Raw genomic sequence first — 55,597 nt, 5'->3', positions numbered from 1 at the left:
AGTGGGACCCACGTAACTTGGTGACGTTACTTCAGTAGCTATCTCGCGACTCAACCTGTCAGTAGCTAATCCGCGTAAAAAAAAAAGGCTCGAACGACTTTTACTTTTTAAGCAGAGAGGGTTCCGGCTTCCGGAACCCTAAAATTTCTCCCAAATCGGCGGAACCCTAAAATTTCTCCCAAATTGGCGAAGATGTCTCGGGATTTCTCTCCAAAATCGGAGATTTTATTTGTGGAAACCTAGGAATGATGCTTCAATTTGAATGGCCCGCCAAATGGAAGCTTCCGATCATGGCGATCTCTTCTACAGGTACTGAAATCCACCCTCTAATTTTTTTCCCAATTTTTTCAGATGATGATGTCTGATATTGTCAAAATATCGTGCGATATCGACGATATATCGGCCGATATCTAGATTTTGGATTTTTTGGTATCTTCCGGGGGTTATCGCGAGTGTATCGTCTCGCAGGGGTGCGATAACGATAATATCGGCCGATAGTATCGATATTTCGAACACTGAGTTTTAGTTTGATTGTAACTCTTCATTCGTTGGACTTTAGGAGTTGCGCCCAACATGAAAAGGAATAACATGGTTAAGCCAGACACTTACGATAAATAAAAATCTACTCTTTATAGTAAGTTACAAATTTTAGAGAGTTTTAGTTATAGTTTAATTCCTAAACTTCTTCCTAATGTTGGTATCCTATTTAAAGGGTTGTAGACTCGTTTATTTCATCTATCAAGTAATCATTCAACAAGTTTCTCTCATATATCGTAAAATTATTTCTATTTCTTTTCCTCGTGGATTCGAGAAGTCTATGTGAGGAGTCCAGAGAAGCTCCGTGAATTCGGAGTAGTTATCCTTGAGGAAGATGGTGATCGACCTCATCACCTTCATCCCTGCGTCAGTCACATGAAGCTCTCTTGGAGCCATCGTAATGTTTGTGTCCTGTCTACTTTCATCAGCGCATTTTAAGATATGATGATAAACAATAGAGATCCAAAACTCAAATGGGCCACACCAGTAGGGATTGAAGAATGACCATTAAAACCATCTTTATGGCTATAGAAGTTTTGGATCAGGCTGATATTTATTTCCGGCAGGTGGTATTCAACTTATGAACCGGTTGAATGGCATATAAACATCGTGGTATGATGGTTTCAACAGTGGGTGTTTCTATCTATTCTGTGGTGTGTCTCACTTGAGTTCTGGATTTCCCTCCAATGTGTACAGGTCTGGTCCACCTTTGAGCGATCCAGACCATTCATCCAGTGGCCACACTTTTTATGGCTCTTTATGGATAATAATACTTCAAGTATCTATGCATTATTCATCTGGTACTGGTTTGTGCACATGAAAGTTGGAACAAAATTATATATGGCCAATAATCTACATGTGACGGGAGAAGGTCCACCAATCTAATGGCCAGGAATGCCCCAAAGAAGATTTTATTCCATCTTGATCCACTGTGGGGCCTTTCAAATGAATGATTTGGATTGCTGAAAGATAGGCCCCATGAAAGTAATTTTTTACTTTGTAAACAAGGCACTTACCTGGATTTTGAGAGTAAAGACCATTTTGGAGTTTAAATATTTTGATCTTCAAACGCTCCTGCTTAGAAATCGATTCAATGGCTCTCTAGCCATCAATCGATTCTCAAATCTGAAAATGAGGCTAGCAGCAACTCTGTTTAAATTCATATATTCGTTATCTGTTTTTTTTTCTTTTTTTTTTTTTTTTTTTTGTGGCGGGTCACTCCTTTTTTTCACAAATATACACCAAATTCACAAACGATTCCATCTTTAATATTCTAGTCCACTAAATGGTGAAGGTGATCCACACAATGCAGTTTGTGGGCCAATAGTGACTATGCAATCCCATATATACTTTCATCATATAAGGTAGTTGGCGATCGTCTCCTTTATTCCATGGTCATTGATTTTATTACTAAAAATAACATGATTAGGGTTAAGATACATGTAGCCTGATCATTAGAGATATATTGTTCATCTAGCCAACATTTCGATGAGTCAAGCCCCATGTTGTGTTGGCCATGGTCACAAGGGAGCACAAGCACTTCCATGGGCCCCATGTTGAGTTGGATGAGTTCATAAGGGGGCAACATCCCGGTCTAGGTTATAGCCCTAGCCCAAATGACAATTTTTTATTTTCACACGGAGTTTTATATAAATCCTAGTTTTGTTTAGAATAATATATATTCTGTCGTGAGAGAGAGCCGTCATTATATTGAAGATTGCTTTTTCATCTTTTGCTTTTGATCATAGTGGATAGGTGTGAATCCATGGATATGTTGAAAGGGAACCACATAAATCTCAATACTATGTGGTTTGTATCTTTTCTCAATTTTCTTTTGATTTCGATATTGTTGCGTGGTTGAGAATGGATTCTTCTCCCAACAATTAGACTCTTTATTTTTACTTCTTTTTTTCCCCCTCTTACGCACATACCACAATGGGTACTCAAACCCACCTTAAGTGTTGAAACTCTTGTGAGTCTACCACTAAGCCATTCATTTCCTCTTGTGTAATGTTATTCTGCGGTTTTTCTCATGGAAATTGCAACATCTTTAAGATGTTATTTTTAGCCGTACTATCTATATTTAGCGGTAAGTTTGGATGCACAACTGAACGGAAATTGTAACATCTGTAAGATGTTATTTTTAGCTGTACTATCTATATTTAGGGGTAAGTTTGGATGCACAACTGAATTGCATTGTAAGAATCCAGTTCAATCAAGATAACACAGCCAAATTGTAGAAATATTTCCTAGTGTTTTTTATGAGCGGCTGAATTTAATTGAATTGTAAGCATTTAGTTTAACAAGGAGGAAAGAACCAAATTGTAATAACATGTACTAGTATTCATAATGAGGAAGTGGCCTTCAATTTTCAATTTCATTCATCTCAATTCCAGCTTAAAACAAACATAATCGCAATTTGGAGCCAATCCCATAGTACAAATACTATGGGAGATGATTACAGATTGGGAATTTTCACCTTATCAGACTAATTACTGCAATTCAGATCAATAGTGCATCCAAACACACCTTTAATAATTCATATAAACTTTAAAGATTTCTCAGTGTTTTTATAAGCAACTGAAATGAATTGCAAACATTCAGTTTAAAATACAAGAAAGAACCAAATTGGAAGATGGACCCACACCATACAGATGCTGATTCAAGATAAAGAACCAACAAAACAGTGTGTTGGAGAAGACGTGCAAGGCGCTATTAACAAGCTATTTAAGGATATTGATGGCAGTCAGTCAGAAGAAAAGGAAAAGAACTCCATTGCAGTCCGAAGGAGAGGAATTTTCTACTTCTAATCAATAGTTTCCAACTGTATTTTGAATCTCAGGGGAATAAGCAACTCCTGAACCTTCAAAATATTAAAATCTGGGGTTCATAAACATAATCTAAAGTTTCTTGAGATTTCAAGGATCCAATGTGTTTCTAGGCATACTGATGATCTCAGTGGAGGTTTCAAATTACTGGGATGTCGGCCTTAGTATCAGTTGTCTATGCTTCATGCAGGGTTGCAAATCACCGGTCTCTTTGGGTGGACATGTGATGCAGGAAGGGACTTGCTGAGGTCGAGCACCATCTTCCTCAGGGAATAACTACTCTGAATCTACGGATCTCTTTGGACTCCTCACAGAGATTCCTCGAATCCCCAAGGGATAAAAAATAGAAATAATTTCTAATAAATTTGAAATAAATTAATTGATGAATAAAAACAAAATTACAATCCTTTAAATAATGAGCTAAAACATGGGATGAGGTTTTAGACTCGAATTCCAACTCAAACTCCCTAAAAACATGACTTTACTATTTACAGACAGTCACCATTCCTACTAGACATCATGGTTTTCGACTAAAAATATTAAGTGTCCAATTTAGCCTAACCACGTTGTTTTGCTAACTTTTCTAAGCCCTTTTCATGTTGGGCACGAATCCAACTCAAAGGATTAAAAGTTATACGCCAGCTAAAACTTACTATTATAGTAAAAGCAAAAATAAAATGGACTTCTAACCGTCGATCTGATGGAATCTTGCAAATCTAGCATGGGTAACCTGGTGTGGCAGGGTTGGTTTGCTAGAGTAGCTTCTCTTACCCCAAAATCATATATGATATGCCAAAAAACTTATTTCAGTTTGTGAGATACGACTGTTTTAAGGTTCTAACAGTCATAATCATTTCTGCCTCTGATCGGGCCTTCTATGGTCCGTCTTTGCCATGAAAGTGTTCGCGACCCGCTCTACATCAACATGATATCAATATCTAGCTCATGTTCTTCAACTTCAATACTGTGATGCTGGCTAAGGAAAGAGAGGCAGGTGTTGGGTGAATGAAGAGTCAATGGATTGATTTCATTGATGTGTAGGAAGGAAGCTGGTGGATGCAAGGTAATAGAGGTGCAAATATCAACAGGGCAATGGCTGTATCTTGAGTAACGTAGGTGACCAACCTCGCAAAATTCAACTTTGATCATAGCCCACTGAAGATTAATTCACCAAGATGTTTAGGTTCCAGCACATGTGGGTTGCTTGTGTGAACTTCCAGTGCATCTCCCAGCTTTGGACCGGAGCCATGATTCTGTTCGGGAATGGAAAATAATTACCCATTTACATTGCATTTTCCATTGGATTTGAAAAACGAACAGGCCCTGAATTTATCTGTATTGCAATTCACAAAACAAACCACAGAAGAATTGCATGCAGGCTGGAATGCAACCAGACGCGAATAAATATTCTGATCTTTGATATGAAGAGTTCGAACACATGAGGAACACCCTGCGATTCTTTCAGACTGCTAAATCCTAGCCATCATATCTGTTGCTGTCTTTCCTGATTGTTGTTGCATTTCTTTCATAAGGGTGTGTTTGGTTTCACACCAAATATAATCATGAAATTTCATTATATTTGGTACAACCAAATGCACCCTAAACCATCTACTTATGCAGACCATCAAACAAGGATCAAAGGGTTGGGATCTCTCCCTGAAATTTCAAGGAATTCAATGTTCATATTGGGTTCCATGTTGCATCATACAAACGGTCCAGAACGACAAACCATGGGCCCCACTAGGATGGATTAGGTGCATCTCCCAACACATTGACACCCACATATGATCCTCCAAATGAAAGAGCCATGTAAACAAGACATCAATTGAATATCTCATGAATTCTATTTCTCACAGAAAACAACTCAAAAAAAAAAATTAACTACCTGTATCTATCTATCAGAATTCAAACATCACAAACATAATAAAGAAAAAAAAAAATCATATGAACAAAAAAAAGAAAAAAGAAGAAGAAGACAAGTCTACATTTTTATTCATAATTCATTGGCATTGAACTTAAATGGACTGAAGAAGCAAGAAATGGATCCGGACTAATCACTAAGAATTCAATCTCAACACATAATTCATCTATAACCGACTCCATGACAAACCACACATCCTCCGCTAGATAGAATTCTAGTTGTGACCACCTTAAAGAAGAAGTCGGAGATGGAAAATTCGAGTCGTGTCAGTGGAAGTAGTTTTTTTTTTTTTTTTTTTTTACACACACACTCACGCCAGATTTCACCACAATTGGTACTCGATCGAACCTATGATCTCATGTTGAAACTCTTGTGAGTCTACCACCTGGGCATGAATTAGGATCCAGGTCAGTGGAAGTAGTTTACTGTAGAGGGCTGGGGATGTGAGATGAGAAAAAGCCAGTGTTTGGAAACGCACTTGAATCTCAAGAGAGATTTAACAGGCAAGCGAAGAAAGATTTCTGTCATCAGATAAGAGTTGTGAGTAACCATCTTCATTGCCATCGGTGATCCTAATACATGATTATCTATATGTAAGATGAGAGAAAGGAAGCTCTTGGAAATGCATTTGAATCTGAAGAGAGATTTAATGGGCAAGCGAGAGAAGATCTCCATCATCACATCATTGTTGTAATCAACCATTACCGTTGTTGTATTTCTTCTTTTACTCTCCATGGGAGAGGCGAAAGAGAGACGAAAGAGAGAAGGAAACCGCTCGTTAGAGAGACTTATAAAGAAGAGAAGGAAATAAGATTATAACTAGGTGTTGTGCTGGGGGCCACCATGATGTATATGTTTTATATCCACGCCGTCCATCAGTTTTTCCAGCTCATTTTAGGGCAACCCAAAACTTTTGTGGCTCCCAAGAGGTTTTTAATGGTGGCCATTCAATCACCACTCTTTCCTGTGGTGTGGTCCACTTAAAGTTTTGATCTGCTTCAATTTTAGGTTCATGGTCTAAAATGAGCAGGCATAATGGATGGACCGCATGGATAAAACATATACATCACGATGATCCCCACAATGCTGGGTCCCCATTCAATCTGCTTCTCCTTAAATTGAAGAAGTATAAACACAATACAAAACGTTTAAGCGTACAAATCGTACGGGAACCGTCCGTCTACTAACAATAGGGACGCGGATTGCTTCCTACCCCCGCCCGCCTCCAGCTGGGAACGGGCAGGAGCTTTGAGTGGCCTCCGTAATATATGTGTCTTATCTACACCGTACATTCATTTTTTTATATCATTTTATAAGATAAAAGCGAAAATGAGGCAGATCTAATGTTCAAGTGGACTACAAAATAGGGATTAAACTCTTACCATTGAAAACTTATTAGGGGCCACAGAAATTTTGGACGGAGCTGATATTTGTGTTTTCTCTTCATCCAGGTCTATGTAACTTTATGAATAAGGTGGGCCCTATAAAAGTTTCAACGGTGAGGATCATTATCGCCGCTGCTTCCTGTGGTGCGGTCCACTTGAGCCTTGGACCTGCATCATTTTTGGGCTTACATCCGATAATGACAAGAAAAAATGGATGGATGGTGTGGATAAGAGCCATGCATCATGGTGGCCACTCAAAGCTATTGCCCGTTCCCAGGTGGAGACCTGGGGTAGGGGGCACAGTAGGAAAGGAATAAAAAAAAAAAAAGGCAGATCCAAACCTCGGGTAGGCCACACAACATGAATAAGTGAAATAAAAATATCCACCGTTGAAACCTTCTTGGAGTGGACCATGAAGCTTATATACCATCCAAACCGTTCATAAGGTTGTTACCACTAGGATAAACCGTAATAAAAAATGTCATCCTGATCTAAAAATTCTGTGGGCCTCACAAAGCTTTCAATGGTGGGCATTCAATACCCACCGCTTATTGTCATGTGGCCCACCTGAGTTTTGGATCTGGTTGATTTTTTATTTCTTTCCTATGGTGAGCTTGAGTACCGATTTACTGAGTCGATTTCTCACGCATCTCTTTGGCCCCACAGAGCTACCGACCATAGGAAAGCGGAAGCTGTGGGGCCCACCTCGTTGTACATTAGAAAATCCAATCCGTCTATCAGTTTCTAAGGCTCACGATAAGACCAGGGCTAAAAAATGAGTTAGACCCAAAACTCAAGTGGGCCACACCGAAGGAAACAGTGAGGATCGAAACATCCACCATGTAAAACTTTGCAGAGCACGGTGGGCCCCACCTAGCTTCTTACTGCAGGAACTTCCTGCGATGGACGGTCGCAGGAAATCCACGCCTGTATATCACGGCGGACGTGGCAAACATGTGGTGATCAGAGCTGTAGTTCCAACCGACATGGATAGCTCATGTCTCAAAAACCAAGGCGAGTGGGCTGCAATATCCATCCGTCCGATAAGGACCTGCGAAAGGAACAATTAGACTAGTGGTGCAGATTGAACCACCCAAACATGCATCTGGACGGTCAGATTTATAGGATGGACTGCGATTTCTAGTATATAGCTCATGGCTACCATCCAAATTCAGCTTCCCAGAATGCAAATGGCCCACTTAAAACATTGAAAAAGGGAGGGATGTATACTGATCCTGTTAAACGCACTCCATTTGCACTGGTTTTTACGTAATAAAAATCTAACTTTTTATCTGACTTTTAGAAAATGATGAAGGGCCTGCGACACAATCTGATGTGGTGTTTGTGTGATGTGGGGCCCACCATAATTGCATACCTTTCCCAAAAAGCTAAATAAAGGAGATTTTGACAGAAAGCACTCTCCCTTTTCTGCCGAAGACAAATAACAGCCTAACAATAATTTTGGATAGCAAAATCTTCTAAAAAAATACAATATTACTCTCTCAAATCCCCCAAACTCGAACACTAACCATACCCAGACATGCTGACAGGCTCTTAGTTGCAGCCCACGTCCAGTTCAATTAATAAACAGACTGAAATTTTAGACACAGGTCTGACCTTCGGCCCTCATATTTCAGCACCAGCCCAGCCAAAGAACATCAGGCACAAAAGCACAGATGGTCGAGTCACACTAATAAAAAAAAACCCATGTTTGAAGGAGACATGGCTGGGATTTTTAAAAATATCACGAAAGGAAAAAAATAAAATAAAATAAACAACTATCACAAGATTTTCAAAATATCAACAGATATTAAAATGTCAAGTTTCTTCTTCTTCTTCTTTTTGGTGTGTGTGTGTGTGTGTGTTGTTATCTTAAAAATTAGCAAAAACCCTTTTAAGGAATTTGTGATACAAAAATATATTAATTTTAAAATTTTAAATATTTCAAAGTTATTTGTCAATTTACAATTAATATTTTTATTTATGGCTGGATCTTCCCTAGAAAATGATCAAATTTTTATAATCTTCAGGGAGTGAAATTTGTCACAATGACCAATACATATCTGTTTTTGAGTCATAGAAATAACCTCCCTATTCACCTGTTAAAAAGCCCATGTTTGATGAAGAAAAGTATTTAGAAATGTTAATCAACAAGTGAATTGGGAGGTTCTTGGCGCCACTAGCCTGTATCATTGGGCAACAAGACCGATATGTATCGCCTAAAACAATAACGACACTTCAGACCTTGTGAGCCAATGTGGGGCTAGCCCCACTACTCATAATAATGGACCAGCCCCCAAACGACCATCACTGTTTTCGGGTCCATTGAAATGCATAGAATAGTGATTCAGGGTTTAGGTAGTCATTGTGCAAGTTCAGTCATTTTCATTGAATTGATCTATAATGCAATTCGCTAAACAAATGATGGAAGAATTACATGTGTTCCCAAATGCAACCCAATGTGAATAAATGTCCGGACGGCCGACATGATGAGCTTGAACAGGGATGGGGAACACCTTGTGATTATATGAGACTGGAAAATCCTGGAAATCAGATCTATTGCCTTCTTTCCTGATTGTTGCTGCATTTCTTTCATACGGGGTGCATTTGCTTTCACAGCAAATATAATAGTGGAATTTCATTATATTTGGTGCAACCAAATGCACCCTAAACCATCTCTTGTTATGCAGAGCATCAATCAAGGATCAAAAGGTTAGTAATTCTTCTAGTATGGCAAAATTTCAAGAATTCAACATCCAAATTGGGATACATGTCCCATCATACGAACAGTCCAGATTAAAATTTTTTTTTTTAAAAAAACTATGGGCCCCACTACGACAGATTAGGTGCATCAGAACAAGATTGATGTCCCGAGGCATTGAGACCCACCTATGATTCTACGAAAGAAAGAGCCATGTAAACAAGGCATCAATTGCATATCTCATTATTTCTATTTCTCATTGAAAACAACTCAAATTCAAGGGCTAACCAAGAAGTGCTAGAAAAAGAGTGCATACAGGGAATGCCAAACTCCTGCTCCCTCCTGTATCTATCCATCTGAATTCAAATTTCTCAAACATAATAAGGGAAAAGAAGAAGAAGAAGAAGAAGAAGAACATATGAACACAGAAAGGGATAAGCCTGCGTTTTTATTCATAATTCATTTGCATTTGAACTTAAATGGACAGAAGAAGCAAGAAATCAATCCAGGCTAATCACTAAGAATTCAATCTCGACACATCTAACTCATGTATAACTTACTCTCTCTGGGACCTACTTGTCAGATTACCTTGAAACAACACATCCTCAGTTTTCGAGTTCGCAATGTTGAAAAGATCATTAGCAACATAGAATTCCATTAGCCCGTGTCCCCTAGCTGATCCTGTCCGTCCATTGACACCCAAATCAAATAAATTCGGGAGCTGGGAGTGGATCTTCAAACTGCCATCAGGACTGTGATAGAACGGGGCAAGAAACCCAGATCCAGGATTAGACAATGCGGTCATTTTGTCTTGACTGATATAACCCGTACTATATTGAGAAGAACCTGTCTGGCTGGTATTTCTGAACTTTTCTTCATGTGGGGGGCCCACAAAGCTACCACATTGCACACTTGAATCAACTGCCAGATTTACTTTTCCAGTGCAGGTTCCGTTCCCCACCGCTTTCGTTCCAAGAGAGTTGCATGAAAGAGGATTGAATCTTTGGTTTTCGATGCAGGTCTCAGGTACAACGGTGGGTAGAGTTAGATAATTGAATTGCGTAGAAGAATCGGTTGTATTGGAATTGGCGGGGAGCGAAGGTCCCCTAATAGACAACCGCCGTCCTTGTCCTCTTCCAGGCTCAGTTCTGTTCAAAACTCCAACAGTTTGGCTGTGACCGTCTTCTTTTTCAAGGACTTCAGCATCAGTCTGACAACCGGCATCCCTTCTCCGTTTGGTGGGCACCACCATGCTTCCATGATCACAGTTCTGAACATTTGCCAACGACCCAATGCTGCTCTGATGGTGGGTTCCAATCCGATCCCGCTTAAGAACACCCGTTGTTGTCAGCATTGGAGCAGTATCTTTCATCATTTTGTGCACCTCTTTCCTCATTGACACCAACATGGCCTCTCTCCCGACTCTAAGTTCCTCCAATACTGTCTCCATGAAATTGCGGATAATATTCGTTGTGGCAGGTTCGCACTGGCTACTCTTGTTCTTCAACCCATCTTCGTGAGATGATCTTCTCTTCATCTTATTGGGTCTTCTCTCAAACTGAAGGCTACCGATATCACGACCTTCTGCGGCTTCAGGTGATTTCAAATTCAAGATAGACTTATGCTTCTTAAAGATCGGTTCAGCACTGGAGCTCGATTCACATCCATTGCTTAAAGAATCAATGCCATTCTCTCTCTTCTTGAATTCCCACTGTTTCTGAATCTTTTTGCCGTGAATCATTTTCAACTCAATATCGCAAACTACAACTAAACAGCACTTAAGCTTCAAAACAAGTAAAAATACACTCACGGGTTATCGAAATAAAAAATTCAACCTCCCGGAGACTTCAAACAAAGATAACTAGTCGTGCTTATCATTGCCGTTTCTTCGAGGAATTTCCCAGAATAAGGTAGCTGCATTAGAGACTAATTATTCGGACCATGTCTTGAAATTGTTGCCTTAGAAAAGTCGAGCCAAATGACAGTGCTGAGGTTTTCTCCTTTCTTTATGCTAAACTTGTGGAGTAATCACAAGGCCAGTGAATTCAGTGTATTGATTGGGACCTGTGACAATCAATACAACTAACTATTTAGTCATTAACATGCATAATTTTTTTAAAGGGCATGCTACAGTGGTACCGTTACCAGCAGATGTGGGGTCCAGTGGAATCTAACCTTTCCATAAGATGGGTCACCTCAGAAAACCTCCGGAACCCAAAAGTTAGACCAATCCAAAACTCAGATCTTCTACAGCAACGGGAACACATCGAGGGGGTAAAAGCCCATTAGCTTGGGAGGTCAAGGCTGTTCAGACCCTTCATCCAGTCCAGATTAAGGGTTATGCCAAGATTCAGGCTGTTTTGGGACTCAGGTGAGCCCCTATGGAATTGAAAGGTGCCAGTCCTTCACAGCTTGTTCCCTTCAATGTGGTCCACATTAATTTTGGATCTGGCTGAGTTTTAGGTAGTAGGGGTTTTTGGAGGTGACTTATCTGATAGACGGGTCGGATGGTGAAAGTATATCACATGGGCCCTACATCTGCCAGGTACCACTATAAGTTTATGGTGTCACCAGTACCCAAAATAAAGAACAATCACCATATGTTGATGCACATCTGTAAGTACAAGAACATCAAGGATACCAAATTTCAAAAACACCCATGAAATGAATTCATTAATTTGGAAGAAAAGGAACCAAACCAGTATGTGTGAGAATTATAGGAATGAAAAAATAAAAGAGGGATGTGATAAGCAGCTTGCATGATAGAAGTAACATGCAGCTCCCTCACCATACATGTGGAAAATGTCTGGTGATCAAGACTGATGATCTAGTGAGCCACCATATGGAAAGGCAATGTCTAAAGAAACAGGGGAACAGACAGTGGCGGTGGCCATCATTGGCCAGCAAAAGGAACAGTCAGCTCAATGACAGCAATTAACGACATTCGACAAACAAATTGCAGAATAACCAGATGGTTTGTCCAAACATAGTGATTCTAGAGTATATCCCATCCATGAGATGGCCCACAAGATCAACAGTTCTGATTGCCGCCCACAAGTGCCAGGAAGATGGCGCTTTGTAATAAGTTAATAACTTCATGCAAGCCATGCATTAGTTCAGTTTTCATTTCACGGAATTGAAAGATAACCATAATCATTTAGCTCTCCTTCACCATACAAATGACTCCCACTCCAACATTTAGGCCTTTTTTTAGAGAGAGAGAGAGAGAGAGAGAGAGAGAGAGAGAGCAGTAAATCGTATTGAACAAGAGCAGTAAATCGTATTGAACAAAGTGTTGGCTGTTAAAATCACGTTTGGACTAAGCCAACACCTCATGTTTAATAATGGTTACATTAAGCATGTTTGGATCCACTATTGAATTGAATCACAATAATTAGTTGAGTTGTGGGTAAAACCGAACTGGTCCCTCACGCGGGAAGAGCGACAATTATCTACAAGTGATAGGCCTCCAAGCTGAGGAAGACCCCCCGAGCAGGGGTGACTGAAGTCCGAGTAGGAAGGCCATCGACACGGGACGAGTAGTTCCTCCGATTCAGAGACGAGCCGCCGAGCTGAGCCATAAGAGGACGGAGCTCGGTGAGAGAGGATTCGGCCCACCAAGAATGTCTACAACACGGGTAAGGAACCCGTGGGGAAGGAGCTTGAGCCCCGAGCTAACAAGGTCGACCATTGCCAAAGGTGGTACGAGAAATCCAGTGGGAATCTCGCCCCTCATCCAGAAGAGAAGGATCCTGCCTGATCTCATCTGAAGATCACTCCGATAGATGCGGGCTTGGTCGAAGATCACTCCAACATATTCGGGCTCGAACGATTATCACTTTGACATCTTCGGAGATGTGTCCGGGATAAGATTCCCGTCAGAACAGGGACTCTCTAGCGTAGCATATTAAGATACAAAAGTTCGGAACAAACCTTATATATACGAGCACTCTAAACCAGAAGTGGGAAGGAGAAAAAATGTGCACTAAAACCTAATTCACATCTTTGAGACCACCACACACCCACTCCCTTCTATCTTCTCTACCTTTTGCAAGTCCATTAGAGGGTGCGGTTTTACATCAATCTTATCTGTTGGCTAGAATCCGGCAACAAGTTGGACAAATTGGAAATGACCAATTCGCAAGTACCTTCCTTAGTATTTATATCAAGGAAGAAGGCTTCAAATTGCATTTCTTTTACTTTCAAGTTGGACTTGAAAGTAATGCAATTGCATCCATCATTGTGAAATACTAATGCAATCACAATTTTGTCTTTCCCTTTTTATTTGAACAAACTAGTCCAATTCAACTGAATAGCGCATATCAAATGCAGACTGATGAATATAGTGAGCAATGCGGAACCCTTTCTGTGATGAAAATTCCCAGATACAAGAAAGCATAGGCATCCAACCACAAAATGCACTGAAAGTAAGAGGTCAGGCTTCGTCACCTTCATAATACCATCTACAGTATCAGCCAACCAAACACCAACATGGCATATGAGGAACCATATGATTCCTCCAGCAACAAATGGGTTCTCATTTTTTACTAGTGGAGCCCACGGTTTGGTGATCTAGACCATTAATCACTTGGTTCCAACAATGGATGGGCAATGGCCAAAAACAAAAAAAAAAAAAACTAATTGTAGAAGATCCAGGCCACTGAAATTGGACCTTTTTTCACTGCAATGTGAACTGTTACTGTATCTCTTTCTCATAGTCCACTTGAAGGACACGAGTTGAAAGGTTGCAGTTCTCACATCAAGCGATTTTCAGGGCATGCTCCAAGGTTTGACGCATCGTCTGAAACCAGAATATATCGTCCAATATATACCGGCATCATCCATGAACAATACGGCTATATCAGCCCATATCAGCCTGATAGAGTGGCAATGGAGGGCAATACAACACCCTATTGGTCGTGAATTATTCGATATGCTAAAACCTATTTGCAAACCATGGCATAGTCCATATGGTGACACCAAACAGACCCAGGTCTGGATCACTGGACCATGGGCCCACATACAAAATGATAAACCCAGTGTACAGTGCATATCCCCTAGTGCAGTATCAAATGATTCTTTGGGAGCATTTATAGTTCTTTCATTTTTGTTAGGTAAGCTACGCTCAAACCCAATACCTCTATGTTGAAAAGAAGACCAACTACCTTGAGATACTCTAGAACATATAAATGTATGTGAGGTTAGCTAAACCCATATTCAACATGCCACTCCAGACCATGTGGTGAAGATTAAAGCAACAGGCAGTTAGAACTACCATGTAGATTACCTGGTCCAAAAATCAGTCCAGTCAACTCATTAGCTTGGCCAGTGTATGAATGAATAGAAAGACGAGAGAAAAAAATCTACCAAGTAGCAGAACAGAAATAGAAGAGCCATAACCATTAAAATCAGCTCTAGAATAGATGCAAGTACACTTGTAGAATTTTTATATATATAAAAAAAGGGAACAAAGACAAAAGACTTTCTTAATCCAAACTGCAGAGTTGCACATGTCTTACTATACTCAAAATATGGGAGAAGATAAGGTAGAGCTAGAAAACCAGAGCATGGTAGAGCTCTTTCTCTACAGTACATGTGGTGTGATGATGCATCAATCAGAATCGTCTATCTAGTGATACCTATGTCAACACTAGATCAATGGTCCCCATTGATATGTTACCTTGCCATGTGTGTGGAGGATGGATGGCTCTACTCATTATCCCCACGACATGCATATCATACTCAACTTATTGATTTGCACAGGTAGGACCCATGTTTTAGTGATATGGACCATTGTCTAATAGACCGACCTAGGTAGACCATGCTATTCAGCTATTGGGACTTTTCCAGTTGAAAATCTAGCACTGATGTAGTACCTCTCTTAACCACCTATTGGAAGGCCATCAATTGAGGGTTAGGATTGTCATACTGAGGATATGTTTAGTGCATGGCAGACCAATCACAGTGATGGTCTGGATCACAGGGACAAGGAGGTCAAAATGCACAAACTGACAACTCAATTCCCATACACCACTCAAATTTATCTTTTTAATAAAAAAAAATCTTTTCTTCTTTATAAGAATTCACAAAAATCAATAGTATCAGCAAGAGAAAAGAAAACATAGAAAATGAAATTACTAATTCCAGCCCAATCCAATGAGAGAGAGAGAGAGAGAGAGAGAGAGAGAGAGAGAGAGAGAGAGAAATGGATATTAAAAAAAGAAAAAGAAAAGGAAAGGCATCAATTTCTAAGAATTGGGAAAAAACTAAAACTAAATATTAAAAAAATATATATATCATTTCTAAGAATCCAATAAAATAATCAAACACAACCCACAAGAAAGGGATATTCAAGAAAAGCATCAATCAAGGCAAACAAATGGAAAAGGGAAAAATGAAGGGGGAAAAAACACCCAAAAGGAATCCAATAAAATAACCAAGCACACACACACAAAAGATACACAAGGAAGCTATCAACAACATGAAGCTTCAAATTAACAACCATAAAAGAAAAACGAAAAGCAAAAGAAACAGAAATCTAAAGAGGTTAAAAAATCCAAACAGCAGAAAAATAAGAACCACAGGAATCAATCAGCTCAAAATACAAGTACCCATATACTATATACAATATATGTACACATACACATACATACCAAAAGCAAAAACAACAAAATTGGTTGAAGAATGTAGTTTATAGATACATATATGTACCCATCATACATACATACATGTGAAAGCAACACAGGAAACAGGGTCTTGTCAAGAATGGTGTATTATAACCCATACATATGCATACACATCACACATACATACATACATGTCAAAAGCAAAAATAGGAAACTGGGTTTGGTGAATAATGGTGTTTTACACATACATACATGTACATATCATACATAACTACATGTCCAAAGCAAAACAGGAAACTAGTATTGTGTAGAATAGTGTTTTACTCATACATATATGTACACATCATGCATATATATCCCAAAGCAAAAACAGGAAACTGGGTACTGTGAAAAATGGTGTTTTACACATACATACATGTACACATCATACATACATATGTCAAAAGCAAAAACAAGTGAGGTTTGTGCATAATGGTATTTTTATACATCTATACATGTTAAAAGGAAAAACAAGGAACTGGGTTTTGTGAAGAATGGTGTTTCACACATCCTTAAATGATACATGTATGCATACATACATACATAATACATACGAACCAAGAGCAAAATCAAGAAACTGGGTATTGTGTAGAATGCGTTTACAAGCAAACTCACCTCACTGCATTTCATGATTCTCTCTCTCTTTCTCATTGAGTGAGTGATGTGTAAGTGTGGCACAGCCATGGGGTTTTGCTTTTCTGAGAATGAAAACATGCAGTGAAATAATAAATGATATATAAATATAGGACTGATAGCATGTACTTCGGGAGCATCAGATATGGTAATCAACTGGAGACCATGGCACGTGTAAGGTGATCAGGACCAGTCAAAAGATGGAGGACCCACTAGGAATGGCCATGAATCTTTACCTGGACCAGATCTACTAATGTGTTGGGATAGCCATGTCCAGTGTACAATAGGAAGGATCTGGACGGTCCAGATTGATTCTTACGCCTGATAACTAATTAGGCCAGGGCCCACTTGACCAAACCTCATCTGAATTACTTAAAAACTGTTGTGTAGCTGGCCATGGACCGGAATCCTAACAGCCAAGCTCTGTGGGCTGTACATGTAATATACTCCGTCCATTCCGTGGGAACCCTTATTTGAACCGTACATGAAAGTATCAGCCCAATAAAAATTAGGGTGGTTCATGCTAGTGGGAGTAGTTTAAATTTGTTCTTATAATATACAAGTCCACACGTTGTGATCCACTTAAGTTTTGAATTAGGTTGATTTTTAATCTTCCATTCATCCTTGTTGAACCAAACCTGATTAACGGGTTTGATTAAAGATAAAGACCACGTTGGCCCCATGCATAGGCCTGTAGTCGACATCTCATCCCCATTGCTTCATGTGCTGTGGCCCACCTGAGCTATGGATCTAGTTGATTTTATTTTATTTTTGCTCTCGGGGATCTAAGATAGTGGATAGAGTTGATTCTACATATACAACTGGTGGGTCCCACAGAGCTTAGATGTTGGATGGTTAGATGGCCTACTCTTGGAGAGGCCCACGTGTTGGCTGGTTTTGGTGCTCCGGAGGTGTACTTGCCTTTTCTACTATTAATTAAAATAAGATGGCTTTCATCTCCACTTCGATACTGGGAATGATTTTCAAGGCTGCAATAACTGCGGAGAAATTGATATTTCCACCCCCAACTTTTGAAAACTTCAACCCCACGAGTGTATTTGGGTCAATAGAAGGTAGCCGCTTGTCTGGGTGAGGTGATTATGTACGGTGGCTGTAATAATAAGTTATGATACAACCACTTTTTTCGCCAATGTATCAAATGTGCAGGATATCCTATCCACACAAAAGATGGGCCACATCACAATGGTCATCTTAGATGAAAATCAGGCCCATCAACTTCATCATCAATTGACAACAGAAGGTATGTCTTAGAAGTTCTGGTGTGGCCAATCTAATATCTTTAATGGCCTGATTTTACACCAGTGATTATCATCATGCTGTGGTCATCTTTTATATGGACAGGATTTTCTATTTATGTGAGACGTTGGCAGGAAAATGATAGCTGCATCATAGCTTTATCCAATCATCTCTCTTTCAAGTGAAAAGATTGTGTGCGCAGAGTGTGCATTTTGGGAAGTGGGTGCGCACACGTCTCCCACTATCCATTATGGTTGGGGCGGATCTTGGATCTTAACAACCATTTCAAAATACACGTTTGAAAATTGGTATGCTGGAATGGTTTCTGGATTCCAGGGACGACTTTTAAGTGGTGGGAGATAAGAGGCGCACGTCTCTTGGTACTCGCTGTGCGCATTGAAGTCAAGGGCTGAATGATAAAAGCCCGACTATCTGCTTTCCCGAAGGCTAGAGTTTCCTGTTCGTTGCGAACAGGGAGCTTTCAAGGTTGGCTACCTGACCTATAAATGTGGGGCCCATGGTTGGTTTATCCGATCCATTGATCTGATGTCCCCTATCATGGATAAACCATGCTAAAAAATTCTACCAAATTGTAAGATCCCAACCATAAAAAATATATATATTTTTTCCAGTAGATGTGGACTGTTGGTGGATTTCTTCTTAACCGGGTATTCACATGCCAACAATGGAAAGGTTAGAGTTAACCAAATGAAGAGCTTCTTTGGCTATTATTCCATCCATGATAGGGCCCATCAGATCAATGGATTGGAAAAACCAACCATTCGTCTCACTTTACAGATTACGAACTCAGCCCCCCTAGCATACGATGGAGGCGGTATCCTCTACAACGTTTGTACAATAAGCTTATTTGACAACTCTTCTGGGTTTTGTGGCTACTGTTATTTGTGCAGAGAATCCAACCCGCCCAAAAGGGTCAGCCTAGCCATAGAAGTACAGACACTTAAAAATAAAGATGATCGAACCATCAGGTAGGCGACCAGATGAAATTTGGATGTTTCTGGGTATATGTCCATTGTTCTCTTCGGCGTGGGCCACTTAATGATAGCATAGGCCTGATTTTTGGCTTATCCCATCATCCTGGTGGGAAACACTTGATGGGCAGGTTGGATGTGACACCACAACACCCTAGACCCTACACAGGCTGTTGAACAACATCCACAGCAAGCTTACCCTCATTTTAGTAACTTTCACACGTAGGTGAATAATAGTAATAGAAGAAGCTTCTTCTGGTGGAGGATCCGACCTCAATCAGATATTTTCTCGTTTTTAGAGAAATTACAGAAACTGTTTACGTGGTACATACGTACACAAAACCAAAACCGTCCTGATGGTGAGCCTATCTATAGATGAGTTATAGATCAAATAGTTACACTAAGCCTCTCATCCTAACTGGTTGGTTGGTAGAAATATGAATGACGGTTAAGATAAGAGTGGTCAATGGTCCAAATTTGAAAGAAATAAACGTGGATTAAAAAGAGGTCATGATCGTTAATCACCATATTCATAGTCGGGCCGATCCTTTCGACCCGATTCAGCTCATTCGGGCTAAAGAGTCTCGGCCAGACCAACCCTCGATCCGAGGGAAAGGCAAAAGGGACCAAATTATGAGGCTCGTGCTGTTCATAATACAAGGACAAACTCATAGGACGTAGCTCTTCAGGCTCTTCTGCCATGCATTACGACAATCCAGACCGTCCAAATCTCCGAGTAGGGGAAGAGATATATATCCTATCCATTATCCTTAAAAATTAATCATAACCATTCCTTTAGAATTTGGACCACTCCCATATACTTTTGACCGTTATTTGAATGGTTTAGATTGCTTAATCAGTGTGATTTTTGAGATATGGTCAGGATTGCTTGATCAGTGTTATTTTTGAGATATGCTCCGTCCATTGATGTGCGTGCACTAAATGCCCACTACATCGGACGCGGATTTCCTGCGAAAGGGAAAGCCTTTCGCAGGAAGTTCCTGCGCAAGGATCTGGATGGGGCCCACTACAATGTATGTGAGAAATCCATTCTGTACATCCGTTTTGAGATCTCATTTTAGGGCGTACGACAAAAAATGAGGCGAATAAAAAACTCAAGTGGGTCACGCGAGAGGGAAAATTAGTGAAAGAAATTTCTACCGTTGAAATCTTCCCAGGCTCCACCTTGATGTTTATATGTTATCTAAACCGTTTATAAGGTCATTGTCAATGGGATGAAGTGAAAAAACCAAAAATATAGACTGATACAATAATTTTTTGGGCATAAGAATGCTTCAACGGTGCTCACTGAATGATCACTGTTTCCTCTCGTGTGTCCTACTTTAGTTCTATATACACCTAATTTTTTATCTCAACTCCTTAAATGATCTCGAAAAACGGATGGACGGATTGGATTTATCAAAAACATGTCTGCGGGCCCCACCCAGCATCCTTGCGCTGGAACTTCCTGCGAAAGGCTTTCGCAGGAAATCCGCGCCCACTACATCCAGCAGGAATGAGAACATACACACGTTCGCCACAACTGCAAACGACATGGAGGCTGCCTGCTGGATGGCTTGGATCTTGCACAAAACTGCTAGAGCAGGTGGGCGCAGCAAAATAGTTGAATAAAACACATCACAAACCTTCTACTTAAATAAAGTTGGGTAAAAGAGGAAGCTGTTTAGGCCCATTCGTGGGCAGGTTTCTCCGGGAGCGAAGGGCAAGCTCAGAACACTTTCACTTTAAAAAAAAAAAAAACGACAAAAAGGAAAAACTACAAAGGGACGCGCTCTGGTCTGTAAGCTTACGATGCTGCCGGCCTGAATTGGGGTCACTGTTGTATTCATAGAATCCAACCCATCCATAGGGTGGGCCACAGAACCAGCTGGAAGGGAATGCCCACCCTCGAATTCCAAGGGAGCCTACCCAAGTCACAAAACAGCCTGAATTTTAGCTTGACCCTTCTTCTGGACTGGATGAAGGGTCTGAACAGCCTTGATTATATATACACAACAAACAGAGAAACCCATAATAATCAACATTGGGCATCCCTCTCAATATATTCTCTGTGCTGTGGCCCATCTGAATTTTAGATCAGGCTGATTTTTTTAGCTCTGGAAGTTTTCTGAGGTGAAGCGGCTTATGGACGGGTGGGATTCTGTGAACACATCAGTGGTACACCACATCTGCCTGGAGTGCACCCCAACTAGAAATGCAGCCCGGTGAAGGCCTAGTATCGAGTGCATTGGCCTGATTTTAGGGCAATAGTCTGCACATTGGTGGGTCCCACTTAATGCACGGCTCGGATATCCACCACATGCAAGGTTAGAAGGGTCAGATCACGCACTCAAAACACCAAAGCAAGCTTCTGGAGAGGAGAGGACGTAGAAAGAAAGCTTGCAACAAACTAACAAGGATTATTACAGATACTTTTTTTTAAAAAAAAATAGAACATAAAAAAGCAAAACCATTATAATCCTCACTAAACTCAGAACCAAAATCAAAGCCGCTCGCGTTGCCAGAAGCTTTTCCTTCACACAGAAGAGCCCTGCTAAAACTGGAACCTCTGCTAAGAATATTTATATGAGGTTTGCTAATTCCACATGGGTGCCGGTATGGGAAACGTGTGCAAGATCTAAGCTTTCCATCAGCTGAGCTACACTGCATCTTCTCATCTGAAAATCAGGCCATTTCACACCTCAGCTGGACCATGGCGTAGAAAACAAATGGATGGCCATAAAATAATTGTTTTAGGGTTGTCTGGATTGGGGATCCCAGACAGGCGGATTAAGTCTTATCCTGATTTCGGCAGGTCCCATGCACTCCGCGTAGGACTTCACCACACTAAAACGACCCTTTCCTCTGCATAAACACAGTTAGCAGCATTTTTTTTCTTTCTTTTCTTTTCTTTTTTTTCTTTGAAAGGAGCAGTTTATTGAAAGCCAGCAAAGGGCAAGAAAACAAAAGGGTAAAAAAACAGAAACCAACAGAAAGCTACTCTATAGTAGCTAGAAACCCCCAGTTAGCAGCATTTTGTTTTGTTATTTCTAGAACTTAATTGTATTTAAGGAGAGGAAAGTATGAAGTGAATCCTACGTGGAGGGCATGGAGAGCCTGCCGAAATAGGGATTAGACTTAATCCCGATTATCTGAGAACAAACCATTAACCGTCAGTTTACTTTGTGCATTGGGGTCCACTTGAGCAAAAATGTCAGATTTCTCATGCGGATGACCTACACAATGTTTACAACCAGATGAAAGTCACAGATTTCACACATGTATTCCATGTTGGCACAAGTGCCTAGGTGCGGAGTGCCGATGGGCAGGGGTTCCAGACACGTGTGGAATTAGCAAACCTTATTTGGATCCGGGAAACCGCAAATTTTGGTATGGGAAAGAAAATAAAGGTGTATATCACTCTCTACCTCAGCCATTGCTTCTCTTCTTGGGAATGTATTTAAGCCTGCAACCTTTCTCAGCCTTTGCTCTGAACTTGGGCTTATCAGAACCACCGGCTGCAGCCTGGCCCACCCCAGCCAGCCGGTTTTCTGCACTGCCAAGGATGCTGCGACCATCCGATGGTGATGGTTCCTCCGTGCAAGGGCCATCAAGAATCTCGAGGCACTCTGGAGTTTCAGTTTCAGGGGTAAGGACCAGCTTCACATGGTCTGTGGCCATAGCCTCCTTCCATCCTGCATGGTACATCAAAATCAAGGAGATCTCAATAAAATCTACAGAAGAGGGGATGAATAGTCTGGGCCATCCAAAGTTGGGGCCCACCTATACAGTTGTGGGGCCAAGAAAAACTGCTTTTCCTGGCCTATGACATATGGTAACTCAAGAAAAAAAAAAGAAAAAAAAAAAAAAAATCTCCACAACATGCATGATAGAATGAAATTCTTACGCTGGGCAAGAAAAGCCTCTGCAGCACGGCTATATTCTCCACCGTCAGCAGCTCTAAAAGAATCCTCAGACCTACTGGAACAGCTATCAGCAATCACACGACAGGCCAGACAGCTCTCATCTGACAGAATCCTTTCAACAGTTGTGCCAGAAACTCCATTGGTTTCGACTTCTCTTTTGCTGCTTTGAACCACCACAGGGCCTCCATCAAATTCCTGCCGGCCCACTGGCCTCCACAGCTTCACCATGAGCCGGTTCACACCATTCTGACCTGAGTCTTGCTTGGCAGGCTTCTCTTGGACACCATCACATCTCAGGAGATGATGATCGGCCGAACACTGATCAAGAGCAGCCGCCTGATTATCATCTTGATGGTGGCTGTTGGAACTTCCAAGGGTGACACAAATCGAACCAATCAAGAGCTCACAGTTGTCATTCTGTTCCAGTTGGTTTATGGATTCCCTTGGTCTTCTACCATTCGAATTGCAACCATCTCCTTCGCCCTCAACCTTGGTTTTGCGGGTCCACACCTTATGGCCATTGACTGAAGGTGCGGCTTTCTGCTGATCTCTATAGCTACAGTGCTTCTGCATGACTACCGACTTTGGCACCGGAACCTGACCCAAATGAGAACCATTCAGTGTGTTCCTCAGAAGTTTCGGCGCCGGCCATCGAGAAAACTGCCGCTGGCTGCTTCCCATATGAATTCGGGCTCTGTACTCTCCATTCTGACCATTGGCCAAGTCGGATCCTGAGCAGCACCTGACATCCACTTCCATGTCAGCATCCAAAGATCTGACAGGTTCTGGAAACAGTTGGACAGGTTCCAGTGATGCTTCCGGTGGATTTGAATCAGATTCCGAGGGGGTATCTGGATTAGACAGTGCTGCAGAAGAAGATGAACCCTCAGCATTATCTGGAGAGCACTCTTTGAAATCTACCTTGTCCCCGTCCTTCGCTTTCTGCTCTTTCTGCCTCAGCTTCTTCAGCCGCTTCCTTTCTAAGAGTTCAGCCTGCCTGCAGGAAAGAGAGAAGGAAAGAACAAGGAAATTGGTTCTCAACCATAACAAATGTGGAAAATGATGTCAGAAATATCGCCCATCAGAGCTAAAAAAATGTTCTTGGTGTGTATTTGATTATGAGTAGAACCTACACCAAGACTTCCTCTATGCACGCGTTAACCCAAAACCAAACTCACTGACCAGGGCAATACACAGGAATGCTGGAGTTCAAGTGATATAAATCATAGTTCTAAAACTCGGTGTCTTCAGTCAAAACTTGCTTTTGGTCGTGTTGAGTGGAGGCGAGTCGGACAAGTTAGCGAGTTGACTCGATGAATCACGCCGAGCCGAGGTCAAGTCAGGCTTACAACCCAGTTTCATGATGACTTGACTTGTCTGACTCATATCAACTCAACACGACTCGAAGCGAGTCACTTGCTTGCGAAGCGTTTTTTAACGAAAAATAAAAAAATTGGCTTTTGAACACAAGATCTCAAGTAGAACAAGCAATGCTCTAACCAAAAAAGAAAAAGAAAAAGAGGCAAGTATCATTTGCTTGGTTTTTGGTTTTTTTTAAAAGATAGCTGACACTATATTAACAAACAATGAGAAACAAAGCACAAGGGAAGCGGTGCCAACAGGGCAACCCAAGATTAAAGAAGAAAATTGATACAACAATCTCCCCATAGATTAGAGTAAGAAGCCCATTCAATTACTAATGCTCTCGCCCTATAAGAGATGAGATTCACCGGTTTGGAGATGTTGAAGCATCTCGCATTCCTTTCCTCCCACAAAGCCCACCAAACCGCAATCAAGGTCATCTTCCATAGTCTTGTCTTGCCCTTTCCTATCCCCACTCCATGCCAAGCCAAAAGCAAGGCCTCCACCGAACCCAGAAGAGCCCACAGAACTTGGAAACGAGAGAGGATATCTGCTCACACCAACCGCACAATAGGGCAATGCACGAAGAGGTGATCAACCGATTCCTCATTATGCATGCATAAAATGCATATGTTAGGCAATACCATACTCCTCTTGCAAAGTTTGTCGATAGTTAGGACTTTCTTCCTAACCATTAAGGAGGAAGTGTTCAAAGAAATCGGTTTTGCAGTAGGGAGAGGAGATAGAATCAGCTTTTGGTCAGATTCATGGGTAGGGAATGGAGTTCTAAAAGAAAAGTTTCCGTATTTACCACATTGTGGCTAATCAGGACATTTCAGTAACAGCTAGTTATTCTGTGATTGGGGTTGTGGTAGTGTGGAATGTGGAGTGCAGAAGGAATCTCTGTGACAATGAGGTTGAAGAGTATGTGGCTCTATTAAAATGTATTCGAGATGTCAAGATAGATTCGGAAAGCAAAGATAAGTTAGTTTGGAACAAACACAAATCAGGAAAGTTCTCCGTTAAATCGTTCTACAAGTGCATTGACAAAGGAGCGGATAAGGAAGAAGAGACATACACCAACAAGATCTGGAAGTACAAAGCTCCTCCAAAGATTGTAGGGTTTACTTGGTTGGTGGGCAAGAATAGAGTTCTCACGATTGACAATTTAAGAAAAAGAGGGCTGATTCTCACTAATGTCTGTCTATGTTGTATGTCTAATGAGGAAACAGTGAATCATTTATTTATTCACTGCCCCTTCATCAGCCATATCTGGAAGGAAGCTTTTTAAAGGCTTGGCATGGTATTTCTTTCGAGAAGAATAAGTTGTCGCTATGGAGAATGTCGCTTCTCGCTGTCTGGTGGGCAGTATGGAAAGAAAGAAATGGCAGATGTTTTAACGGGATATCCAAATCAGCAGATTATGTTGCTGCTAGAGCTAGATTGTTAGTTGTTGAATGGGCTGTTAACATAGAAAAATTAAAGGGCTGCAATTTGCTGTTTTTAGGTTCGTAGTAGTCTGTGTAGCTCCCTCAGCGGTGCAGTCTACCGTTTTTGTAGTCTCTTTCGTTTATTAATATCATATGTGACTTTTCAAAAAAAAAAAAGTTAGGACTTTCTTCCTACCAACAAGCCAACTAAAAGCCGCAAACTTAGGAGGGACATCAAAGTGCCAAACGTCTCTAGTTGTACCCCAAGCGGGTTGAGAAAAAAAAGGGGTTCAATGGCTGCATTCTTTAATGGTTGGAGACGACAAAGTGACAGTATTGCTTTGTCGCTAGAAGCAATGGTGGTGCGTCGACTACAAGTCATGGTGTTGCTTTCTCGCTAAAATCGATGGCAGCGCATCGAGTATGGGTGCTTTCTGACTACGGGTGTCACGCCAGAATCAATGACCTGTTCCCGGGGCGCGCTTCCAATGGTCGATTTTCGAGTCCCATTGGCATGGATTTGAGGGGAATACTCCCTTTGCAATTCGGAATCTCGCCCCCACTCCGTGTTTTTAAAAAAGCATCTGAAAATGGGATTTGGATTACACTTGAATCCAAAATCCTCCAATTCCACGCTGCCAAGCGCACACACAAAAATCTCAAATCCCCTCAATTACGCTAGATTCCACGCTACCAAATGACCGTTAAAAAGACTAGGAGTTCGACCAATAAAAATACCCATTTGAGGAAACCTAACAGGTCCATGAGGCCAATTAATTTATACACCTTAGGACCATGTGCAATGAAAACTGAAGATGACCCAACATGAGGGGAACTTTGATTGGGCTTGAAGTGACAGCAAAGAGGATGAGGGGAGGGCAAAAAAGGGCATGGATCAAGGAGGTGACAAGGGAAGGCTTGTTCACTTGCAAAGGATGGGACCTAGGATGATTCTGATGAGGAAGATACAATTCTGACAAGGAGGATGACCCTAGAAAACACCACTTTCAGAAATATCAAAAAGGCCCTTTCCACAAAAGGGACCATTGGTTATTAGAGGCAGCAAGAACTAGGAATGGGTGCAGGAGCATAAGCAGCAGGGGGAACAAGAAAATAAGCTCATGGTTATAAGCATCCTGGAATTATATGATTTGGAAGTGGGAGCCATAGTGACAAATCTTGTTCATGGCAATTTTTTGGCCCAGGAATTTCTCTGGAAGTTTTCGGATTTAGACATTTTCAACACAATATAATCAAGAAAATCTCGCTAAAATAAAATATATAAACATATATATTAATACTACAATTTACCAAATAAATTTAACAATTGAATAAAAAAGTAAACACTGATTTTCTTTTGTCTCATATAAATAATTTATCCGTTAAAAAATCGCAATAGTTTGCAACAAAATAGACAAAAATTAGAACTTTGAGATTTTGAAAACCTCGCGATATTACCGAGAGAATACTGTTTAATCAAAATTCTGCGATAATATCTTGACATTTTAATCTTGCAACATTTGTCACAATGGTAGGAGCAACAACCTACATGTGTACTTTGGTCCTTTACAACAGGAGAACAGGCATGTCAATGTTTTAGTCCTATTGTATGACTGACTTTTTAGTTGGGGTCCCATCATTGCTCAAGAAACATGAAAAAGAAAAGTCATTTGCAATTTCTTGGAAGCCAATGTCATGGAGTGAGCTCTTAGAATGGAAGTTCTAAAAAAATCTCCACATGCTTGCAAATTCATACCACTAACCACAAATATTATACCCATAAACATCACAAACTAAGCCGATTTTCATAATTTTCATTCACCAATTTCAGTTTCTTTGTTCCTTTTTTTTTTTCCCCAATTTTCTAGTAATCAGGTAAATGGGCCAGTTTGCACTGCATTAGTTAATATGTAATTTAGCCTGATCCAGAAGGTACCTCTTTTGAGCAGCTTCCTCTTCCTCCACCAGCAACTTTTGGCACCTTAGAGCTTCAGCATCCTTATCAGCGAGCCATGCTTTAACCTTTAAAAAAAAAAGTGTTATCCAAACCATGATCAGAAAGGTAAAAGTTTGTAACAAGCTAGAAATTAGAGACACCTATCTCAGGTACAGGATTAGGTAGTGGATTCACTTGAACCCAAAACTCAGGATATACGGCCATCATTTCCTCTTTTTTTAAGGGTAATATGAAATTAATTTGGGGACAAAGATAAGATTACAAAGGGAGGGATCCCCTGTTAATAATGGTTGGAGAGGGATTTTTCCTACCATGCCAAAACTGTCAGGTACACATCATCTCCTTCCCCTGGGAATGAACGGAAAAAGAGAACCACCCTAGTTTTAACTCCCTCCCCCCTCCCCTCCCCTCCCTCCCTCGCTCCCTCCCTTTCTCAATCTCAAACAAGAAAAGAAAAAGAAAAGCAAACCTAAAGAAGCACCCTCAGTGAGCCCACTCCCCGATATACAAGGCTACCCAATGAGAAACCCCACACTAGAGTTCTTAACATTACAAAAACAATGCTTATTTCTTTGCAACCAAATGGCCCAAAAGGTAGCCAACCACACCAGCTTCCATTTCTTCCTTCCAAACAAACCACCCTCCTCTCCATGCCACGCTGTTAGTAGGTCCGCAGCCGAGCAAGGAATCACCTAACACAATTTCCTCTACTCATCTCGCCAAACTCAAAGGTTAAATTTCCTCAAAAGATGCCTATTTAATGGCATTAGAGTTCCCCATCTATGATTGTAGGTAGTGCACATAATTTTTGAGTTCCTTCATAACCACCCAAGAAATCCGTAGCAACCTCATCGGAATCGAAGAACCCACTTGCAAAAGCATGGCAAGTCCTCCCCACCCTAATGATCTCCCAATCCCAGCCAAGGGGGATCACGCAATAACACCTCTTCAACCTCCAACCATCCTCTTCTCAGATTGTCATGTGAGGCTTGTGAATTCCTTCAATGCCAAAGCCTAGATGATAATCCTACCATACACTCTAACAACGACCTGCCCCATGTTTTCCATTTGTTTCTAAAGGCTCATTATTCCAGACCCTCCAACGTGACTACCACATAACTGGAAGAGAAACTATTCGTTTGATTTATAGACGAGATGCATGCCTGCAAACATTCTCCATGTCACCTCAAATAAATTAAGGTCGAGACCCCAAACCCCTTGGGCAACATAGACGGCAGATTAGGAGGAGATGATTATTGGATTCCCATCTTGTAAACATAGGAGGCAGACATGAACTTCTTTTTCCCCCTACTACAAAGGTGACGGATTTTGTCACTCCACCAACCACCAGAACATAGAGACTCCTGGACACCTCTATCAACCAAGTGCCACGCCAATGGGCTTTAGACTCAACTACATCAGTTATCTTCATGTGAAAAGTCCAAAGTCCAAACTGAAAATTCACTCAGATCCCACTTCAGTATTCTTCTGCCAATTTAAGAAGACAGGATAGAAAAACCTTCCAGAAAGGATAGGAGCTGGGCCAACGAAACAATCTCCTCATCTCCTAGGTTCTTCCAGAACCTAGCCTTCATGTCATCCCCAATTATGCATCTAATACCATCACAAAGAAGAGCCCCACTCTTTGAATCACTTTCCAAGCTTTGAATGTTCTATAGTTAGGGCAAGGACAAGGAACCCACCCACCACCCATTACTCCTTACCTAGCATATATGCTCTTCTTCCATAGGAAATCAACGTCTGTGAGAACCACCATCATTGGCCTAGGACTACCATAACGGCTTAACCATCGGCTTCGGTCTTATGATGGCCATGTCTCCCACCTTTTATTTTTAACCTTTTTCCATTCAACCAAATGGTACTTCACCTTATCCTTTATACCCCCTCCACAAGAATTCCCTTTTGATCCTTCCCAATCTGTCCACAATTCTCACCTGACATTGGCACAACATTGTGAAGTCGAAATGTATGTTGGAGAGGGTTACTTTAATATTAATCCACCCATCATTTTTTTTTTTTGAAAGGTTCCTCCAATCGAGGGAAACATACTTGCTTTACCAAGTGGATAACCTTTTCTCCACACTTTCCACAACCATCAAAATACTCTTCCGCAATTTTCCTTTATAAAATGGAGGGGCCAAATGTATCAATAGGAGAGACCCAGCTTGACAAACCAAAACGAGGCAAGTCTTCATACTTAGAACAATTCTTGACCAGATAACATTTCGAAGCATCACAAGATTGCTTTCAAATGAAGCATCGGTTGTTCAAAAGCATCAAATAAAAGAAGTTTGTCCTCCATACTGGAGATGTGAAACCTCAAAGTCCAATTATCCAACCTTTACAAGACCTCCTCAGTACCTTTTTTTAAAAGGTACCCTCCTCAATACCTCGATTAAGATGTCCACTAAAAGCCTCGAACACCACAAGGAAAAATAAAGGGGAGAGGGGATCCCCTCATCTCAAGCCCTTGTGACTCCTAAAGAATCTTTTAAGGCCCATTGATAGAAAACAAAGGGATGTGGCAGACATACAGCTTTTCATGCATCCCCACCATGTAGTAACAACTTGAATCCCCTCATCATGTATTCAAGAAAACCACAATCCATACAGTCATGTGACTTTTCCAAGTCCAATTCCCTTCTAATATATATAAAAATAAATAAATAAATAAATAATAATAATAATAATAATAATAATAATAATAATAATAATAATAATAATAATTATGCCAATACCACCAACGCCCCACCGAAAATCCCCTCCAAGTCCAATGTGTAAAGACCATCTTGTCCATGACTTTTAGTGTTTTACACCACACAACTGAGCTTCTGAGTTTCCATGACTTTTTTTTTTTTTTTGAGAGAGAGAGAGAACCCATTGTTGTTAACTTACTACCTAACCAAGCTGATGTGTTATGATCAACCTTCAACTCTGATTTCTTATGTCTCTTCACAGCTAGCACTTCAGGTCCATACTTCGCCCTCTCGACTTGGATAAGTCTTCCCCCAAACTTGATCCCATTCACTTCTCTAATGGCTCTCCCAACCTCATCCTTAGCATGAACCAAACAAAAGCAAGAGAACCCATTGTTGTTAACTTACTACCTAACCAAGCTGATGTGTTATGATCAACCTTCAACTCTGACTTCTTATGTCTCTTCACAGCTAGCACTTCAGGTCCATATTTTGCCCTCTCGACTCGTATAAGTCTTCCCCCAAACTTGATCCCATTCACTTCTCTAATGGCTCTCCCAACCTCATCCTTAGCATGAACCAAACAAAAGCAAAACCCTTATCTTTCCTGAGTTTGTATATCCTGGAATCACCACATTACCACTCTTCCCAGAGTTCTTGAAGATGTGCTCAATCTCCAGCTTAGTCGTCTCAATCAGGAGATAAACATGAACAAGGTTACCTATCTCTTTCAACACCTATTTCCTGTCTCCTCTAAAATTGCAATCCCCTTTCTTTCGACTCAAAGCCTCTTCCAGGATTTTTATTTTTTTTCATTATCCTCTTCTCATCACCTCAACCCATCTTTGGCTGCTCAGTTGCTCTCTTGTCCCACTCTGATTATCCTCTAGTCAACAAGTCTTTGAATAATGCTCTCAGTAATTTAGGTGGTATCCACCTCTTTTGATGAAGTTTTAGGGCCTGGTGCATCTTAAGGCAAGTTGCTCTTCTTAATATCATTTCTTTGGCTATGTATATCCCTGCTTTAGTAGGTCCTTGATAGAGTGGGATGGCAGAACAAGATTCATGTAGCTGACCGCAATTAGTTGGAATAAAGCTTAGATGACAATAATGAATTAAAATAGGCACTATACAGTCCTATTAAGTAATGTATGGTTTTCTGACAAGTAGAATGTCTTGTGCATGTGGGACCCATGGTTAATAATCTAATCCATTGATGGACGGGCATTCACCATAAAATACAGGATAATAATATTCAAAATCCATATTTGCATATCATAATCCTTGTCATTTCCATTGCATGTGGACCTTTGATGCATTCTTCCTCACTATTGATCCTTGATAGAAGGGAGTGGAAGAACAGGATTCATGTAGCCGATCCCAATTAGTTGGTATAAGACTTAGGCGTTGATGATGAAAAGAGGCATAAAGGGACATACTCAGCAATGCATGGTTATCTTACAAGTAGAATATGTTGTGTTAGTGGGACCATAGTTAATAACCCAATCCAGTATGACAGGCATTCACCATAAATGAGTGATGATCGGGAAAAAAAATAAAATTGAAGATCAGAATCCTCTGATATTTGGCATTTCCATTTCATATGGACTTTGATGTATTATTGCTCCTAACCATCTATTTGTAGGCCACGGTATCAAAGGCCGGATTCTTCAAACCTGGAGATATCTAGGCTACACCCCATCCATCCATGGTGAGGCACACGGCCCTGCAGGTATAAATTTGCACTTGTTAGCAAACTATACATTTGATGATGAGCGGGGCCTGTAATTCCTCTTTCTAAAATCTATTTTAATTTGATTAATTATATAAAAGATAAAATACTTGGGTGCAGAGCAGCTCAGCAATATCCGACACAGATCCCATACTGCATATCCATGTTATGACATATCTGAAACAGATAAGCTCACAGATTTTGAGGGTCTGGGTAATCATAGAGAGACATGAGAACAAAGAGAGTGAGCCAGTAAAATAATAATTGTATGCAGTGATTGGACATGAATCTACACTTTCATACAATGAGCCATGCCATGACAAATCCAACACAGGTACACCAAGGTATCTTGAGGATCTGGGTTAACATACAGAGTCACAAGTATGAAAAGACTGACCAGTAGAATTGTCTTTGCATGCAGCATTTGAATATGAATAATTAGGATTATAAATTTCCAAAAGATGTTAAAAAGTTAATACCAGTTTCTGCTCCACCAGCAAACTAGTGCAAGCAACTAGATTCTTCATCTCTAGACCAATCTTCGATGCTTCCCCATCAAATACGAACTTTTGCATAGATGTCACTGTGCCAGCACACAAGAAGGTCTTCTCACTGGCATCATCAAGTAGACTGAAAAGTTCCTGGGAGGATATGGGAAACCTGGAAGGACTAGCTTGGATAATGTCCTATAAGAACATGTGATATTACAAAACTGAGATGGGTAATAAATGGGATTCACAAGTGAAGAAGCTAAATAGAATATTTGGGATGTTGACTCACCAGAAGAGCAGCACCAGCCTTTACATAAACATGTGGCAGTGAAGAAAACCCAGGTTTTCTGATAAGTGATGTCAATGCCTTTATAATTGAAGATCCAGTAACTTCCTGAAATGCATTGCTTATTATGAACAAATTCAACATAAAAACAGTTGTACAATGTTTTATCACTTTTGTATCCAAGACTTGCAAAACAGATTTGGTTGGAGTTGAAGTTAGTCACAGATATCAATCTTGTAAATAATGCAAGGTAGCTGCACAAAGTGTTTCTGATATTTTCTCCAGAAGACAAAAATGAAATAAAATAAAAACTTGGAAAAGATTCAGATTTAGAAAAGTTAAGGGAATTTTTTTTATTTTTTTTTAAATAACACAACAACTAATGAGAAGTTATAAAACTCTGTAAATCCTAAAATTCGATTACCCTGTTTTCACATGCAATAAAGCACCTGGAGCATATCTGTTAACAAATGGTTGAAGTTGGTGTAACTGGCGGAACTTATCATAAACCATAAATCCCTACAGCTTGAAAGGCAAGGAAATAAGATGAAAGAAGATAACATATAGATGAGAAATGCTGCTCAAACTCATCACCTCTAGTGTCGCATTCTTCAACGATGCAATCTCCATTGCCTCATCCAAAGATAGCTGAAAATACACAAATGAAAAGCTTATTACCAGCAAAACAACTTGTTATGGAGAATTGTAAAAGGAACAAAACAAAACATATACCTTATCCCAAAATGCGCCCAACAATTCCCTGTTCTTAGGAGAATCCTACAAAATATTAATAAAGCATCAGCAAGCTGAATGTCAAAGGCAAATATTGTATTCAAAATTAAAGGCAATACAACCATCCAGCAAGGCAATCGAGAAAAGCTAATGAAAATCCCTACTGTTTGCCTGACTAACAATAGAACCAATATTTTTACCATGGCATCACTTGTCATCCAGCAACAGTAATCCAAAGGCGTTAAATGCTCATGGCAAACAATAAATCCATCAACCCATGGAATAACAAAAGAGTGCATTTACTTTTTCAAACCTACCAAAAAGATTAGGGGTATTTTATTGTCAGTGCATTTACTTTTTCAACAAATAAATGGCCAGCAAAAAGATTCGGAGTATTTTATCGTCTTTGAGAGAAGCACATGAAAATAAAATGCTTTCACAAGAAAAGTATGGAACTCGAAGATGCGAAACCTTATCGATGTTCAAAGATCGCCTATGTACACGTATGTGCCGTCGATAGTTAATGGGGGAACAGAATTCTCGAGAACACTTATCGCACTTTTGCATCTGCACCTTAAGAGGCGACAACAAGGGCCAACCTGGAAGATCTTGCACAAAGTAATCGTAATCAGTTCATAATTAACACCCTTTGCTTCTACCTGAAGCCAAACCTAAAGCTACCTACAACACAAAATACCTGCTTATGACACTTGACATACATTTTTCAGGGTCACCATTGGCCTTAGCAGTGGCCTGAGCAAAGGCAACGACAGCCTCAGGAATTTTGAGGGTTTGCATTTGTTCAGAAGTGCTCTTTGTCCCCTTTACAGGTATTCCGCTAGCCCTCATAGCATGACCAGATTCCTTTGCCCCATTTATCTCAGATGCAAATGAACTCACACCATTGCAATGCTCTAGTGAATGTTCCTTCCCTTCTATAGCATTATCAACCTTTGGACCATTGGAAAAGTTGTTGGTTCCCTGTTGGTCTAAAGCGTGAAGCAGTTGGATCCACTGGACTGGGCTCTCACCAGCCCTCGAGAAAGGAAAGAATGGTTCTTTTGCCATTGCTTGTCTAATGAAACCGTCGAGGGAATCGTGCCCTTCCTTCTCTGGCTTGCCAACCTTCTGTTCAGGCTTCATTGCATCAGAAATGCTACAAGCTCTTAGTTTTGCCACGGGCATCTACAAAATATCAAAGCCTACACAGCTGTGATCTTATATAAAATCCCCTGCTCAAAAAACATAAAGAACAAAGTATTGGAATTGATGGTATCAATGAAAAATCCAAATTATGCCAAATGGAAGAAAAAAAATGATAAAGAAACAGGTTTTAAATGCTAGAAAGAGGAGGTCACTAGTTTGCATGCATCATCCTTTTCATGTTGAACTAAGAGAATAAGCGTAGCATGTCATTCAACTGATAAAGAGAATGTTGGCTGAAAAAATTCCCCAATTGCAGAAAAAAAGGTAAGATGGCAAAGGGCCAGCATGCTCGTCGAGCTTGCAAGCCTAGCCCGCCAAGGGCCAGGCTCATGCCTGATTTTCAAGGACATGGTATATTTGGACAAGAACCAGACTGTTCATTGGGTGGGACCTATACTGGTGGGTCCAAGTTTAAAAAGGAAAAAAGCCACAACCAAAGGACAATACTAACAACCGGCCCAATTAGTGGCACATAAATAGACACTGAAAGACAAGAATAAGTATGCAAAGCAAAATTACTCCACTTGGATGCTTAGAAACATCCAATCAACTTAGTTTTAAGGTGTGCACAATCCACACAAAGGCCACTTGATGAACAGTCCATATCACGTCCACATGCACCATATCTACATTTTGTTGGATCAAAGACAATCAGACAATAGAATTTTCTCTGTTGGCAACTGATACAGAAGCCAAGCCTACAATTCGAGGAATGCAGCAAAAATCAAGTTGCACAAATGACTAAAATTTTACAACCTAGGGGTGAGATTGGTACTTCCACTCTTAGCTATGACCGCAGGCTCTGTCACCTCAAAATTCTATCCCAAATTCCCAATTGAGAAATGGGGCAAAAGGAAAACAAACGCGAGCTCATGCAATCCTAGTTCCTTTTTTTTTATGGATAATGGATTAATTTCATTAGAAAAGAAAAAGGGACAAGCAATCCATAAACACGGTACTGGCAGCCAGGTTACAACAAAACCCAGCAAAACAGGAGTCAAAAATCCTAGTTTTTTTTTTTTTTTTTTAAAGAGTCACAAAGATTATATTAAAAAAGGAGAAGATACAAAAGGAGAGAGCGGGGCCGCTGAGGGGGTGAACCACCTAAGCTCCCAAGAAAAGAAAAGTACAGCCCTTTAGGGAATCTACATTAGTAGCCCATTCTGAAATAAGCTGTTTTGCTCTACTCACTACGGACTCGACCGATTTAGACTCATCTCTAAAGCATATACCATTCCTTTCTTCCCAAACAGCCCACCAAACAACAAGGAGGGCTATTCTCCAGATTGGGGTCCATTGTTTGCCAAGTCTGACACCATGCCACGCCTTCAATAGCCTACCTGATGTGTCTGGAGAGCACCAAGAAATTCGGAAGGGACTTAAGAAATGAGGCCATATCTGATTGATGTATGGGCAATGCAGAAATAAGTGGTCAACCGTTTCTTCGTCAGCCATGCAAGAAAGACAGACATTAGGGAGGATCATCCCCCTTCTTCTCAGATTGTCGACTGTAAGCACCTTTTTCTTCCCAACCAGCCACCCGAAGAAAGCTATCTTAGGAGGAACCGCATACTGCCAAATGTGATTTGTTGTTGTTTGATCTTCGTGAAGGGGGTTACTATCCAGAGATCTGTACAAAGACCTAACAGAAAATAGACCCGATTTGTCATCCCTCCATATAATCTTGTCTTCAGACGACAGATTTGGTTTAATTCTTGAAATTCTATCAAGGAGGGCCGCGTACTCTGCAATCTCCTAATCATGAAGGTTTCTTCTGCATTCCAGATTCCAAACCACATTCCCGCCAGATAAAGAGAGACACTTAGCCACTGTTATGGCTTGGTTTGGAACGATGCAGAAAATATTTGGAAAGTCCACAACACCACAAACGCAAAGTTGGCAAATTCTGCGTCAAGTCGTAGAACGTCCCAATATGGTTTGCAGTTCCAATTTGCTCTAGTTGAAGATAGTAGATCCATGAATATATAATATCTGATAAATTCCACAAATCTACCCAATCAAGAAATAAATCCCACTTCTAATTGGAACAATGAGTTCATTAACTAAACACATGTACGAACAAATTACCTCCAAATCCATCAAATTCACACATGAAGAAAAAAGGAACTAAAACCAAAAGCAATCTGGGAGCTGATTCAGTGCCACGGGAAGCATGCAGATCAACACTTCCCCACATCATTTACCACACAAATGGCATATGTGGACATGATCATGATCATTCATTCAGAAGGTCCAAAAATGAATGGGAAACAGTCACCCTTATTCAATGATCCTGACAATTTGACCCCTAAGAGACATTCAACAAGAAGAACTTCATTGGTTGGATGGATAGGATCGCGTTATCAAAGGCATCCTTCTAATAGCGGCCAACCAATGATACAGCCAACAGGATGAACTGTGCAGATCACATCCACACATGCCACATGTCTAGGAAACAACATGGAAGAAAGGTAATTGCCATGCCTCTAGAGGCATTGAATGCACTCCCCACCCAACCTGACTGGTACTCACACCCTTCTTCCTCACTTGAGGTGAAACGATGACACACCCTTGCACTATAACATTCCCAAGAGTAGAAAGGACCTAACAATCCTCTAGCTGAATGCTAGAGACCATGAAACCACCTTTCAAATATTCTTACAAAGCAAGTAAACAACAGAACCAAATCATCATAATGCTCATAAACATTACATGTGCATAGTATAGGCCTAAAGAAGCCCTAATAAACCAAACTAGCCTTGAAGCCTATCACCACCATATGGGTCTTATGTAAGTGGGCCATAACTCACTAACTTGAAATTGAACGATCTTGGGCTCATTCAAAAAAGAAAAAAAAACTCAATTGGCTATGAAACAGGACCAATTTCACATCATTGGGACATTATTGAGTGGCCCACTAACAAAGTGACAAAGATATAAAAGAGAATTTATTACCTAAATCATGACTAGGTTCCATCCTAAAGACTAAATAAATAAATAAAACCAATAAAATTGATGACCATATGATTGATCCTATGGACCCACAATTTAAGTGGATTGTTGATCCCATCCAATTAATCATCAGACCGTTGATTTTGTCTAGATAATCAATCAAGACAATCTGAACGGTTGGATTGATCAGATCTTAAATCAACCATTTTTTGTGGCCATTTGGTTGCCTCATGTAACGATCAATCAGGGAGGGCATCGACACATTGGCACTACAATTCACCGCATTTAGAACTACAATCTACGATAGCATTAAAAAATGGATAAAAATATACGAAAGACAACCAAAACCTATCGAAACAGTTCTGAAACTGATCTGAAAGCAAATTTCGCCAAGATCAAGCCAATAGTGAGCAATGAGTTGTAGGATTTTACAACGTGGGATCCACAATCATCGCCAGAATAACTAAAAAATCAATCAAATCAGAAAAAAATGAAAAAAATAAAATCGAACTGCAGTGTGGCGATTCACATACCAGTAGATTGGATTCAGAGATCGTCTGGAGGAGAGGTGATTTGTAGAGAATCACGTCGATCGGAGAGACACGAAAACAAAAACCCTAGAACAAACCCTAGAAAAAGGGGAGAAAGGAGAGCAAATGAAATCCTATAAAAGCTGTGGAAGACCGAGACATGAATCAGAAAGAGGGACTTATATAAGAGAGACGAAGAAAGAGAGAGAGGGAAAGCTAGTAGAGAGGTTTGCCAGAATACATCTCGACGGACGAGACTTGTTTAAGGAATCACCTCAAGCTCTGTGGGACCCACAGTAATATTTTTATTACATCCACTCCGTCCATCTGTTTCTATGTATCATTTTTTTTTATACTTAAAAAAATTAGAGAAATAAAAAACTCAAGTAGGCCACACTACATGAAACATTTGATATTTAACAGACGTCATTGAAAACTTGTTAGGGCCCACAGAAGTTTTAGATCAGACTGATATTTGTATTTTTCATTTCATACAGGTGGGATTAACGTTATGGACTCGTTAGATGGAAAATAAACATCACGGTAGGACCAGGAAGGTTTCAACCGAAGGTTTTTCCATCCCCATGGTTTCTTGTGGTGTGGTCCACTTGAGTTTTGTATCTCCATATACTTTGGTTAAAGTACTAAAATTATCTGTCCAAAACGGATGGACGGAGTGGATATAGCACAAACATCACTATGGGGCCCAGAAAAGTTCCATCCCATCTTGACCTATTGCAGTAGGATACATCATGACTTTAACCGTTGAATCAGGGTTTTTCTCAATAATCCGAACCGTTTATATGATGGCCCTTGGCTTGGGATACCCAAAGAAATCATTTGTATTATATTATTTCAGCCCTTCGACTATTCAACATTAAAAGAAGACGGTCCACTGTTCAAAGGAAAGGACCAAAGTGATCCAACGGCTAAAGTATTCCAATATAAGCTCTCTTTTATTCTATCCACCATTCAAAATGAAAGCCCACCACATAAACGGTTTGGATCGGTGAAAGCTTACCCCGGATCCAAAGCATGAAGTCCCACGTATCTCGGGATGTCTTCTAGCAAACCTCGAGCTAGTGGGGCCCGCTCCTGGCTGCTAGCCTCTCGTACCCCACCGTGAAATGATCTATGCCGTTCATTCACAGGGCCCACCCTTGAATGAGCCATGTGTAAAAAATCTCACATATTAGATTTCTGACCTTTGCTGAAAAATTAAAGAAGAAACGACGGTCCAGGAGGGCTGTGTAAACTCGCCTGCCTATGTACGGTGAGGATCTCTGATCGGTACGATTTTCCCCATGCGGACTATAAGCAGTTGGTTGTTATGGATGAACGGTCTGATCATGATCATTGATTGGTGGGGCAGAAGGGTCGAACCTTTCTATCACAACTAGGGTAATGATATGGTGGGAGGCCAATCAGGGTGTTCGTAGCACATGGCCCACCTAGTGATGATCCAAACCGTTCATCTAAAATGTCTTGATATAGATGACCCAACTGGTAAAAGTTCTTACTGATCAGAGATCTTCGCCGGCCACACAATGGTAGCTTTGATTGTGTTAAGATCGAAAGACATCCTAGCCGTTCAAACGTGAAATGGCCAAAGGAGTCATTTGGATGATGTAAAGCTTCCCTCCAGACAGAGGCATTAATGGACGACGAAGATTTTCCCGATGTGCTCCTCCACTAAGTTATGAGTTCCAACAAGGCATTGAAAATGACAAGAACGATCATTTCAATTTCACTTAGAAATTTTTTATTTTTAAACCGTGGATCTCACGCATGAGACATTCCACACAAAGCATGCATTGGATATGGATTAGGTAGGTCCAACCCCCTACTCACGCAATCTTATCTCCAATTTCAATGGAACTTGATTAATTTATTACTATATAAGGTTTTTTTTGGCTACTAATGTAATTGTATTATAAACATGTTTATCTAGACACATTTTTCATGTATACATAGATTTAAATTCTCTTTCAAAACAGGTTTGATCTTAAGTGAGTGAATAATAGGTCAAAGCCAAGGCAAATATATGATGTTTTTAACCAAAGATGCCAAGCTTGGGTTAAATCCTACCCTAATCTAACTTGCATTAACAGGTTGGGCTAGATGTTTGTGTTATGCACCTGGAATTCAAAATCCCTTTTGATTCAAAAGTATATGTGAATAATAGTTTACAGGGTTTGAATTTAATTACTAAATCGTATTTAATATTTTTAATTAATATATGTATGTAATGTTTGACATAATGGTTTTAATAAGCCCGATGAAATATATACTTTGCTTGAAAATTATGATATTTCAAGTCACAGGTCAACCTTACTTCAATTAAATAGGTTGGGCCAGCTCTAGCTAGGGTTTAGGTCAGGTTAGAAGCAAAATAATGAATGGTGGGTTAAGTTTCGGCACAATTATTGGCCATTTAGCAAATAGGTTAGGATTAGGTTCGCCGTGACTAGACTCAAACCTAACCCATTGCTGCCCTGTTTAAGTGGTTGTTTAGTTGGTGGGATTAAATGACATGGAATTAAAACCATTATTTCACAATGATTGCATGTCAATAAATACTATGATATTTTGCCTGTCCAACTCCATGATTGAAAATTCTTACTTCGGAAAAAACACTATAATAAGCAAAACCCTTGTTTGGTAGACTGTTGAATAATAATCAATGGAGTAATTTCACAATTGAAGTTGGTCACTTATCCACATCTACAACTAGAATGTGATTTATAATGGGCGCATATGATGGAAAACATGAATAAAACACATGCATCAATGTGGGCCCACAAATGTAGTGGATTTCGAAATCCACCAAAAATACGTGGTGGTATCTACTTTGGGGCTAAATGATATGATGTTTGGATTAATCCAATTCTTCTTGTCGTATCTAAATGCCAGATAGAATTTACATAGGATCAAATGCAATTCCATCATGAGACAATGAAATGAGAGACCCTGGTAATTGGATTTGGGCTCATTTCAACAGCCCAATCTGTTTTATGTGATAGACTCCTCTTGGATGGGAAACACCCAAAAAATATTAATTACAATATTTTAAACCATTGATTATACAAAAGTTACACAAACAAAAGATCCAGCTTAGCAGACCAATGCATACATATAACTCTATCCAAGCCGTCTATAATGTTGGCCCATGATGGGGTGATTACAATCCAAAAGTCACCGTGATGGAAGATGAAAACTACAGCTTGGGTGGTCATTTTCTTGTTAAATCTTGACCATTGACAATTTTTCCATTGAACTGTTCGCTGATAGGCTGGAACCATGTTCATGGCCGCCCACATCTCACATGCGTGAGGTGTCAACGGTCAGATGGGTTCTGATTGGGTCGTGGTCAGTTCTAGTCCAGCCCATTTGGATCGTGGGCCTAGAGCCAGGTCTGGTCTTTCCATGTCAAAGTTAGGGTTGCTAGATTGGCCTGTTGGGCCTTTAAGCTTGGCCCACTTTGGGTCCATCTTGCATTGGAGAATGGGGCCCAATACTCAGGAAGGGCAAAAAATTCAAGCCCATCCTTTAATTGAGATTGTGCTGTGTAATAGTGAGTTAGTGGTCTTCAATCTGTTTAGGATTTCTAAAGGCATTTTTGTAATATATTCTACATACATTATATACAGCTGCTGTAAATGTGCCGTGATCGGACCGGCCCATTTTCAAGCCACCATGCATGCATGGTGTACTTAATGAATAAGCCAAATCTTGCATAGAATGGGCTAGTGGTCCAACGCTTGGGGTCAATTGGGTATAGTTTGAGTTGTACATGAGCCTAACCGAGCTGAGCTTGGTACAGCTGGACTCATTTCGGCCAGCGACCTACCTCAACCTGAGTTTGGCTTGGATCGGTCATTGAGCTTGACTGGCTAGCTCAGCTCAGTTGGGTCAACAACTTGGGTTAACTCGAAACGAGTTCAAGCCTAGTTTGAGCTTGAGCTTCCAAGCCGAGTTTAAGTTTGGCTTTTGAGCTGAGCATTTTCTTTTTAACTTTTAGATGGATGAACCTTATTTTATAGTATATATAATATAAAATATAATTATATATATATATATATAGAAAAGGTACTATGCCCTTGACCTCACAATTAGCTCCCATGAGGTCGAGCTGTGTGTGCCCCACCGTGATGCGTGTTGACCATCAACACCGTGCATTTGATGGGTACCCTCTAAATTATGGGATATCCCAAAAATCAGCCGTATATGGAACTCAGGCAGGCCATACTATCTAAAATCATGTGAAACACCGTTAAAACATATAAAAGCACTTGGTGGGGCCCACCTGAGTTTTGAATGCTGCTGAAACTTGGTCTGAACCCTCATGCAAGTGGGACACGCATAATGGATGGGCTGGATTTGCAAACCACATCTCGGTGGGCTCAAAAAACGGATTATGAATGTTTTAATAGTGCACGGCTCCTCCCCACTTCTGTATGTGGTGTGGCCCACGCAAGTCACGGATTGACTTGATTTTTGAGACCTATGCCACGGTGGAATGGTGCATCTGACTGATGGGGTTAGATGTTCGAAATGCATCACAGTGGGGCCCACACGACGGACTCGTGAGGTTGAGAGCATAGTACCTTTTCCCACACATATATATATATATATATATATATATATATATATATATATATATATATATATATATATATATATACACACACACACACACACACAATTAAGTTGTAACTTGAGCCAATTCAAGTTCACGCCAAGCTTCAAGCCAACTCAAGCTCGACCGGAAATTCTTTTGTGCTCAAAAAATCAGCTTGGCTCAGCTCAAATCCAGCTTTCAAGTTGAGCTTTTCCAGGCCGATCCTAGCGAGTAACCGAGATATCTTGGTTCGTGTCCAGCTCTAGGTACAATCACGAGGGCAGATCTTGTTAGTGGGCCAAGATCAGATGGGCTCAATGACGGTTATATTGGCCCATTGCACATGTGGGCCAGGCTCGGGTTTAAAATTTATTTGTTGGGCGCGCCCTATTGACAGGCAGCTAATGGCAGATATCAATGGACCTATATTAGGCTCTGGGTGGGCCTTCAGTAGAAAAATTCCTTCGCAGTTAAGGTGGGCCTGGCCCATTTACATCTAGACCCAGAAATAGGCCTGGGTCCACAGGTTTATATACTAAACACAAGCCCGGCCCATGGAAGTCTTGATCTGTAAGCCCAATGGGCCCACCCGGCCCATTAACAGTCTTACTCACATTTGGGGAAATCTAGGCATGCCAAATCTAGACCATTGATTGGATCTTTCCCAACCATCCATGTCCTTGGTACATGTATGGCCCACCTGATCGACGGACTAGCCGAATTTTGAACTCAGAAACTTACCCTGTAGATGGACCACCCCCATGAACGGCCTAGATCGCACTCACATATGCCACGTTGCCCACGACGTCCTCTTTCAATTTCCTACTCCCCAGCCTACTTAACCGTTTTCCCGCCAAAACCCGGGAACGGGTCCTCTCCCACAGCTGTAGACCAATGCAATTAGCTATGTGTGAATTCCACTCTGGGGTTGTGTTTTTATTGAATCCAATCCGTCCATCAGGATTTATACGCCATGAAATTGGGGTAATACATATTTCAGGCTGATCTAGCCATCAGGTGGGCCCAATTGTGATATTATGTTTTTTGGATTATTGTCTATTGTTTTCTGTGGTATGGCCCACAAGATATTTAGATATTCCCAATTTTTGGATATTCAGATTTTCATGATGGATTGAGACTTTTGGACGGGTTGGATGACATAAAATCAGTGTACTGGACCCTAGACACAACTAGCTGCACGGTTTTCTCATCTACGACCGTTTGCAGAGGAACCGCCCTCCCCCAGCACAACTACTTTTCAAAGAGAAAAAATTGTATACTCTGACGGAGTACGGTGGATGATACGCAAGAACTTAGAAATCGAACACGTGGCATACAAGTAGATAAAGTGAACCGTCCAAATTAAGGTAACCATCGTAGATGTATCATAAACCAAAGATCAAGCTTGAGGATTGGTGGACATTTGTTGGAAGATTAAGAACGAAAATATCCAACGGTCCTATTTCCACAAACAAAGTTTCCACTTTTCAGAAGTTAGGATTTTTCAACCAATCTGTGATTGGGATTTGGAGACAGTGGAGTGCACAATATAGTCCGATCTAAGTAAATATGTGCCACGTGTACGATCTCTGAGTGCCTGTGTATCAAGCATCATACTCAGCCTGAGTATCATAACTCCTTTTAAAATCAAAACTCAGTTTATGACCGGTAGCTCATCCCAAAGTCCAACCTACTCTTCTTCTATTTTCTCTACACACTCAAACGAAAAATCTCCTCCAAAAATTCTCATTTCAGATCTCCACACTCATTTCCATGGAAATTCAATCCGAACCCATTTCAGAAAATCTCTCTCAATCCCACCTCCAATCCCAGAATCTCGATCAGGTTGAGACCGCGGAAGAGATATCGTCCGTTTGTGACGGTCTCCAGACCCAAGAGAACGAGCTTGCCGATGCCTGTGAGGAAGTTCCGATCGAATTCGATGGCCTCACAACTCAAAATCTCGATCTTGTTAAAACCAATGTAGCAATCTTGGATGGATGCAGCCATCTGAATCTGATCGGAACCCATGAAGCAGCTTCGACTGGCAACAATGGTCTACAGACTCAAAATCTTGATTTCATTAAGGCAGATGAAGAGATCTCGACTGTATGTGGCAATCTACAGGTCCAAAATCTCAATGTCATTGAGACTAATGAAGAGATTTTAACAGAATTCAGATCCATCAGAAGCCAGAATGGTGATTTCATCGACACCCATGAAGACATCCCGATTGAATGCAGCAACCTCCCTACTAGAAAACTCAATCTTGTCAAGACGGATGAAGGCCTCTCATCTGAGTCTGACACTCTCTGGACGCAAAATCAAGAGGTCTCAATCCAATTCGAATACTTCAAAAGCCAAAACCTTGACCTCATCAATACCCTCGAAGAAATCTCTGCTGAGCGGGACAGTCTCTGTGCACAGAACTTCAATCTCATTGAATCCTTTGAACGTGTCTGTTCTGAACGTGACAATCTCCAATCCAATCTCCATAGACTTGAAAATGAAATCAGCTCATTACTGGAAGAAAGGAGTGAGAGAATCCGAGTTTTCTCTGAGGGTGTGGAATCACTGACATCAGTAAAAGGATGCTTGAAAAGAATTGCTGATCGAATCGCTGAAGGAAAGACAGAGAGTTCTGTTAGAGAAGCAGAGCAGGTTCTGCTGATTTCAGATGAGGACCCAGAAAGACTATCGTTGGAAGTCATGGGTATTTATAAGCTTGCAATGATGGTGGAGTCACAGGCAGTGGAGCATGAAGAAACAAGAACCAAAAGAATGCAGGTTTTGTCTGAGAGTATTGATTCACTCCGATCAGTAAAAGAGTGCTTGGCGAGGATTGCCAAGGGAGTCAATGAAGACAAGACATTGAATTTTGGAGAAGAGGATGAGCGGGTCCTGGACGGATTAGATATAGGAGAAGATATGAGAACGGTATTTCTGGAAATTACAGATATCCATAAGCTTGCGATGATGGGGGAAGCACGGATCATGGAGCATGATGAAATGAGAAGGCGAGAAATGGAGGAGGTGTTGGAGGAAACAAGAAAGAGAACCCAGGTTTTTTCTGACAGTTTTGATTCTCTTCACTCATTGAAGGAGTGTTTAGTCAGAATTTTTGAGAGAGTCGACAGAGAAAAGACAGATAATCCTGTGGAATTAGTTGAACAGACATTCCCCGAAGATTTGGATTTAGATGAAGATTCAAAGAGGGTGTTTTTGGAAATTACAGATATCTATAAGCTTGCGGCAATGGTAGAGGCACGGATCATGGAACATGATGAAACAAGACGGAAGGAAACAAAGGAGTTGGAAGAAAGAAGTAGGAGAGTTCGGGTTCTCTTCAACAGCTTCGATTCGCTCCGATCAGTACGTGAGTGTTTGGAGAGAATAACAGATAGATTCGAAGAAGTGAGTGTGGAGAAGTCTCTCGAAGAAGGTGAACTGATCTTGGGCGGATTGATTTTAGATGAAGAATCGAATAGGGTGTTTTCAGAAATCACAGGCATCCGTAAGCTTGTGATGGCAGCGGAGGCACGGATCATGGAGCATGAAGAAACGAGAAAGAAAGAGATAAGGGAGCTGGAAAACAGTGTGGTGAGTTTGACAGAGGAGAACAGAGATATCAGTAGCTTGCTGAGGATTGCTTTGGTAGAGAAGGAGGCAGTGGAGAAGAGCCTGAGCAGATTGAAAGGTGGCGGCGGGGAGCAGAGGAGGGTGGCAATCCTGCAGATTGTGCAGAAGGTGGGGTTTGGGTTCATGATGGGCAGCGGCAGTGCTTCAAGTGCTAGCGATCCATCGGAGAGCTCAAGCGCTGATCATGGGACAAGATCGGACAGTAGTGAGAGCGCGGAGGAGGTCGTTAGCCTGGTAATGTTCTGTTACTTTGTCATTTTGAATTTCTGTTGAATTCTAGTATCACCAGGACTTCAGTTTGTACAAGTGTGGCCCCATGGGTCGGTGATCTAGACTGTTGGTATGATCCACCCCACAGTGCACAAACCATGCCACAAAAATCTCAGGAAAATATCGTCCATAGTATCAGTAGCCTGCAAATAGATTGTTAGCAATAGAAACTGCAGTAATAAAACATGCCCAACAGAACAAAGGCCAAAGTCCATCCATTGTGGGGCCCATCAGATCAGTGGTACTCTCAATCACAGAACCTACCTTAGGAGGCCCAAATTGTGCAAAGTCTGAAAGTTGGTGATTTCGGGAAGATCATTTAAGCCCTGTCTAGTTTAAACTGATCAGGAAGAGCTCGTCATGTTTGTAGGACATCTGAACCATAAAAAACGGTGGGGCTCGTGACGATGATCACCTGCCTCAATAATCAGGCCAATGTACTCATTAGGTGGGCCAGTTGAGTTACACCCTTGGCTGTTCATTGATTCTGTCAGTAAGGCCTAACTGATGAGTAGACTGGTGTGAATTTTGTGCCAGCTGATCTTCATGGTGGGTCCCACTATTCGTATGGCTCCAATGTCCTACCCAAGTGGAATGCTGGAGGGAAAGATGGGGAGTATAGGTGATCAGTTCTCTTTCAGAAGATTGGGCTGATTTTCATGATGTCGAATGCCGATAACCACAACTATGAGAGGAAACACCACAGCCTTTTTACTGGTACTTCTATTCTAGCCAGCATTCCATAGTGGTGGGCCCACCTATCAGTGGTCTAGATTATTTCCTCCCAGTAAGGTCCTAGTCCTCCCATAATTTTCCTGAAGATGGATGCCAAGAAGGCCAATGTAGCCAGTGTTGAAGCAGTGCTGGTTGGAATCGTTTGATGGAGGAGATCTTTGGTCTAACCAGATGCTCAGTGTGACCTACCAAATGGACGGTATTGCAGAGAGAAGGGTCTTGCCTATGTGGAATGCTGACCCAAATGAAAACTCTGGTAACTAGGATACATTGTAATACCTCATGCGAATGATAAACCAAGGATTTTATGCATGTTTGGATGTTTTCCTCTGTTTGTTGATTTATCTATTTCTAGTGCTTGAAAGAATTCAATTCTTGTAGCTGTAGAATGGACTGTGTATCTTGATTTTTTCACTGAAATTTCAATATTACTGTCTGTTAGAATGGAATTCTGTTTTGCGTAGGATTCATCTTTCAAGCATTCTATTTAAAATGGTTGATAATTAAAATCTTTACCAGTGGGATGTAATGGATTTGACGCAAGTAAAGCTCAATTCTTCTACAAAACTATGGAAGGTAATGCTCTATATCAGTGGGCCCCACCATGTGGAAGACCTGGATCAGAAATTCGGCAAGTCGCAGGCTCCAAGCATGCGTTTAATGTCGACTTGGGGAATTTTTACTGTCCATTGTTCTTGAGCATGTTTGGTTTACTTATGAATTGATCAGCCCATTTTTCGGGCTGGTCATCTACATGGTGGGGCCCATTTTATCCCTGCTCTGATGTCCCAGACAGGAAGATTCATCTATGAAAACAGATTAGCCATCCCACAAGTTACAGCACAGAAACCTTAATAAAAACATGAGGAATGCAGATATGCAACTCCGTCCTTACAGTACACATTGCAATTATGTGGGGTGATTGTGTCTGTTGATTTGGTGGGTCACCGTGTGGATGGATTGTAGGCTAAAACTGGTGGTAATTGCACGAGTCCTGCCATCCAGTACTTGTGAGTTTCACTCATTGAACGTAGACCATACCTTTCACAGGCTACTGATTGGATGGCTACCAAAGTCCAATCCCCTTTATTTTTAGGATGTGGCCCACCACAAATGACCCACTAGATGAACAGCCAAGATCAACATCCACGTTTGCCGAGTGTGCAGTGAGGCAGAGAGCTGTAAAACGACTTGTACAACGAGATCAACACCCATGCTAGCCTAGTAATCAATTCGTGGTTAACTATAAAGGGTGTGTTTGGATGTACTATCGAATTGAATTGTGATAATTTGTCCAGTAAAGGAGCAGTGTTCATATTGAGGGTGTGGGCTCTAGTCGCAATTATATTGTTTTCTAGTTGGACTTGAAAGAATCACAACTGCAATTTGAGGTTTATTTCCTCACAACAAACACTAGGAAACAGAATTAATTTTTTTTATCACTTCCTTTTGATTGAAATGAATATCCAGTTCTATTCACTTGCACATCCAAACATAGCCTAAATTATTTCATGATTAATCAGTCACATTGGGTGCATAAATTCATGACACTTCATGAAATTTGGTGCAACCAAACACAACCTTATATAAATTATGGGTTATCAGGATAATTTTGAATCCTTACCAAAACCTCTCGCTATTAACTAAAATGAGATGTGCCGATCTTTAAGTGGGCCTAAGAATCATATAAAAACTATAAATGTGGATAAAACACAAGAAAAATTAAGATTTTTGTCTGCAACATGTGTTTGGCTTGGTAGTTTTGTCAGAAAATGGTTGGTATGCTCAAGGAACTTCAAACAATGGAAAGCCATTCATCTTCATGTTTTGTAATTCTATGATCAGGCTTCAACTGTGGAGAAGATAATGAAGAATCTACGGCTGGAGATTACCCAACTAAAGAGATCTTTGGATGAATCTAGGTACTTTCTTATCAAACCAACACAACGATGGTATTTTCTTTCTTTACTTCAAATCATCACCATGCATGTTTCTTATGGCTTCTACCTACAATACATTGCAACATTAATTTGATGGAAGCTGATTTGGATGTTTCAGACCAGTTCAAAATAAGAGTCATGAATGGAAATGATAATTGGGAAGTTAGATTTGCTTTTTCCCATTTAGTAGGATTGTAAGATTCATTTAAAATTTTATCTTTTGAATAGAATTTTAGCACACAACACAAATGATTAACCCACGGACAATAATTTCACTGAGAACTGAAGTGAATCTAGTCAATTCAGGCTTAGGACCTGTTTGGCTGCTGCCCCAAAATGAGTTCGAATTTATTCTGCAATGCCTCTGGCAACAAAGTAAAAACCAGGCCTCGGGCTAAGTTTTCCGGAAAAATGCTATTTTGGGAAGTGGTGGTATGAATGTGTCACCAACCTGTATTATCCATTTCACTCATTAGAAGCGCCATTAATTATCCATTCATTGCCTGATGCAGGGAGTACTGACCAATGCAACAAAAGCTCTAGAGCTGTTGGGGAAGCACTGGAACATCCCTTTATCTAGGCCTCCCAGGCAGACCGACTAAGATCTCGCCGTGGGCTACCCCGCAGCTCGTGACCATTCTGCATCTCACAGACTCCACCTCGTGGGCCACCCCATCCCAATGTGGAGATGCATCATTGCCTAATCACAATAATGAAAACAAAACCTATCAGAGAGATAACATAGAGGAATTAAAGAGAGAGCGGGACACTTCTCTATAGGCTCTGATCACACAATCAGATCCATCGATCATATCTGGTGCGAGCCATCCATCTGCTACTGCTTTGCTTATTTAGCTATATTGATGCACAACTAGTTTAAAATTTTAATTATTAAATAACAAGTCAAGTCAAGTGAAGACTTGGTTGACACTTCTAGTCAACTCACCTGGCTAGATATTGAGTTGAGTCAAGTTTCCAGCATTTTGAACAACGCAGAGGAGGCAGAGGATTCTTGATCATGTATGAAGGTATGGTATAGCTGTCCACTCCATGAAATTTCTGACCAAATAATGATTTGATTGACACCCATATTTGAACAGATGTAGCCTTTTGAAGTCCATCCACCCCATATTAATCTCTCTATACTTAAAAACAGATCAATTGAATTTTAGTTTTCTCTGTTTCAACTGCTGTTTCGTTGGAATTTCAAAATACAAAATCATTCTTATCATGAGTAGCCTAAACTAAGTGCCCATTTCACTGCCACTCGCAAATGAGTTCATCTCATTTTATTTAATCGTAATTATGTATTGAATATCTTTTCTTTTTTGGTAGGGATTAAAAATATAACCAACAATTTATATAAACTATGATCTCTAATATGTAATCGGTGTTAACTAAAATGAGATGAACTTATTTTTAGTGGCACCCAAACAGGCCCCATATGAAAAAAAAAAAAAACTCGAATTTTTAGTCGAGTCAACTCGAAGACTCAACTTGAATAGATTCGATAAATAAAAATATTAAGATGGATAATAAACATATCAGACAAGTATATTTGAGTAAGTAATAGACAAAACAGATGCTAAAGAAACAACAACTCGATTGTTGTGATGGTTAGGAACATCAACTTCCTTTCCAAAGGTCTAGGTTTCCGATTCAACTCGTTGAGTCTTCCTGAGTCATTGAGTCAACCGTCAAGTTTCACAAATCGATGTCGAGTCTGTTACGGTTCCAAGTTTCCCAGAGACTTGGGTCACAATCTGTCCTATTCGAGTTAACTCGGCCGAGTTCATAGTCGGGTCAGTGACTTTTAGAACTATGACATGCCCTAAATGCTGCTCAAGGCATGGTTTCAATGGATTCGTATTAAAACATCCTAGTTGGATTTAGCAATTGCATACTACTCACTGCATGCGAGTTCCGCTGGAGGCACACGGCAGATCTGCTCAAAATAAGGACCACTCATTCAGTGGGCCCCACTGTATAAATGACCATGGACCAGTGATCGAGCTGATCAAACAAACTCTAACTGGCCAAATTGGAATAGGCCTGAACAGGCAGTGGTAGCCTTTTTCCTTCAATTCAGAGCAGTTGGCATAATCTAGCTGAATTGATTTTTGGGCCATGGTCCATGTATGGTGGGGGCCAACCAGATGAGTAGCCCTGATCTTATACAATTAATATTCTTCTCCACAATATATGGTCAGTCATATTGAATTAAAATGTAGTGTTTTGAGTCATATTTACTTAGTTAAATTTGGTTTTTGCCAGGTCAGACGGTGAGCGGTTGCAGAGTCTTACAGAGAAACAAGCTCAGAAGATTGAAGAAAGCACATTGTACATAAAAGATTTAGAAGAAAGGGAAACTATACTGACACAAAATGTAATTTATGCGATTTCATCCATGAAGCATTGCTAATTCTACATGCCGATTATAAGCGGCCCTGCATTGTCATGCGATCAAGTGGGCCCCACCCTGTGGACAGTTGAAAAAAAAAACTCGCAAATGGTCCAGACACAACCTAAATGTGTAGCCCACTGCCCACCTGATGATTTAGACTGGTTTGAATTTCAGATCAATCTACTAGTGGGCCCCACTGTTAGCATGTGCCACATTGAATGACTCTGATCAATTTACAATCCTGCTGCTGATTCTTGTGGTTTGGCTTCTTTCATGAAAGGTTGAAGAGTTGATGATGGAATTAGCAGAGGCTGAGGAAGAGATTGTCCGATGGAGGGAAGCTTGCGAGCTAGAGGTGGAAGCGGCGAAGGCTGCTGTTGAAGAACGCGACAAAGAGGTAAATTTTATTTATATCTTTTAAAATCAGGATTTATGCAATCATAATATTTTCAAATTGCTGTTCTCATCTTTTCATTGCTATTTTCATATTGTGAAGTATACACCTAGGACTTGTTTGCAGTGATCACGACTGCTAATTCGATGCCTGACATATGGGTAGGCCATAGTCTGGTAATCAAGGTAATTGGACAGGTAACCATCCTAACAGAGATTTGAAAATGGGGGCTGATGCAGTTTTGATCAACAGTTCATGTTTAATGCAGCATTGAAGCAATTAGGATCATTCAATTGATGCAATTTTCTGGGTATGGCCCATCCAAGTGCTTCAACTAGTCCAATGGTCCATATTGCCAAGCATTTGCCAAATGTGCGACCCGCCTTAGCTAGATCAACACTCCCCATCATTTCATGGGATTCTTCAAGTGGCTTACAACGAAATTTCTGAAGAACTTAGAAATTCTGTTGTTAGAATTTTGCAGGAATACTTGCAAAATGCCAGGTGATTTCTCAGCTTGCAAACGCGGGGCTCACATGATCTTATTGAGGTTTTTCAGCAAGAATTCTATCCAAACTAGTTCTTACACTTAGGAATGCAAACAGATCCAACACTCGTCCATCTGATGTTTGACTGAGGCTCTATGTTAATTGCACACACATGGCCCACCTGATGATTCATGTTGGGCATGATGAAAGGCCCTGATCTTTAGTCTGGCTGTGGTCCAAATTCTTAATTTTATATAAGAGCTGTACTTGAGTTTGAGTGCAATTAGAAGTCTTTTACTATTTTTAGTAAGTTTATTCTCCATGCACCAGCTGCATTGGTGGCCCACTTGATAAGTCCACTGACCTTGATTTTCAAGACCACCCATTTGGTGGGCCCCATCTGTTGCATGGATCTGATAATTTTCATTCATACACATACCTGCTGGATTGTCTAACATCATAAATGACTGCACCAGATCATTTGAAGTGATCTTGGAATTGGAATATTACATAACTATCTCTACTCTCCTACTGATAATAGGTTGCCATTCTCAAAGAAGAGTTGGAGAAGACAAAGGTCTCATTGGAGCTATCAAACAACAAGCTGAAGCTGAAAGAAGAACTAGCTACAGCTGCAATGGCAGCCCAGGTTGCTGCCGAGCAATCTCTGCAGCTCGCCGACAGCAGATCTGCCATTTTACGTGACCGGATCGAAGAACTTACAAGACAGTTAGAGGAGGCTGATAGCAAAGGCGAACGGGCCGCCCGCCGGAAAGCAAGGCACGTCTGTTGGCCTTGGCGGGCCCTACGGGTTAACCCGGCCGCTATGAGGCGGCGGGATGTAAGCCGGCGGAGGCTGCCGGAGATGGAAGCATTGTTGCATAATAACATCTGAGTCACGATTTTGTTTTTTTGAACATTGATCTTGGGGTGCATTTGGTTTGCACCAAATATCATGATATTTGGTGCAACCAAACGCACCCTTAATTAGGTATTTAACGCTTACCAGAAAACATTGATGTTGTTTTTCTTGTACTTCTTGAATGAAATAATGACAGCAGATTAGTTTCAAGAAGTAAACGGGTCAACATGACACGTGAAAATGTGTTCATCTGAGGGTCCCACCATATATAAGCCTTTGCCAGTAAATCAGGGCGGTCCAATGTTACCTGGATCACAAGCACACTACATCAATCAAATTGGTGACTTGTAGATTATGGATCATTTGAAATTCGGGTCGTTATTTTTTATGTGATGCAGTATGAATTGGGGCCAAAGTTCTTTTCACCCTTGATCACCAACAAGTCCACAATCAGACAACTCAAATTCTGCAAAATGTAATGGATTCGAGGTAGATAATTGTTTTTTGAGGGTCCCCAATGGTGGCCCCACGGACTGGTGCAGGGAGGGACGTGATGAGGTCGATCACCGTCTTCCTTAGGGGATAACTACTTTGAATACGAATACAGATTTCTTCGGAATTCTCATAGAGTTTTATTGAATTCACAAGTGATAAAAACATAAATAATTTCTAATAAATTCAAAATAATTTAATTGATGATAAAAAATGAAATTATAACTCTTTAAATAAGAAATTCATGGAACGTAGTTTTAGACTTAGACTCCAAATTAAATAACCTAAAAGTGTGACTTACTATAAAAAGTAAACTTATTATTTATAAAGGTACTCTACTTCTAGACTTCATGGTTTTTGGCCAAAAATAATTGTTGGGTTTTGGACTGCGGAATCACACAGAGATGGATCTAGGATAATAATCCAAGAGCAATAAGCAAACATAAGAGAACACAAAGATTTAACGTGGAAAACCCATTCGGAAAAAAATCATGGCACAAAGCAACAAATCTTCACTATGAAAGCATTAATTACAAAGAGAAAAGACTTAACAAACTTAAGTAATACTGAAATTTCTCATTTGTTGCACCCTTTTAGAAACCCCAAAATCCTTTTAGAAAGCCTTAGAATCCCTTATAATAAAATCAGAAAGAATCATAAACAAAACAAAAACAAATCCCGCACTTTGGCAGTTGGGCGAAAAATTTACCCAGAATCTGATTAGATTTAAGACATTAAATACAACAATAATAAGTGTCCAATTTAGCCAACCATATTAATATTCTAACTTTTTTAAGTGATTTGATGGAATGTCGCAAACTGGTTGTGGGCTAGCGGGGTTGGTTGGCTTAAGTTCTCCTACCCGAAATCATATATAATATGTCAAAAATATCATTCTAATTTGTGAGATATGACTTATTTAAGGTTCTAATGGTCCGGATTGTTTCTGCCTCCGGGCGGGCCTTCTCTTATCCATCTTTGCCATGAAAGTGTCTTTGACCTGCTCTACATTACAGACCCACCTATGGGTGGAGGCCATCATGGATATCAGCCTATTGGGACAGATGTGCGGATACGGTGGCCATGGAACACCTTCAGTGGAAAGATTAGGAGTAGAACAGCCGCAGATTGGCAGGACCGCATGACACGGGATATCTTCAATTGGAAATCCCGGGCAAAGGTTTTCATAGAAAATGTTCTCTACCCACTGGATTCATTGAGAGATAGCATGTTCTTCGCATTTAGGACCAGCTTATGGCATGGGCGGGATTCCATGTGTCATTTATGCTCGAAGTTGCACTTCTAAGGCCCGTTTGGATTGGTGGAACACACAATTCAACCCTGGAAAGGAAATCGATTTCCTCCATGTAACGCTTTCTACCATTTTGTGAAAGCAAATGCCGGAATTTTTATTTTTTATTTTTTTCCCTTTGGACTGTTTTCCTAGGAAATTAAAAGAACCATTTCCTTCGGGGAAACCAAAGCCAATGAGATTTTCAAGCTTTTTGGGAG

General features: G+C 40.6%; 2 protein-coding genes across 8 annotated transcripts; one reads left to right on the top strand and one right to left on the bottom strand.

Moving 5' to 3' along the window:
* Nucleotides 1–9,791: 9,791 nt before the first annotated feature.
* Nucleotides 9,792–38,415, bottom strand: LOC131224739 (uncharacterized). Of its 7 annotated transcripts, none has more exons than XR_009161166.1 (12): nucleotides 38,244–38,415; nucleotides 34,272–34,784; nucleotides 34,024–34,160; nucleotides 33,553–33,597; nucleotides 33,415–33,468; nucleotides 32,824–32,928; nucleotides 32,523–32,729; nucleotides 27,574–27,659; nucleotides 22,827–23,842; nucleotides 22,348–22,614; nucleotides 14,511–14,659; nucleotides 9,792–11,436 (listed from the first exon to the last, which is right to left on the bottom strand). XR_009161166.1 is itself a non-coding variant. In XM_058220058.1 (11 exons), the coding sequence occupies exons 2-10, from the start codon at nucleotides 34,735–34,737 to the stop codon at nucleotides 22,349–22,351; spliced, it is 2,382 nt and encodes a 793-aa protein (XP_058076041.1). In that variant the 5' UTR covers nucleotides 34,738–34,784; nucleotides 38,244–38,415; the 3' UTR covers nucleotides 21,308–21,784; nucleotide 22,348. The 7 variants fall into 7 exon arrangements, 5 of the variants coding, with proteins under 5 accessions (XP_058076041.1, XP_058076040.1, XP_058076043.1 ...); XR_009161165.1 differs by having other exon boundaries at nucleotides 14,538–14,659; XM_058220058.1 differs by lacking the exons at nucleotides 9,792–11,436; nucleotides 14,511–14,659 and adding an exon at nucleotides 21,308–21,784.
* A 6,176-nt stretch (nucleotides 38,416–44,591) lies between these two features.
* LOC131224738 (uncharacterized) lies at nucleotides 44,592–53,867 on the top strand. The gene is made up of 5 exons (XM_058220056.1): nucleotides 44,592–46,734; nucleotides 49,351–49,427; nucleotides 51,720–51,831; nucleotides 52,130–52,246; nucleotides 53,273–53,867. Exons 1-5 carry the CDS (start codon nucleotides 44,635–44,637, stop codon nucleotides 53,624–53,626), a joined length of 2,760 nt encoding a protein of 919 aa, XP_058076039.1. The 5' UTR covers nucleotides 44,592–44,634; the 3' UTR covers nucleotides 53,627–53,867.
* The last annotated feature ends 1,730 nt before the right edge of the window (nucleotides 53,868–55,597 follow it).

The sequence above is a fragment of the Magnolia sinica genome, chromosome 14, assembly GCF_029962835.1.
Source record: "Magnolia sinica isolate HGM2019 chromosome 14, MsV1, whole genome shotgun sequence".
In the NCBI taxonomy this organism is placed as follows: domain Eukaryota; kingdom Viridiplantae; phylum Streptophyta; class Magnoliopsida; order Magnoliales; family Magnoliaceae; genus Magnolia; species Magnolia sinica.
Note: the sequence above shows the minus strand (reverse complement) of the source record. Positions and strands in the feature narration are given on the sequence as shown.

Bases quoted from the DNA above. Each gene is read 5' to 3' on its own strand.
- LOC131224738 (XM_058220056.1), top strand. From the start codon at position 44,635: ATGGAAATTCAATCCGAACCCATTTCAGAAAATCTCTCTCAATCCCAC. The intron at 46,735-49,350 runs GTAATGTTCTGT...TTCTATGATCAG, and splicing joins CGGAGGAGGTCGTTAGCCTG to GCTTCAACTGTGGAGAAGAT. The intron at 51,832-52,129 runs GTAATTTATGCG...CTTTCATGAAAG, and splicing joins AAACTATACTGACACAAAAT to GTTGAAGAGTTGATGATGGA.
- LOC131224739 (XM_058220058.1), bottom strand. From the start codon at position 34,737: ATGCCCGTGGCAAAACTAAGAGCTTGTAGCATTTCTGATGCAATGAAG. The intron at 34,161-34,271 runs GTATGTCAAGTG...ACTTTGTGCAAG, and splicing joins CAATGGTGACCCTGAAAAAT to ATCTTCCAGGTTGGCCCTTG. The intron at 27,660-32,522 runs GTATTAACTTTT...TTTTTTTTAAAG, and splicing joins TGCTGGTGGAGCAGAAACTG to GTTAAAGCATGGCTCGCTGA.